The 72,089-nt window shown below is 37.3% G+C and overlaps 1 protein-coding gene across 5 annotated transcripts; it reads left to right on the top strand.

Moving 5' to 3' along the window:
- Positions 1-16,417: 16,417 nt before the first annotated feature.
- HACE1 (HECT domain and ankyrin repeat containing E3 ubiquitin protein ligase 1) lies at positions 16,418-68,796 on the top strand. Of its 5 annotated transcripts, none has more exons than XM_027895050.1 (24): positions 16,418-16,548; positions 21,009-21,063; positions 22,164-22,253; positions 23,990-24,094; positions 25,398-25,473; positions 25,756-25,887; positions 27,044-27,126; positions 29,355-29,451; positions 32,065-32,166; positions 33,938-34,044; positions 37,696-37,846; positions 42,585-42,922; positions 46,328-46,396; positions 47,037-47,124; positions 48,863-48,974; positions 49,063-49,160; positions 49,346-49,433; positions 50,467-50,616; positions 55,609-55,805; positions 60,500-60,631; positions 61,350-61,448; positions 61,744-61,814; positions 67,334-67,447; positions 67,879-68,796. In XM_027895050.1, exons 1-24 carry the CDS (start codon positions 16,473-16,475, stop codon positions 67,979-67,981), a joined length of 2,733 nt encoding a protein of 910 aa, XP_027750851.1. In that variant the 5' UTR covers positions 16,418-16,472; the 3' UTR covers positions 67,982-68,796. The 5 variants fall into 5 exon arrangements, with proteins under 5 accessions (XP_027750851.1, XP_027750843.1, XP_027750870.1 ...); XM_027895042.1 differs by having other exon boundaries at positions 37,696-37,942; XM_027895059.1 differs by lacking the exon at positions 16,418-16,548 and adding an exon at positions 16,553-16,618 and having other exon boundaries at positions 37,696-37,942.
- The last annotated feature ends 3,293 nt before the right edge of the window (positions 68,797-72,089 follow it).

The following is a 72,089-nucleotide window of genomic DNA, read 5'->3' as shown; positions in this document are numbered from 1 at the left end:
AACTTCTAGAGAAGAGAATGATTAGGACTACAAAATTCCACCAGTCCTTCTCTCTAAAGGCAACTTTCCATCATTTATAACACTGATCAATGTGAACTTCAATTATTTTTTTCTTCAAAGGGAGCATTAAAGAATTTTTTTGTTCAGATGTTGCCTGATAACTGTTTTACTTATCCATACAGGTTTCCCAACTACCAAATTGATATTTTTAACAGAAATGGACTTTGTGGCCAGTAATCTGTTTCATAACTGTGAAATTGCTTTCTTGTCCTTTCTGTAGCGTCAGATTTGGGCATACTCTTGAAACTGGTCATCAGCTCTCCTTCATAAAAAACAAACCAGAAACCCCTCCTCAAAGTTTTTTTTAACTTTAGAAGAGAAGATTGGAGATGTAGTGAAATTTACTGATTTTTTTTTTTCATTTAGTGTGGAAGGTCACTTTCAAATTCAAACCAGCAAAACTCCTGAGTTTTCTGCTTACATCTTTCCCCACATTACACCAGAATTTATGCTTGTGCAGTTGGTCAGTGAAACTTTCATTAAGGGACCTGGCTGAAAAGTAAGTTAAAAAAAATCAGCCAGAAAAGAAAAAAAAATTGACCTGTATTATTATCTCTTCACTTAAACCTGTCAATTAGCTGGACTGATACGGGAAAGTGTTGAAAAACATGTAACTTACACACCAAGTATAGGATGAGTTTTCTTCCTCAGCTGAATTGTGTCTCACCTCAATCTGCCTCCAAGAAACTCATGTCCATAAGACACCACTTGGAAGGCTTCTTACTTTGGTCTTTGAGGTATAAAAAGGATGTGAAAAACTATTCACAGACAGGTCTTCCCTGACCACATGTTTGAGATGATTCAGTTGTGCTGCTGAGCTCACCACCAGCAAATGCGCACACCAGCACATATCAATGGCTACTGATTTACATATCATGGACCACAAAGGGAGGAGAAAATAGCATGTGTTTGAGGGAGATGCAAGGGAATTGAAACTTTAATGCCTTTAGGATGTCAAGGCAATATGCTTGGGAGGTCTACAAACATTTGCAAGACAGTGCTCATCTTGCTGCCCTCTCTGAACTCTGTGTTCTCTCAAACAGTGCTTCTCTCAAACAGTGATGCCAGTTGCACTGTTTTCCCCTGATCTCTGAATTAGCCTGCATTTTCACCTCACTGACGGTAAATTGCACTGCCCTCAGCACCAGTGGGCACATAACTTGGCACATACATATTTTTCTAATACAATTCTTTAAGGTATTAATATGCAAACGAGCTCAAGGATGGAATAAACTGCAGGACTAACTTCTAGCATTACTAAGGACAGGTTTACTGCCATATTTGGAACCCAAAATTTCATAGGACTACATTTAAGATTCTCTTTTTCCCTTTAATAAGATTACTTTTTCCACCAAGGTATACTCCACTAATACACATTATGATACAGTATCCAGGGTATTGTATTTTGGGCTAAGGGCTCAGTAATTGCATGGATTTGTTCAAAAGAAAGTTGAGGCCATAAATCCTAGCTGACTGAGAGCTGGTGTAGACCTATAACTAAGTCTCTGATTATGCTGAGAGCAATATTACTTTAAATTTTCATCCTACAGAGGGGAAAATACTTTAAAAGTACAGATCTGCACAAGCTCATTGGCCAAATTCTCAGGAGGTTAAGTTAAAAACTAGTCTGTTGCCATATATAGTTTAACATAGTGTAGTGTTTTTCTTGTCAGGCTAAGAAACATATATGCTCTGCCAGGGTTTGAAGGAAGGAAGGAAAAATATGAAAAAAATCTGATGATGAACAGATGTAAAGGAACAAGGAAAATTTTTTTCTCACAGCTCAGCTTAAAGATCTGCCAAGCTATTAAATTAACTTTGTGTGACTCTATGTACCCAGAACTTGCTATATTGATGACCATTCTTCTGTTATTCACTTATTAAGAGTCTCATTTAGCAGAGCTAAATTATGTCCAGAGCTACAAAATGTCAAGAATTTTCGGTGTTGTTACTGAAGTGAATCATGATCTTAGTTGGCTTGACTTCTTTAATTCCTGAGATGTGGTTGTGAGTAGAGACTTTGTTAGAGTATCTCTTCTTCCTGTGAGACACTAATCTCTAGAGTCAAAACTCACCTTGCACAGATGCTGAAGCTATTTTTGTATATCCAAAGTTAATCCAGCTCTGAGCTACAGTAATGATAATATATCCCTTTAACAACAGGCGTGGAAACTTTACTCTGTTCTATCCATAGCATGTATTCAATTGCACATCTTGGATTTCTGGCAGACCAGTATCTGATGAAGTGCTACCGTTCTTCCTCAAAGTTATTTCTCTTTAAATACAACAAAGATCCAAACCAAAGATTTTTTTGGATAAGGCCAATTTGAGTTTTCATTAGTGCTTAAGCTCTAGTTAATGAACATTAATTAACTAGGATGATTATATTATAGACTGGACACATACCTTTTTAATTAGTCATGTTTAAGGAGCAAATACTTGAGTCTTGGGACAAATACGTAAATAGTATTTGCACTATAATCTGTAATTGCATTAAAAATTTAAATTTAAATGTAAAGCCCAATATTCCAATCTCAAGCAATGATCAGCATTATCCACTAACATAAAACATATAGTAATGCTTGGAATCTTCTCCTGATCTTGTTCACTGGCATTTTAGAGACAGAGTTGTATCCAGGACTTTGTGTATAAGAGTCTTTGATGAACTTTTTTTTCTAGGAACTTCTCTAGCTGCTCTTTAAACCCATCTTTACTTTGGGCTACCACAATGTCCTGTGGCAAGGAGTTCCAATTTTCTATGTGCTGCCTGAAATAATCCTTCCTTTTATTCATATTCAGAATGCTGTAGGATTTTCATTTGATGCTCCATAATCACTTGCTGTGCACCTTTTCTGTGGTATTCCTGACTTTACAGAGATCTATTATACCTTCCTCCTCACCCCCAGCTCTGTCTCTGAGTATTTAGAAACTTCTCAGATGGGAGCAGTTCCATAACTTCAGCTATTCCTGATGTACTTTTTTACTCTTTCTAGCTGGGAGAGGAGGCAGAACTGCCCACAATATTTTCTATTTGTTCTTTCTTCTCCATTGATTTACCCCAGAAAAAGGATCATTCTCCCATGTGAATACCACGGTGGTGCCTCCATACCTTGTGGGAGGCTTGGCATTCCTTCTACCATACCTAGCATGGAACATCTGCTTTGAGCCATCATCAGCTCTTCAAAATAAAATGAACTCACATTTAATCCATGAAAAGATGGGCTTACTAGTCAATTAATTAACAAACTAGTAGTTCTCTGGGGCTGACACAACAGCCAGTATTGGCCCTTGTTCCTAAATGAGGGTGGCCATATGCATGCCCTGTTGAAAATGGTTTTGGACAGTTCCTTAACATGACTGGGAATTGCTTGGGAGATGTGTGCCTGTGCAAAACTTTTCCAAGGACTCCTTCAACAGTTTAGCAATACAGACACTTCAGTTCCAATGCCCAGCAACAGTCCTTGGCACAGATTTACTTGTACAGAAAGAAGCTCAGAGGTGAGTAAGATCAGCACTGCAGTGTACGTGCTCAGTGGGTGCAAGTCCTCTCAAATCTCTGACGTTGCCTCCATGTGTTTTTGCTCTATATCTGGAGTGGAAGAAAAATGTTCAGAAATTAGATGAGTCCAGCTCTTTTCTTCTACAGTATACCTAGAATACTTAGGAGACATCATAGCATAAGAGAGCAATGCTTAGGAGTGAGAAAGTGAAACCCAGGTCCTATTTATATAAAATATATATTTGAAAAAGGAGATGATTCATGTTAATAAACAATTAAGTATTTATAAGGTAATCCAGGAATCAAGATCAGGTGTTGCAGAGGGGAGCAGAGGATTTTCTCTGATTTAAGATTAGGAGTAATCAGGATTAGATACAGACATTAAACCTTTGGAGGACACAAGTTCTGCAGAGTTAGCATAACCAGAAATCAGCTTTGCTTAATAAAATGTTAAAGAATTTTTAACATACATACTCATATACAAATCTGGTCTTGCATGGGGATAGATACCTCTTCAAAGCTCTATGTAAATACTTATGTAAGGGCATAATTTGTAAGCAAATAGATCAATATTAATTCCTTTATGGCTGGATTCACAAGGAATCTGATGCCCTTGCTATAAATGGAAAACTGACCAAAAATATTATTCAATATCCATTTCAGTTTTATCAAGGAGATTGCTTTTAAGGACAGGGACAAACCCCCCCCATTTCTCTCATATAAATATAGCTGCATGTAACTTTGTAGATTAATATGTTTAGATGATAATTGTTGGTCCTTGATTAATTATGTAGGTGCAACATGAAAATCAAAGTTTCTGATTAAAATAGCTATTGTCTGTTTTTATGAATAGTCAAAATCTAGGTCATTGCAAGAACTGGAAACATCCCAGTGGTCTGTCATAGGTCTGTCATGTTCTATGTTTTTATGTGTAGATAATACAGTATATTGTTAATGTGAGATCTGGCATGTCTTATTCTAGCACACTCTAATTTAAATTGTGTCAGCTGTGAAACTTGCCAAGGGAAGTAAAAGCCAAGCACAGTCTGTGGGTGCTGGGCTGCCTTAGAAATTTTTATGTGACAGCTCAGAAGTCTCCTGACCTCACGCCCTAAACCTCCTCGCATATGAACATGAAAGTTTTAAAACTCTAGGTTTCTACTTTGTACCTCTGGGTGAGCTTCGCAGAGCACGGTCCTGGTGCTCCATGTAGCCCTGCAATTCAGGCAGGATGTGTGGCCTGAGAATGGGGCTTTGCTGGTAGTGTTTTGTTCATGGGAAACTCTTTCCAGTCCCTGGAAGACAGTGGTAGGCAATAAATTAAACTCTTCTGTAGTACTTATCTCCCTGTAGCCTTCTGCTGTTTCCTGTGCATCTCTGCCTGTTTGTCCCACAGGGCCACCTACCACCATGGGCGTACCATGCCCTTGCTCTGTGCTGTCAGGTGCCTTCTCAGGCACCCCATGTATATTACAGGCAGCAGCTCACTGGAGAGTGTCACTTTTCCTCGCTTCTGTAACTCAAGTTACAAATAACCAACATACGAGAAAACTTTGCTGAATGGTCAGTGGCTGTGTGCCACTCTTTGGTTATAGCTACATTTTCTGGCACTTCACAATAGCTGTTTTTATCATGGCTTCATTTTTCATGAGTTAATCTTTTTATACCTATGTTGTCTTCAGAAAAGCTGAGCTATAAATAGGGAGGGTTTGTCCAAAGCGTATGAAACAGACCATTCATCTCACTGATTTCCCTTAGATGGACCCAAAGAGCTCAGAGAGGAAAATGAGAAAGAGCCTAAAATAATAACTCAGAGTGATGTAAACAATTCTGCTTCTTGTCCTGCAAATCCCTTACTTTCTTCCCAGGATTCACACCCTCTCCTTGCTCTGAGGAAGTTATTGAGATGATGACATAAGCAAGTGTGACAAGACTCAGTATTCTATGCAGTTATTTTTCCCAACCATGTTTACGCTTTAGATGATTAACTCTTCATTTACAAAGTTACTTTCACTCATAGAGCTGAATATTTGGCAACAGGCACAACCCAATAACAAATTTCTCTGAAGAACAGTAGCTATTATAAGAAAGAAAAAATACTATAAAAATAAAAAATAATAATGTTACCATTTATTATTATTATTATATAGTTGTGTTCTAGTGCTCAAGGTTTGTCAGGTGTTTTGAGAGTAACAGAGCAGGAATGACCTTTCCTCCCATATCTAGATATGTCAAATCAACCTTGAAAACTGATGCTTACTCAACTATTCCCTTGGCCCATGTTCCCAAGCCATGGTAGCAAACAAACAGGTTGTATCCCCAAAATAACCTGCATGTGTTTAATGGCTCCAGAACCTCACAGGCTGGTGTAGCTGAAAACCCAACCATTCAGCTACATGGAACAGGGAGGACAAGGGAGACCACAAACCTGAGGAGCATCCAGAAGTACGTGCTGTAAAACAGACTCCTGAGCTACGGGTTTGCCCCTCACCAGGTCCCTTGTTGCACAGGAGCCCTGACATGTGTCCAAATTCAGGGATAAAAAAAGCGACTGATGAAGATGTTGAGAGGCCTGAAAATTTCAAAATCCACGTATGGGTTTTGTGCAGTACAGGAAAACATAAAAAAAAAAAAAAATCCAGAAAAACAACTTTTTTATGGTTTCTTTTGGAAGCTAAAACCGGGATAACACCCAGAATCCTATCCTTCCAGTTAAAAAGAAACCTTATCCTAAAGTACACAACATCCCCATTTGCCTGGCTAGCTCTTAAGGCACACTGCTAAGCCACACCCTGCCCTCTGGGAAACACGCTGGTGCTTGGAGGAAAACTGGTAACACTGCATAGCTCATCAGGTGTGGGTTGTTTGTTTTCTGCCTCTAAATTCGTGTTTGGAAGGACTCAAGAGATACTGGAAGCTGATGCAGAGTAGAAAGATGAGGGTAGAAGTTATTGGTGGGCAAGTTTTTAAAATAAAAGTGGCAGGATGGGAAGATAAGGAACGTGATGGGTAATCTTAGGAATGCAGGGCAGGAAATGCATTGTGAATTAGTGTCTTGCCATGGGGAAAGGTTTACATCATCCATCATGGTCGCTGTCAATGGTTAAAACTGATGTTGAAAGAAACATTGATCTATAACTTTGCCTTAAATTAGTAAAACTAGAAAATCACATACTGAGAACAGGTGAGCAAGTGAATAACACTTAAGAAGCTGATTAGGCATCAGGCAATACAGTAACTCTATTAGCTGTCTTCAATGAAACTTGAGCTCGACTTCTATTGACTAATGTAAAGATACCTACAAAACCAAGTGTTTCAGAAGCTTGCAGTGTAAGAGCTGGGGTGCTACACTACTTGATTTTGCGACATGAACAAGCTCTTTAAATGGCAAATTCTAATAAACTGTGCTTATGAATGTTGAAAAATATAAATATAATTAACTCACCAGTCTGAAAATTTGATTTTTTTTTTACATTGGAGCATTGGACTTTCTGCAGAAAGTATCTATGTCAGATAAATTTTTAGGTAAGTTCTGGTATTTCATTGTCTTGCTGACATTTTGCATTGCTCCAGTGGTACTCATAAAATAATTGATGAATACTAAATCAGTGTACCTTAACTGCTGAGTCTATGATTCTATATCCCTCATGACTGTGGTAGCAGCCAATATGTCTAGTTGCTTTCCAGAACAGAAAGTACACTGGAAAGAACTGATTATGTACCAAAAACCCAGACAGATTCCAGGTAAATTACAAGATGGAAGTTGAGACAAACAAGAAAAAATAGATTTTCATCCTTTACCTTTTTACTTTTAATATCTGCAAAGAATTATTGTAAGTAAAGGATACTGGTATAGTAAATGATGTATCAGGAAAAAGCTTTAATATCCCCAAACATTTTCCATCCTAAATTTTGAAACATCCTACCATAACACATTCATTTTATAAAGCGCAGAGCATATCTCAGCAGAACACGAGTCATCCTTCAACAGGGCACACAAATAATTTACATTTGCAGGCACAGTTGTCCCAGATGGCAGGTGACTTTCAGCCACGGGATGCAGATTCAGGCTACCGGAGGTTCCGCATGAGTGCATCATCTCCTTCTTGCCCTGTATGGGTGCATTCTGTGTGTCCCTGTTTTGGGATTAGTATTAGGCAGTTGCAGGGTGGCCTCTCTGCTCTCTGTCCTCTTCTTACCACTGGAAAGACCAGAGCCAAGCCCAACAGCACCTTTAATCTGCATATTAGGATGCCTGCTCTCTTCAAACAGCAGAAGCAAATGCCCCGAGGGAGACTGGCAACCATCAAACAGTGCATTATGAAACCTGAAGACACAGAAGGTGAATTAAATTTTAACAAAGTAACTTTAGTAAAAGTGCTTTCACTTAATAGCTGAATGCCAAGAGTCAGTCAACTTCAGTTAAGCAGTTTGTAAGGCTGGAGGTGTGAGGTGCAAGGGTGGCTGACAGCCTGTGTGAGAACCCTATAAGATGGCCTGTCTGCAGCAAGCCAGTGAAGGAACCAAAGATTTAGGGTTTAGTTTCCTGGTAAGTGTTGTGGTACCTTGGGATATTTCAACTACAAAATGATTTCTAAGGGTCTTGATTGTGTTTTGGGCAACCTACCTGTGATTGCTGAGGAAGCAAATGCTGCAGCTTGCGATTGCATCTCATAGCATAAGAACCAAAAGCAAATCTGGGTCAAAGCATCTTCTGGCATTTTGTCTGTTTCTTTTTCAGAGTGTGGCTAAGATCCTGATGGGAAATTGTCCACTTTGGCAAGGTCTCCATGCAAATCCTGGGTATTACTTCAGCTTCTTAAGTACAACTGAAAGACTGTATGGACTGCAGAAATAAAGGGTTCAGCAGAGGCACAGAAGCAGTCAGCATTTTGCTGCAGAACAGAGCAGAGCAAAGCAGCACAGGGTGAACAACTAGCAGAAAGAAAAATGGGAGGCTGTGTCTTGATGGCAGTAGCTAATAGTAAACCTGGTGAGCAAAGTGGTAAGAAACATAAAAAGAGTGCTGGAGCATCCCTCAAAAAAAAAAAAAAAAAAAAGCAATGGCAAGTACAACTCATTTGTCAGGTCTCAAATGATGAACTGATGAGGAAATGGATTGCAAAGTGTTCCAGGAACAATGATCAATATCTTTCACTTGGATGTCTCCAAATCTGGACTGGAAATGGAAACTGGACTTTCTTACTGCTTTACAAGCAGGAGAACATGGTCAAGAATATCAGGAAAATAAAAATAGCTTTACGGAAAAAAGCCCATAGTCCGTGTAGTCTGATATTCGAGCTCTGACAGATGATGCTCAGACAAATAGTGTGAAAAAAAGGGCAAGTGTGAAGTGACAAATCCCTGCTATGTCCTTCCTCTGAGTCTCTAGCAGAAGGGTTAAATCTTCAGCTTTTTTTTCTAGCAAAACCAAATATTCACAGGGGCTGTATTTGGATGTGATCGTTCATATTTCTGAATATGCTTATGACCAGGAATATTATTCTTAGATTGCTTTCTCTACAGATATTTCAACATGATGAACAGTTTTCCCCTACCTAGTTACTTATCAGAAAGGAGCCAATCAGAATAATCTACTGTAATTCATTAAGACTGACATCTTGTGGTTGCTTTTTGTATGCCGCCTTCTGCTCAAGTTTCTTAGGAAAGACTGAAGTTCTCCCTTTTCTTAAAAAACTATTGTACGTCCTCCTTATGTTACTGAGGGTGTATTAGCTACATGATTCTGAAAATTATTCAGTAACCCCAACAGGGAGCTGAGAAAAGAATTAATGCTGATATAAAAATTTAATCATCCTTTCTTTTTTTTTTCTTTTCCTCCAGAGCATTATGGTGTTAAATGTACAAGAGCACTTTACCACTGCAGTCACAGCCCTCTTTAATGTGTCTCTATCTACATGCTAATACTTCTCAGTTTAAATATTTTTAAAACTGGTAGTAATCTTATCCTAGAACACTAAACAAACTTCTAGGCATTGGTTAGAGTAACAAGGGAGTTTAGTCTGAAAATCTCTCTAGTAATGTTCTGGGTTTTTTTTGTGAGTTAAAAGTTACAGCATCCAGCAAGAATGTGTGTAGTGACACCCGCCTTTTGCATGTATTTAATCAAGACAGTTACTGGGCACACAGCTGTACTCCCCGAAGTTTCATCATGTATTTTAATGTGGTGCAAGTGTAAAAGATGCACCTCTTATGCCTGCAAAATAGGATCCGTTTCAGAGAATACTATTATTGCCAGACCAGAGAGTGTAGCAATTGCCACATCATTCTTTTAATCCCAGGGATTCTTTGAATTCCTCTGAATTTAAAAGTGGAATTTTCTTTCTTAGACAGCAATTTGCAAGTGGCAATGTGTTGATACAAAGCTGAAAAGTAATTTGGACATTTATCTGAAACTTTCCAGTCTTCTATTAGTACTTGATTAGCTGTTCACAGGCGTCAACAACTCCTGCAGCAATGCTTTGCACAAGGTCTGGGATATCAAGGGGAGTCCACCTGTGTAGCATCAGCAGCAAGTAGCAGAGAAACAACAGAAAAAATATCTCCTGTTATTTTATCAAGTAAGGATAGAATAACCCTGTATTTTCTCATGTGCATAATTAATTCACTTTCCACGAGAAAAAAAAGGAAATTGCTTTCCTTTGAAGTTTTCCGAGTGACAGAATGCTTCCTTGTTTCCCAGCAACTAAAAATAGCCTAATTTTAATACACTTCCAGGATGGAAATTAGTTGCTTGGGACCAAATTAATAGATTTTGCTTGTCCTTCAAAAGAGAATCAGTTTTAAAATGAAAGCAAATAGTGCCAGCCTGAATGCAATTTTTACAGAGGACTGGAAATGGGGAGAGAGGATGAAAATCTTAGTATATCACAAACTCTAAATTTGCAGCAATTGCAACAAAATAACTGGTTCCACTGTTGATTCAACATGTTCAGGTTGTTGTTCAGGATGTAACACGGTATTTCAGCATTTTGACCTTCCAGGTTTCCTCACTGTGCTGCATGAGTGTAGGGTTGGTGACTTACAGGACCTTAAGTCATGATTACTGTTGCAGAATTGTAAATTTGCACGTTCTAGAAACATGATAGAATATAAAGAAATTGCCATGATGATGTGGAGGAAAAAAGACCCCTAACATCTGTAGAGAACTGTTGCTGCACAGAATAAAGTTGCAAACACAACTAACCAGAGAAGTGGTAGGGAAAACATGACAGTCAGAAAGAATCTTGCAAGAATGGCATCACCAACATTGGACAGATCAGGACAGACTTCTTACTGGCCACGCATGTGTTTAAATGGTTGGTCCTTCCCTGACTCCACCTAGACTAATACTGAGATGAGCACAATGATTAGCAAAACAAAGGCTTGTGTTTATGCCTTACACACCCTTTAGTATTTTTTCCCTTAAAAATGCTTTGTGCAGAAAACAGATTTTACTAAAAAAAGAGTGACGATGTTTTTTAAATACGAGACATAGCTGTAAGCTTTTCAAGCTCCAGTAAAGACAATGCAAACGTAGAGGCTATGACACTACACAAATAGTTCAAAGTATCTTCACTCTAATCCTTGAGCCCTGTGGATTTGTTTTGAAACACAGTAAAGCTTCCTTTTGAAAAATTAACATGAGAGAAATGTAGCACAAATATAGCAGAAATATAATGGAACTGGCAAGACTTGCTTCAGAACAGGAGCATGGATGAATTAGACAAGGAGAAAATTTAAAAATACATCTTCAAGCCTGGACACATTATTTTTGAGTAATTTCAGCAACTCAGCTTTAAGGAAATGTAGGTAGGCGTCAAGCAGCATTAACTGCTCCACAGAGAATAGAAACAGATGCTGCACAAAACTGTAATTGATGGTCCTTTAGTTTAGAAACGCTGAGAGTCAGTGTATGTCATGTGGGTCATAAAAATAGACAATAACATTTTAAACCTTATGTTACATCCTTTTTAGAATTAAAAGAAATAAAAAAAAAGATCTGTACCTCTTTTCCAGCACTGTCATAATCTCATGAAGAGAAACCAGGTTTTAGTATAGTTCACATAGCAAAGCAGGAAAGAAATGTAAGTCAAGATAGTTCAACAAAGCAGATAAAATAAAAACAGAAAAAGTGATGGGGAGTTTCTCTAATGTCCTGACCCACGGCTACTTACCTGTCAGTTGGCAGAATCAAAGCAATTGCAGTGCTTTCAGGGCCTTTCCCTCCTTGATGAAATTTCTTTATAGTAAAATGAAAAGGAACCCATTCAAAGTATACACAGTTTGTACTTTTCTAGGACATAGTGTTCAGTGTTATCTAGGGAACTAAGTTTGTCCACTGAAAGAAGATAATAAAATGGTTTTAAGAAATCCCATTAAGTGATTATAAAACCAGGACCTTTTTACATAGGATAATATTACTCAAAAATAAGACAAGGCATAGAAATAAGAGATCTTTGTGAGTTTTGTTATTATTATTCCTTATTGTAGTAGTAGCAGCAATAAGAACTATTATTATTATTATTATTGTTATTATTATTATTATTACTATTACAGCCTCTATTAGCATTGCTTTGGCACCTATAGCACAAAAAATAAGACTCAGAACTCAAATCTGAAATCAGCCAGGTTCACATTTCATTTGGCAGTAGAAATAAATGTAGAGATAATCCATATTATTATTATTATTGTCTTATAAACCCCGTTGGAAAAAAAAAAAAAGAGGTTGCATTGATTTTTTTAAGATAGATATGCAAAGTAAATAATTAATTTCCAGTCCAAGTAACATAAAAGTGAAACAGCTTAACGCTACATTTTCTTACCCTCAATACTATAGAAAACAAGGTTAAAGGTAGATTTTGGAATCCAAAAACCATCTGGAAAAACAAGGATTCATGTATACATGTGTAAAGCCTATCTATCCAATGATGAAAAGCTTACTGTAAGTTTTGCTGTGGTAGCATTTTACATAGTTAGAAATACTAAGATACAGCTTTATGAATTAGTGTCTAGGACAGACATGCAGCTTCATGAGCAGTGGAATTCTCTGAGATATATAGAGATCCTTTATTATTGTTTTCACTGGATTATGCACAGTTTTCTTACAGCAGTGCCTTGATCTGATCTCCTCAGTCCCTGAGAGCATATATCCAGCAATAAGACTGGATCACTTATGGGATCATTGAATGGGTCACAGGGCTGGAACATCTCTCCTGTGAAGACAGGCTCAGAGGGTTGAGGCTATTCAGCTTGGAGAAGAGAGGGCTCCAGGGAGACCTGTGGCCTTCCAGTATCAGGAGTAGGCTTGCAAGAAGGCTGGAGAGGGACTTTTCTCAAGGGCATATAGTGATTCGACACGAGGGAATGGCCTAAAGCTGAAAGAGAGCAGGTTTAGATTAGATATTAGCAAGAAATTCTTGACTGGGAGACTGGTGAGGCACTGGCACAAGTTGCCCAGCCCCATCCCTGGAGGTGTTCAAGAGCAGGGTGGATGGAGCTCTGAGTAACCTGGTCTAGTGGCAGGTGTCCCTGCCCATGGTGGGGGAGGGGGGTGGCACTAGATCATCTTTATGATCCCTTTCAATCCAAACCATTCTATGATTCTCTGAAGACTAGTCCCCCAAAGAGCTGAGGGAAAGCAGTTGTTTTCTGTGAATGTCTTATGTGCTTTGATGGTAACATGGGGAGGAAGAAGGTAGCTGAAGTATGTCTCTGTGAATTAAGTTGATCTCTACTATAATTCTGCAAAGGTCTTCTTTTATGTAGCATCATCTTCGTCACAGGCAAGTCCCTGCACAGAATATGGAGGCAGTTTCCAACCTTAGTCTGATGGCATATCCAAAAGAAGCTGATTCAGCCCACAGGGAGCACATGGCTATTGGAAAAAATGGTTCCGAGCCGTGTTCTGAAGATGTTCTGACTCGTAGCACTGCAATGCAGTGGAGAAGAAAATCTCTGCTGGCAGAGCTGCTTCCAGGAAGAACTCAAATTGCACTTTGAGTTCATTGCCAGGGAAGGGAATCAAGGCAAATGGAATTGCAGGGGGAAGCACATTGGATCATGCCTGCCTGTCTGGAGTTTCCCATAAAAATATCATACATTTTTCATATTTTTAGTTTATTTCTTGATAAAAAATGGACTACCACACTATCTTGGCTTGTGTCAGAAACAGTGGGGCCAGCAGGACTAGGGAAATGATCATCCCTCTGTACTCAGCCCTGGCGAGGTTGCACCTCAAATCCTTTGTTTAGTTTTGGGCCCCTCACTACAAGAAGGACACTGAGGTACTGAAGCGTGTCCAGAGATGGGCACTGAAGCTGGTGAAGGGTCTGGAGCACAAGTCTTACAAGGAATGGCTGAGGGAGCTGGGGTTGTTTACCCTGGAGAAAAGGAGGCTTGGGGTGACCTTACTGCTTTCTACAACTACCTGAAAGGAGATTGTAGTGAGGTGGGAGTTGGTCTCATCTCCCAAATAACAAGTGATAGGACATGAGCAAACAGACTCGAGTTAAATCAGGAGAAGTTTAGACTGGATATTTCAAAAAACTTCTTCAGCAGAAGAGTTGTCAGTCACCAGAACAGGTTGGCCAAAGATGTGGTTGAGTCACCATTCCTGGAAGCATTTAAAAGATGTGCAGTAGTGGTGTTTAGGGACATAGTTTAGTGGGAGACTAAGCAGTGCTGGGTTAATGGTTGGACTTGATGATCTTAGAAGTCTTTGCAGACAAAAAAAAAAAAAAAAACAACAACAACCAAAAAAACCCATACAAAAAACCAAGCCAAAACTCTTTTATCTATTTGTAAATATTTAATGATATTTTTCCTTCCTGCACAGATTTGATCTTCTCTTAAAGGAGTCCTCATAGTTTTCCTGTAACTGAATAGGACATGTTAAACTGAATCTGAACTTAAACTGAATCTCAATTTTTTTTTTTTTTGGGGGGGAGGAGGTAAAAGGAGACAACAGACTATAGATGAAATGCACTTTCCTACACATTGAATTTGTTCCTACATTTTGGTGTCCAGTGATGACCAAAGGTACTATTTAGGACTGGATCCTTGGGCTCAGCACTGGTCAAAGAAGACTTTTTGTGAATACCTACCAATCTAATGATAGACAAAATGCAACAAAAAACAAGATCCAAAGTTCACTGAAGCCTTTATGCCACAAATTTCCCTGGGGATTTAAAAGTAGATAAATCAATATCGATTTCTCTCTTTCTTCTACACTGTAGGCTACCTAGCACAAAGTTCTTATAATTTTCTATGCCTGTATGAAGAATATACAGAGGGAAAAAACTGAATGTGAAAAAACTGAAAGAGCTGAATGTTTGTAGTTTTACTTAGTACTGCATTCCATTTCTGACAACAACCTGTGTTTTTTCCAATCCTGAAGACAAAATATTTTTTCTCTCAAAAGAAGACTTTTCTTATAGCAAAACAAATGCCATGAGCTCCACGGTTTTAACTGTTTTGATGGTATTATCTTCTCTGAAAAGAAACACAGCCTATTTTCTGTGAGAATGCTCACGCCAGTGAAGTTCCTGTATGAGCCAAAGACAGGGTTTCTTTCACAGGACTGATAACTGACTTGACTTAATTCACTGCAAAAGACAAGTTTGACCAATCGCTCATAGGCAGTTGAACATGGCATTTTTAGACATGTAAGTGCATCAGACAGATATGCTAGGGTTTCCTTATCTTGTGAAGGGAACTGTGCCGACTGCATTCAGTGAACAAATGACTTAAAAACTGTAAATGGTAAATTGGGAATCTTAGTCTTTTCTTGAGATGCCTGTTTTTTCCTTGACACCAAGGAAATTATTAAAATTTGAAAGCATTGATGATACCAGTCATCGTGGAGCTAATTTTACTACTTGCAGCTAATTTTACTCACTTGAAAGCTTTTCATTTGAGACCTAGTCTTATTGCAGGTGTCCTACAGACACCTCAGAAGGTGTTTCATCCTAGTGCAATACCCATTTCTAAACTAGATGGAATTAATTACCGTCCAGAGGTGCTTATTCTCCGTGTCAGTATAAGCATGGACAGTAGCAATACAACTGGAAAAGCACATCGTTCAAGTAGGAATTTCCCAGGACATACTAAAAGCTCATAGGGTCAAGCTGGGTTTTTTTTCAGATGATGAAGCCTGCTCGAGTCTACTGAAAAGAAAAATCTCTAACTATTTATGTGCTCCTCAAACCGGCTGGGTATATCTTGATTTCAAGCCAGCCTCTGAAAGTGACACTGAACTTTGTGACCTGACCATCAACGCTGACCACTGAGATCATGCCACCCCTACCTGGATTGCTTTTTGGCCTGCACTGGATTTTCTTTCCTTGAATTTTTTTATAGTCATCATTTAAGGGAGTGGTTGAGTGTCAGGAGATTTTTTCTTTTTTTTTTTTTCCTTGAAGATTTCGTGCTGCAGCGGAATGACCATCATCACGGCTAGGCTTCGCGAATGAAGATTTGAGAAGGGCTCTACCCACGCTTGCTAATGAATACGGCTATAAAGCTGCAAATGCTCGTCAATGCGTCCTGTCTGGGACGCACTGATCGGGAAGCGAGCCCGCGCGGGCGGGATCACCCGGCAAGGGCGGCTTTTCTTTTTAATTTTTTTCCCCGAAACCCGTAACAAGCAGACCATGAGAGACGCCTTTTCCCCCGGGTTTTGCCGACTCCCCCATCCCTCCCGCTCCCTCAGCAATCGGGCACACCGAGGTGCGCGGCCCGGCCCCGGCCCCGCCCCCGCGCATGCGCGCAGCCGCCCGTGGTGGCGGCGGCCTGGGCGGCCCCGGCGCTGCCCCCGCCGCGATGGGCTGAGGGCAGGCGGTGGCGGCGGCAGCAGCAGCAGCAGCTCCGGGGTGGCGGCGGTGGCGGCGGCTCCGGGCTGGGCGCTCCGAGGATGGAGAGAGCCATGGAGCAGCTCAACCGGCTGACGAGGTCCCTGCGCCGCGCCCGCACCGTGGAGCTGCCGGACGGTAGGAGCGGGGCCCTGACGTGGCGGCTCGTCCCGGCTCCGCGGCGGCCTCCGCGCCCGGCCCGGCCGGGGTGAGCTGAGGCCACTGGGGAGAGTGGGAACGGGCTCCCACCGCCTCTGAGAGGCTGTTTTTATTCGTGATGGTGACAACAACGGCGGCTTCCCCGTCCCCTTCCTTCCTTCCTTCCTTCCCCCCTTTCCTCCACCGGTGCACAGGGTGCAGAGGGTCCCTGCCGGCTGCTGCCGACCCCGGACCCGGGCGAGCGGGTGCTCGGGGGTACTCTCCACCCTTTTCATCTGGTTTTAAATACTTCTTTAAGCGTTTCCTCCATGGCAGACTAGCGATTGCAAACCTTTGTTTTTTAACAGTGATGAATTTGATGTTTGAAAAGGTATTGTAGGTGTCACCTATCTGGAGCCTAATTTTTGTCTCTAGGCTGCTTACCGTGGGTGCTAGTCCGCGGTGTCGGGATGGATTTGAAAATGCGGCTTCAGGCTCTTATGGGAAGTGGTTTAGTGTTCGAGGCAGGCCCAGCTTTTGGGAGCTTTTTGGGAGGGCTAACTCTGTAAAACTTTTGGATGTGCAGAATTTCTTACTGACAGATATGCAAAATTCCATTTTCTTTTGAGTCACGTGCTGTCATTGTACTTCCTTCCGAGTTTACTTTAATGGATGGGTCTTTGGCTGCCTGTTTTCCAGTTTTCAGCTCTTGTGGTAGAGGAGAAGGCATATTATTATGTTCTCTCTGTTGTGTGTTCCCTGTTTGGACTTCCTGGTGTCCTCCTGCCCTGAGCTGCTACACCCTTCACTTATTGTCACCTGTCACAGTTTCGGTGTTTACCAGTGCAGTTGCTCATAAATTTCACAAAATCGACAGGCAGGTTTAGATGGATTTTTCTGCTGCTTACAAGCCTTTGAATGGCAGCGGTGAAAGCTGATGTAATACTCTTAACTTAAGCTCAGACTTACAGAAGTAGTGGAGTAGCACCAGTTTAACTAATAGAAGATGGTAATACAACTAATATTATGTACAATCTATGTCAGTTGGAGCTGCTTTAAATTTACTCCAGTACTAATGTAGGCGAATTCTGATTTTAATCTGTTTTCTTCCTGTCTTGGACATTATTATCTTACACTTCAGAGGAAATTATGCCTATGGTACTGGCAGTGTAAATGCAAGCCCTGAGACCTTTGAAACCAGTACTTCTGTTGCCTTGCACTGTGGAAGGAATGTCAATTCTGTGCGTTCTCTAGGAATTGCAGTTGGACTGATAGAAGGACATAAATGGGTTTAAGATACTGAAGTTTCAAATTGTGTTCCAAAGGTCTCTGTTCAAACTTTGGGTCAGTCATAGTTCATTTTGTGTCTTCTTTCCTGACCTTGGTGTTCCCTTGGGCTCATGCAGGTCTGCCCAAACTCTTCTTGAGAAGCAGCTTTGGGTTGTAGTGTTTTGCTCTAAGCACGTACGGACAGGATCATCTTTTAGAATATTCCACACCAGTCTAGTATGGTATGTAGTTTGGTGGCTTTTTGTGTGGTGTGTCTGGACTCTTGTACTATGATTTGCGCCCAGACTCTGCTACATTTGAGTAGCTTTAATTTAAAAGATATATAATTTATGCTTCCATCCTTAAAGTAAGAGTCATGGTGGTGTCTTAGGAAATGGAGATCTATGTTTGAACTTCCTTGTGCTGAAGAAGGCACTAAATCTAGGTATTGAACTTCCTTTGTGTGTGCTGTAGCCATTAGGGTGTTATATGGACAGTGCTGACACTTCTTTAAGGTTGTGATCTCTGTCAAGTTCATGACAATATCTCTGATAAAATGAAAGAATGAGTATCTTGACAGAGCAGGATTCTAGATGATGAATTTCAAGTGATTTCTTTTCTGTTTAAAGCAAGTCTTAACACCTGAGTCTGGTGCCAGTGAATACCCTGAGCTGACCTTGCAAATAGAAAATAGTATAGCTTTTTAATCACTCTTCTGAAGTATCCTTTATCAGCTGTCTTCTGGACACTTTAGAGCTTGACACAGATTTCTGGATTCTCCTGTTAAGGCTCAGCGCCTGAAAACTAGGTCTTACAGCCCAAAGCTGTGACTGCATATTGTGTGCCTTTTTTTTTTTCTTTAGATACTCAAAACTTGAAATGCAAGCAAGTTAGATAACAAATAAGTTCTGTAAGTGCATGAGGTGTATAATGCTTTTTCTCGACCTGCTGTCATGTAGTTTAAGTCAATAGGAGTTTGTTTATTAGTAGGGAACAATATTTACCAAAAATAGCCACAAAAGCTCCTTAGTCCCACACCCTTTTAATTATTTCTGTACAGAATAACTCTGGAAAAATCTATATGTGCTCCACAGTGTAATTTCTGTTAATAGAATAGTAAATGGCTTAGTTTTTTAACCATACAGTAAACATCTTTTATGGCCCAGATACAGTCATATTTAACTACTGTCTTTTTCTAGAACACTATACCCAAATTACAGTTAAATTTAATTAGGATCAAGTATTAAGCATTTCATTTAAGTGTACTGGTATTTTTAAGTTTTGGTTTTTTTTTTTTTCCTCTTTAATAGGGCATGATTGTGCAAATATATGTAAGGATGACATGCTTAAATTTAGATGAAATTCTCGAGTTCTGTTTTTTTGTTTAATTCAACTGTTTTATCCTTCTGCCAAGAGATTTGTGAAACAACTCAAAGAAGATTTTTTTTTTTTTTTAAATTTGTGTATACTGGGATACATTTTTATATATCATGGATACGTGGATACATTTTTAAAAGCTGTCAAATATTTTTCACAATTGATATCTTTATGTAGCATCTGTTTAATTTTATTTCAGGACTCCTTCCCTCCCAGCCTGTTCTTCCCCCAGCAGTCAAATTCTAGTGGTGTGTGGTGAGGATGGAGTTATCTGATGCTCACAGAATTCTGCCATAAGGAACAATCTGTAGAGAGTTACAAGTCTTGAACTTGGTAGTGGTTAGAGTGACTTTCTACAGCTTTTAATTGTGATTTGGTGTTTTGAGAGGTTTGTGTCATTTACTTTTTAAAATTTATTTTTAAATTTTTATAACAGACAGCATGTAATTTAAATCTGAATATGAATTGACTGTGTTCAGTGTTCAAAGGTAATAATAGATTAGCATTGCTCCTTTCTTTTGTCAGCTATGGACAGACTGCTTCCAACAGCAGATAGCAGCACTCATCTTGGAGCATTGTAGAACTATAGTAGTGAATAGCATAGCTGCAGCATCATAGGTTTGTTTGATTCCACTTGATAACTCTGAAGAATCTGTGTTTAATATTCAGTAAATGTCACCTTACCTATCTAGTGGAAGTAGTGCCTGTACAAAGGCATGGTATGTAAAAGGCACGAGATACCATACTTGTTTCATTCTTCCTGTTCCAATTGCTTAGTAACTTTGGCATTTGGATTAATGAAGGTGATGAGGAAAAACCACAAAATAAAAGTTTTCTGAGAACAGTCTTCTGTATCCTGGATCCATATACCTAGGTTCTCGGAAAGCATAGCCCCTCCTGTCATAAGTTGGCATCTGTGTGAACAGTCTGTGGAGACTGTACTCCCAACAATGAGTAGTTTGCTTGAAGAGAAAAAAAAAAATTATTATACATAATAAAATTAATAAATATTGCACATTAATATTATTTATAATTTTTATACATTAAAACATTTTAAATTATGTAAAATTAATTATTTAAAGATAGTATTTTACTTCCACAAGTCTATAAGTGACCAAACAGGCTCATCACACCCATGCAGTGAGTATGTGCAGCAGTAGTAATGGCAGAGAGTGTATAGCTGAATGTCAGTCTGTTCCCACCACTGAGGTGTTCTGGCCTTTCTTTATTGCCTTCAAATATGAAATATGAAACTGATTAGAGATTAGAAGTTAAAGTAATTCAGGTGTGCAGCATTCAGGTGTTCAAGGATAGAGACAAAAGTGACTGGTTATGAAGTAATTAAAAGAAATCATTATTACAAACTCATAGTATTAGGGCTGTGGAAGTCACCTTGGAACACAGGAAATTTCCTTATTTTAAAAATTAACTATTTAAGTGTTATAGTTGTTTTGTTTTGTTTTGTTTTTTGTTAATGCACATTTCTTAAAAACTTTGATTTAATTAGCAGGTTCGTCAATTCAAAGACATTGATGCATTATTGAAAATTCTATAATTTTTACTCTGTAAAAGAAAAAAGCCACACTGAAATTTCAGGCATTGAAATTCTGTTAATTGTCTCTTTTATCTAAGTATGATGGCTTTTCCTTTATAACTAAACTTCATGAATTCACGTGTGCATGATCTGTTGTTGATGTATAAAAAGAATGATCTGTTGAACAGTGGACATTGGAAAAGGTAAATAAGTGTTGCTAGATAAATTTTTTATGTAAAAGATTTCTTTATGGTAATGGAGTAATTTAATTTCTTCTCAGATAATGAAACCGCTGTCTATACACTGATGCCGATGGTTATGGCTGACCAGCACAGGTAAGAGCTTCTTTAAGTTTACCCTTTTTTTTTTTTTAAGTTCTGAAAAAAACAACATGTTGGCTGAACTTGTAGTTTCTGAGTTGCTTAGTTATCTTCTGTATCTGAAGTTAGTCATTGACTGAGTGCATCCCAGCATACTTTTGCCTGAGAAAACTGTTTTGTTTTATGCCACAAACCGGAGCTGGGATTTGTTTTGTTGACGCACACAGAGAAATTTGCCCTAGGATTAGTACAAAAGTGTTGTTCTGTAACGGCGTCTTTAGCTCTGAGCGTGTATTTATTGATGACATAGAATCTCTTAGTGTCATCAGATGTCTTGAAAAAAGACGTGGAATAAGAGTTGGACAATGAGATGGATGCTTTTGGGATTCTCAGATGAGCAGCTGCTTCTCTTGCTCAGTTGTCCTCAAAGTGGTTGGGACTGGAGGCTACATAGTGCCAGCTAAGTGGTGCCAACTTCCAGTGTATTTTGCAGGGAAGCAGGTAGTAATTCTTACTGAAACAGTAAACCGTTTATCTAATCAGGAGAAACATTTGGTCTGCTGCATAATATTTTGTTGACATTGCATGTAAGGGTTTAAAATTATGTGATTGGCCCATTACGTGAAGTTGAAGGGTCTTTCAGTTTTTTTGTCCTATTGGCATATTATGTATCCTTCTATTTCGTTATTCCCTCTGAACTTCAGCTATGTTTGGGAAAGCTGCTGGATATCTGGTTGGGGTGTCTGGGATGAGATAAGGAGGAAAATGGGAATTTTTTTTTTCAAATGAAACTATTAAAATGAGTGTTTTCTGTATTTGTAAAGAAGTGATTTTGTTGTCTTCTGGTGTAATTCTTACTAGTTTACATTTGAAACAGTTGCCCACTATCACAGTTCTTTTTTTTTTTTTTTTTTTTTTAATGTGCAAGGAGGAAGTGAAAAGGTGTTGTTAATCAACAAGAGCTTGAAAACTGTTTGATCTCTTAGTCAGAAATTAGTTGAAGGGAAAAGAAATAGTGATCAAGTAGAAATAGAGTGCTTGTGTACAACTTATAGTATAAGCTTTTTGGATACTGTGAGCTATTTTTTAAATTAAAAGTATGTTTCTGTTTGAAGGTCTGTCTCAGAACTGCTGTCAAATTCAAAATTTGATGTGAATTATGCCTTTGGACGTGTGAAGAGAAGTTTGCTTCATATTGCAGCAAAGTAAGACTTACTTGAGTCCAGTCCAGAAGTTAACAATGAAAATATTACCACAAATCTAAGACACCAATGTAAGCTGGAAAACACTTTAGTATCAGTTAACATTTTGTTTTCATACTTCCTTTTTGTATTTTGTTTGTTCTTCTAGCAATGTGCCTGCCTCATTGAGAGGACAGATTTTACGTATGATACCAAATGGCTTTCCAAATTCTAGTGAAGGAAGTCATGCTAGATACTTTTTTGCCTTTCTGTGAAGTCTCAAGTCTGTGAAGAAATACAGCCATGATGCGCATCCTGTGTACCTGGGTTAATCTTGCCTTTGTAGGGTTAGAGAAATCTTGTCTGCAGATGCTGATTGTTTTTGAAGTATTTTCAAACAGTGGGAAGCACTTGGATGTTCATTGGGAAGCAACCATTCCAAAGTACTTCCTGTGACCATAACTGAAGGGAATATAGCTTGGGTGCTCACTTCTAATAAGTTTTTGTATCTTGGATAGTGGGGTTAAGTGCAAATAACCTTGACCTAGGTTATTTATTATTAATGTAACTCTTCAATGGGGATAACTCTATATTGCTAAGAAACAGGTTAACAACCTAAGTAGAAATGAACTGGATAGTTTTTGATTTACATTTCGGGAAACTAAACCTTACACTAATGAAGAAATGCTCTATATTTGAGTCCCCTTTTAAATATCCTGAAAATTCTTGGATTTAAATTTTTCAAAAAAAAAGAAGGCAAAAATAAAAGAAATAATAGTAGTATTGCGTATAAATAGCTGGTATTGGGTCACAATAAAGGCAGAAATTCCAGCTTCCTCAGCAGACTGTTTTAAAAATATCTTTTCCCAAACATTTCATCTCAGAATTACAAACTGCTTATATAAAATTTACTTAAAGAAGTACTTAAAAATGCAAACAAATGTTTAGCATACACCTTAGAAGTGGATTTGAAAATATACCGTATTTATTGATTCTAAGGCACAAATTGTGTTACACCTAATTTCTGGATTGGCTTTTATCTTGACTAGTCATTGGGTCACACAGCAGTCATCAAGCTGCTGGTTTTGCAACATATTGTACAACTAGTATTGGGTTTCTTTCTCTTGTTGTGTAGCAGTTCTGACATTGGGGAGTTTTGTAACAAAGGATAAGCTGGTTGCGATGGATACAAAAATAGGCTTATCTTTTCAGTCAGCTCTTCCTCTTGAAGAATTCAGGAGCCAAATGAACAAATAATGCAAAGTTTCTGTCTTTTTGGTGGCCTTGGTTATCCTGAAGAGCTGTTATATTATGAAAAATAAAAGGCAGTTACAGGTTCAACGTTAGTAGCAAGGAAATATTTGTACAAGTTTCAGATATTTAAACTTTTAGATGTAACTGCCAGACACTAAAGTGTAGCAAAACCCAAAATACTAGAATTGTTATTTAGTGCAAAACTTTTTAAACAGTTTAAAGAGTTACCAGTCTTAAAGATTGATTGTTGGTTTTTAAAGCCATTAAAATCACACGGAAGACTAGCATTTATTAATTACAACAAGTTATAATCAGTTCTCACTCCATTTAAGTGACTTCCCTTTAGCTCTGTGTAACTTGAACTATGAGAGTGTACAACAATTTTATGTAAAGATTTTCTGCTGAGTGTAATCTGTACATGATATTGCTGTTTGTGTTTATGTCAATACAGATTTGATTTGTAAATATATTTGTTACAGTTTTTCCCTTTCTTATTTTGTTCTTAGCTGTGGATCAGTTGAATGCCTTGTTCTATTATTAAAAAAGGGAGCAAATCCAAACTATCAGGACATTTCAGGATGTACTCCTCTCCATTTAGCAGCAAGGAATGGGTAAGAAAAAAGCTTTTAAAACTCTTAAAAAGATTTTGTGCATAATGCATTTAAGCTGGCATGTTCTGTAATATTTTTGCATAGTTCAAACAAAATACTGTGGTTTTCACTTTGGGAAATAGGGATCACTTATAGAGGACATGGAGGTTTAAATCCATACTTTGAGTATTCAGAAAATATTTTTTTATAAATGACAAGTCATGTCTGAAATACCAATTTCAGTGCTAGACATTTTAGTGATTTCTGTTAAGCAGGGGCATAATGATTCTTACAGCAGTGATCAAACAAGGGATGTGTTCTCCTTCTGGTTAGCTGAGAAGAAAAGATTTTGGAGGGCTTGGGAATCAGGGACTTCAGGTTTTTCTCAGATAGTGTCTCTAAAGAAAGTTTTACTCCAAGGAAAGGAATATAAAGTTGGCTTGCACGATATTAGGAGAGGGTGAAAAAAACCCTCCCAAACCAGTGAACAAGAACCTTTTTAAGATCCTATTTCTTGAATTGTAGTATGAGAACATGCAACTGTAATGTTGCCTTTTTTTTATAGAGCATGTATGTGTTACAATAACTGAATTGTATCACAGCTGGTACTTCAAATGAGGAGGAGAATGTTTAGTGGCTTCTAGGTATGTGGGAAGACAATTTGTAGGAGAAGAAGGAAGCAGTGAAGTGGTACCTGATGAAATGCAGAATTACACATAGCATACAGTTATGTGGAAATGAGGTCTAAGAAAGCTATGAGAGGTACCAAATAAAAAGGAAAAGTAAGAATTCTTAAGGGTAAAGCACTTAAAGCATTAAAGAATGTTAAAAGACCAAAGAAAACATGAATTAGGAAAACATACCTCTACTTTCATTAAGACAGTAATTGCACTTGCCAAAGACTTGCATAGTGTTACAATGACTGTCTCATTAAATAATGATTTAGTGGTGTACTGTAAACACGTTCACTGAAGTGTACAGATGGTGGTGAACTTCGAGGACTTCTCTTGGGTAAACTGTGGCTTGTCTTGAAAGTGCAGAGCTGAAACTGTTAAAGTAGTGGTTAAGTACTTCAGGACTTTCCACAAAAGCAACTATGGTTTTAGCCCTGTGCTGTTGTATGCTACTCTTGCACTGTAGGAGTCTCTGCCGTGATGATCCACTTCTCTTCTTGACATGCTTAGTATTGTACTCCTTATAAAGTGAAACTTAGCTGCTGCACTTTGCACAATGATGAATGATAGTGAGCAGAGTTCTGAGAAGGTATTGAGCCTTTGTAAGTGATTTTCCCTGGCTGGGTTTTAATGTATTCTTTTGTTTATAGCCAGAAGAAATGTATGAGCAAGCTGCTGGAGTACAGTGCAGATGTCAACATTTGTAATAATGAAGGCCTGACTGCAGTAAGTGCAATTGATTATCGTGATGTTCTTTAAAGGAGTGAAGAGTTTGAAGATGCTAATTTTTTAAGCTTTTGCCATCTTACATGTAAAACAAAACTTCTATGTGTCCAGTGCCCTCAGGGATCAAGTGATGTGATCAAAATACCTAAGCATCTGGTAGTATTGTTCAAACCTTTTCCTTGTGAAAGTGTTAACAATAATACAGTCAGGTTTAAAAATCATATTTATGAAATACCTGTATGATTGCTGAAGAAAACATGTATATCATCATTTTATACTTAGATTCATTGGTTGGCTGTCAATGGACGAACAGAATTGCTTCATGATCTTGTTCAACATGTCAGTAATGTAGATGTTGAAGATGCAATGGGACAAACAGCCCTTCATGTAGCTTGTCAAAACGGACACAAGACAGTAAGTTTCTACATTGTATGAGCACAATGGATTTTTTGAGAACTTGGTAGTGCCTCAAAGTTGTTGTGGTTTTTTTTTTATAAACTTCAGACTAGTAATGCACATGATAATGGTTAGAAGGGTGAAGAATGCTGTTGTTTGTCTTAGTATCAAATCTGTACACTTCCATGGGAACAACTTACTTATTCTTGTGGAGTTGATGAATCGCAGTGTTTATGGGAGTTTAGGTGACTTACTGTATACTATTCAGCTGTTGTGTACTCTTATTGGCGCGTTGAAAGTCAGTTATTATGTAATGTTAAATGTTTGAAAATGTTCTTCCTTACTTTTCAGATGTGTTTAATTCATAATTGTGCCAGCAATTATGTGCTTTTGAAATCTAAAATGATCGTAATGTACTGTGAGTGAAAAATGAACAAAGAGTTGGGTCAGTTAAATATTTAACATTTGAAGTACACAAGTTCAAATAAACTCTTCTATTATTGATACGTGTGAATCATTTTTATACCTGGCCTTGCATTAGGGCTGACTGTTTATATTCAGAGTACGGTTCTGGATGCTTTGCTTGAACTGCCATATGGAGCCATATAGAGTTATACAGGTTGTCTCCAGAACTATTTACTTCAAAAAAAAAAAAAAGTTCTACTCAGATCCTTTCTGTTACCATTTTCAGTGCTCAATTATGGAAGACCAAATTCTGAGAAACTGTTGCCTATAGACTTACCTAATTTATGTGACTGGAACGTAACAAAAGTATGTTTGAGAGTCTGCTCAGAGTTTTCATATTTTAGAATTCGCTTACGTATTTCTTCTAGCCTAGTTTGAGTTTGAAACTTCAGCTAGTGATAAGGCTATGTATGGTTTACTTCTCTAAAAAGTGTCATTTTTAGTTTTAAATGGCTTGTAGATCCAGGTATCTTTGATATTAGCTGAAATTCAATAAAAGATATTGTTATTAATGTAGGCAGTTCAAAGGAAGCTTTATGAGCTCTGATAGCCACGATTTTCCAATTAATGTTTAGGAATTTTGGTCTTGAGGTTCAATCCTGAAAATTAAATCCTTCAGTGTAATTAACGTGCTTGGTACTAAATAGTTGCAAGCCGATAGACTATTCCATTACTCTTTTTCTAATGCTGGTATTTTCTCCTCTTCTAGACGGTGCAGTGTTTGCTGGACAGCGGTGCAGATATAAACAGGCCAAATGTCTCTGGGGCAACTCCGCTTTATTTTGCTTGCAGGTTGTATATTCTTAACTTTTGAATACTGTGCTAAAGGTGAAATAACTTTTTTGCTCTTTTGCAATAACAGTGATTAGAAGGCACAAAATTTAAGAAACATAAAAACTAACTGGTATTTAATCTTGCCTCATGTTTGAGTGTAATTTGGTGTCTTATCTACTTATCTTAGTACTGCAGGCTTGTATACCTCTTTCTATCAGACATGTTAAACACACAGCTGTGCATGTTCTAGCATGAGTTATAAATCAATGACTTTGACCTGTTTTCTGAAAAATGAGTTGTACCAACTTAGGTTATTTTGAGTACACTGAAAACACAGTCTTTATAAGACAAGTTTGCCTATGCTTTAATGTACATTACGGTATTGCAGTGTACACAAAATGGGCGTATATGCCTTAAAGTTACAATGTTGAATTAAAATTATATTGTGACTTTGATCAGTTCTGTTTTATTCACAGTTTAGTTTAATTTCAAAACTAATCACATATGAGAAATGACCTTCTGTTCTAATTTCTGGTGTTTGGTAGAACATTTACAATTTTTATAATCCCCCTGCTTTGGTTACAGGTTAAATAGTTTGCCTAAGATTAAATGTTAATAAAAACAAAAGGAGAAATGGGCTGACCTGCTGGTCTTCCAAGACTTATGTTCCAGGAGCTGTGGTCTCTGGAGATGGTGTATGTTGATCCTTGGTAGTTGAGAAGAAGGAGAAAATAAATAGCTGCTGTCCTTGGTGCTTGGTTTAGGGCCTGGTATTGGCACCTGCTTTAAAAGAAGTAAGCAGCTTGCCTCAGCTTGAAGGTTTTTGGTAAGAAGGGAATGTGTTGAAAGTACAGCAGGGATGTTGTTTTAGAAGTTAACAGTTGGAGCAGCTGGCAGCGTACAGCAAACAGTGTGTAGTACAGTAAGCCTTGAAAGAAAGGTTGTAGACCCCTGATGACAGAGAGAGCAGGATGTGGGGATGTGGTAGCAGTGGCTTGTGACAGCTGGAGAAAGGGAGGCCGTTACTCTTAGCTCCTTTCTGACTCTAAATGCTTGTTTGCACTGGGACAAAGTCTGGTACTTTAGGTTAACCTGTTGGTATCCTGGGCTGGAAGGACAGGAATAATAACTCATCTGGGAGCTGTTGAGAGATCAGTGAAGCTGCCTCATGTCCCTCAGCTGTTGATTGTCGCTTTTCTTGTGCCCTTTCTGAACTGATAGTGCAGGCAGCCTCAGTGTGTTCCAGGATGGCAAATACTTGTACATTTGTGTAAAGAATGTGCTGCAGACTAGCTTAATGTATAAAACTTCACTGAAAAAACTTGCATCTGTAACCTTAATTGCTATGTGTTTTGTATCAGTCTTTCGTTTCACCCCTTTGATGCTTCTGTATTACATTTGGCAGTATATGCACTGAAAACTGGTGAAGACAAGAGTCAACTAGTGTTTCAGTGTGTTTTTAATGAAGTAAACATCTGATCATTGCTACCCAGTTTCTCATTTTCATCAGAAGAAAAGGTTTGGGAAAGTGTTGAGAGATATAAATAGTCTTTGGTCATATTGTGCATGTTGGAATAGTTGTTTGTGAAATTCTTGACTCAGGGAAACTAAGTGTCCTGTACAACCTATAAATAGATGAGTGAGACTGTGAAATAGATTTTGAATGCAAAAGTAAAACTCATCACATTTAAAGGCAGGCAAAACATTTATAGGTATTGATTAAAAGAAATCAGAGCCATTAGAGTGATATGTTGAATTATTGTGCAAAAAAAAAAAAGAGATTTTTTTATCAATAAAAAATGTTACTGATGTTTTATTGATGGTTGAAGCACATTTAGATTATTTTTTCCCCAAATCTGGTAGAAGTGAGCAAAGAACTCAGTGAAGAGAACTTTCTCTGTCAAGTAAATTAGGGTATGAATTGAGGAAGAGCTCTCTTTTTGCAGGAAATGCAGCTCATAGATATTTATGAGGCTAGACTAAGATGAATCATTTCTGAATGATGAGGGTGACTCTGGCTTGATAAATGGGCCTTGCCTAATTTTGCGCTGTTCTTTTGCAGTGGCCTTGACAGGTAGTAGATGAATCTGAGGCATTATTTTCCATCCTGTGTTCTGATCAGTTTCATAACTATTTATTTTCTTCTAGCTTATGTTGGTTTTATTTGTTAGGTGCAGTAAAGACAGATTTATGACTGATAATGGGGCATAAATGCTGTATTAACTGTGTTCTCTTCATTTGAATAGCCATGGTCAGAGAGACACTGCACAAATTCTTTTGATGAGAGGAGCCAAATATTTACCAGACAAGAATGGTGTTACTCCACTGGATCTCTGTGTACAGGTATGAAGTTAACAACACTCTTTCTGTGACTTACTATGGTGTAACCTGATCAGTGTTACCATTTCAGTTTTTAAGGCCTCTGAAAGACGGTTGTCCTTTGTCAAAAGAAATGCAAAAACCATTTTTTTCTGTCACCAAATTTATCCTACAGTCAGGTTCATAGTTTTTACCCTTTGCATAAGTGTAATGCAAGAATTGACCCCATGAGAAAGAGTTTACAGAACTCCATTTGGCTAGAGAGCTTGGGAGTCCTTGGTAAAATGGTAATAGACTGTTTAGGTGCTTAAATGTTAACAAGTAAGAGGTAAAAGCATGCAGAAAGGACTGCTTTTTTTTTTTTTTTTTAATCCTAACTAATAGGTTTCTTTTCTCTTGAAGAGATATTACTAATAAAAACAAAACCTAAGTGATGCTGACTACTACCTTTCAAAGATATGACTAGATCTGGACAAGGAACAATAATCTTATGCGTTCTCAGCTAACACAGCATTTTCAACTGCAAAACTCAGTCTTTCTTGTTTGATACCAAATGCTGTTTGTACTGCCCGCTAAAGTGTCTTTTCTTGCACTTGCGTATTTTTCTGTAGAATCAGTTGAAGGTCAGTGTGTGAATAACAAATGAATGGAAGCTTTTGAACCCTTGCTGGTAATCAGCAGACTAGAATACCAAACTGAAGGCTGAAAAAATCACTGGACTTAGTGGACATCACACTACCTTGGTGTATGTTACTAGTTTGTCAGGATAAAGCTCAAGTCTCCTGGTTTTTTATTTTTTTTTCCTGTGTTTTCAGGTTATTTAAAGTTTAAGTTATTTAATTTCTGAAGATTGCTTAATGTGCCTAAAACTTGCAGTTGAAGTAGTTGTGTGTAGGTACTAGAGTGCTGTCTCCAGTACCAGTGGGACATTTTTGGAACGTTTAATGCTAGAAGATTTATTTCATAAACTATCTGTGGAAGGCCTTGATCAAGTTAGGTTACTTACAGCATTTCTTTTTAGATATAAGAAATCCTAATAAGTCCTCAGCTCTGGTCACTCAGAAGTGCCCGATCACTATTCTGTTTCAGAATTGACTTGATTGTGAAGCTCAGATTTTTTTTTTCTCTTTGGCATTTGTCATTTTGGCAAAATGACTTACCATTACTGTAAAAGCACGTGAAGTCTAGTTAGTTTTGAGGCTTTCTGCAGCCACAGACCTGTAAGACGACATATGGCAGGGCAGGTTTAGATTAGATATTAGGAAAAATTTCTTCAAGGAAAGCGTTGTAAAGCATTGGTGAAGACTGCCCTGGGAAGTGGTGGAGTCACCATCCCTGAAAGCGTTCAGAATATGTGTGGATATGGCACTTGAAGACATGGTTTAGTTGCACATGTTGGTGGTGCGAGGTTGATAGCTGGACTTGATCTTAAGGGTACTTTCCAGCCTAAACAATTCTATGATTCTATACCAATGTGTACTTAATGGTACTGTTCTTATTTTTTGTGATTAGTGTTTTTAATTTCTGCTTCAGTCTGCAGTTTTGCAATCGTTGTGGCACCACTTTATACATAAAAGTTCTGTTAACTTCATTTAGATGTGAGTAGTGACACCTGGTGTTTGCTGTTTTGTAGTGATGATCTTACTCTGTTTGAGATCATGTGGTTTATAAGTTCTTGATGCCCAGTAAGAAGGGAGAAAACAAAATGTTTTCTTTCTCTTTACATTGAGGGTTTTATTCTATGCTTACAGGTTTGTTTTTCAGAGTAGATACATGTTTTTAGAAGACTGAAGTTATAGATTCATGTACTTTTTGCCAATATTACCTTGATCTTGAAGATTTGACTTTCATTAGTTCTTTGGATTCTGGATGGTTTTATTTTTTAATACTTGATTTCTTGGTACCAGGAACAATTGATTTAATCTGTTTAATGAATTTGTTATCACTGAGGTAAGTTGTCAACTGTCATTCAAAGAGGAGGAGTCCCTGAAGTTGCAGCATTTAATGCATTATATGGTCATCTTTCCAGGGTAGAAGTTGGTACGTTTTCAGGTGTCTGCTTAAAAATGCAGCTGTGTTAAATAAGAGTTGGTGCATATAAACCACAAATTCAAGTTCTGTTCTTTCCAGGAAACATTTTTTCTCGGAAGGATGTGAAGTTAGTCTAAGGCACAAGTGGAATCATATTTGTGTATTGATTTTAAAGTTAAATAATCCTTTCATGGGTTTATCCTATTTCTCCCTATAACAAGTCAGATATGTGCCTTATGAATCCTTAGAAAAGACTTGTTCTGAAGGGTTAGATTCTGGGTATAATTAAGTAGACACTTCAGCAAGGGGAAGAGAAGAGAAATATTGCACTGTTTTTAACCTTTGGTCATTGTTAGATGAAGTGTTGTTTAACTGTAACTTTGGCTTGGTAAGTAGGAAAATGTTTCAAAAAACATAGAAAAGGGAGTGGATATATGTGAGCCAATATGTGGAAAAAAGTTTGATTCTATCTTCTCTCAAAAGTTTTGTGATAGCTAACTTTGATTATTGAAGTTCAGTTTATAAATTCAGAATAGAATTTCTCCATTCAGCATTAAAAAAAAAATTCTTTTAATTAAAATATTTTTTGAACGATTGCTTTTTTAGGGTGGTTATGGGGAGACTTGTGAAGTCTTAATACAGTACCATCCTCGACTTTTCCAGACAATAATTCAAATGACGCAGAACGAAGATCTACGGGAAAACATGGTAATACAGTATTGCATATTTTATGGCTAAGGGATCTGTCTGTATTGTGGAGGTCTGATAGCTTCATATAAGTGTCTTGATTAGAAGACTCTACCGCAACTACAGTGCCACAATAGTTGACCACTGTCTATTATTCATTCTCTATGGAAAGTGTCTTCACATTATTTTAAACACAAGAATTTGGAATTAAAACTCAGAGCTGTTTTCAGTTAGTGTTCTAACTTTGCATATTTGGCAAAGTGTTATAGATGATTGAAAGAGCAGACTTGTTGCTAGCTTCAATACAAAGGTGCTGGTAGAGCATTCTATAGATCCAATTATTTTGTGTAATGGGGCCTGTTTACCTTCACTTAGTCATTATCTGCAGACATCCATTCTAGGATGTGTCTTAAGGCTTGAATCATCTAGAATGAACTTAAACATTCATGGTATAAACATTCATACATTATCTGTATGAAATTGCCCTGTACAATTAGAGTGTAAAAGATTGCAGCTGAAATTTCATTTGATTATTATTTCTGTAGATGAAACTACTCTGTTTCTTTTTTAATGGTTCTATACCTTGGTTTTTTTGTTGTTGTTATTGTGGGGTACTACAATCTAAAGCAAAGAAAAAATTTTGTTTCTTGTTTGTGTAGTGGGAAGGAAGCATGGGATGCTTTTTCCCCTTCCAAATCTAGGTAGCTGCAGAGGGGGGGTTAATACATTATTTGTTTGAAAATGACTGCAAACAATTTTACAGACTGCAAATAAAAGAAAAAAAAGAATAGATTTAATAAGGTATTGGCTACCACTTTGCTGAACTTAGTGTACTAGATTTTTGATGTTTTAATTTTGTTTCTAACTCCATTACTTCCACTACAAGCCTGAGGATTTATATATAGAAACAATGTTTAATTTTCTGAGACAGGGTTGAATTTTACAGAGTTAAACGACAGAGGTGGGAATTCTCAAAGTATACGTTAGATGCATGGGGAAATGATAAAGATTATTTAAATTAAAAGACAAAGTAAAAACTAAAACAATGGAACAAAAAAACCTCAATATTGTAGAAGTGAAGACAGCAAGAAAATGAATTTTTCATCTATCTGAGTAATGGTGGAGGTGCGTGCAAAAACAAGATCTTAATGAGAGGGTATGCAAAACATCCACATATTTCACAAATTTCACAGAATATTCTTGGTTGGAAGGGACCCTCAAGGATCACTGAGTCCAGCTCTTAAGTGAATGGCCCATGTGGGGATTGAACCCACGGACCTTGGTGGATCCGTGCTCTATCACCGTGCTCTAATTAGATAATATGTGGCACAGTTGTGTGTCACTGCCAAAATGTAATTGTATTTTGAAAATGAGTTTCTGCGGCCAGCTCTGAGCTGTTCTACTCAAAGTCTTGGATGATGACCAGTTCACATTATCTGAAAGTGATGACGTGAGGAGACTGGGTATATGTTGAAGTCAGGAGTCACATTTTAAATGTCATAAGTTGTTCTTATGAATTAAAAATACATTGTTAAGCATTCCGCGTTCATAGATTCTGTAATGTTAAATATTCTGAAGTACATGCATTGACACTAGAATTACCTTTTCAGTGATCTTTGTAAATCATAATGAAACGTTAACTGAGGTTATATTAGATGTTGGACAATGTACATTATTACATTATTATTGCTAGATATTAACGCATGGGTGATAATGTTCTAAATAATTGATAAATTACTGTTGATCTGATGCTCCTTGACGCTCTGCAATTCCTTTTGTTTTAATCCTTCAGTTGCGCCAAGTTCTGGAACACTTGTCTCAGCAGAGTGAAAACCAGTATCTTAAAATCCTAACAAGTCTTGCTGAAGTTGCTACAACAAATGGTCACAAACTGCTTAGGTAAGTGTGTGAAGATCAAAAGTAGGTTGATAAACAACCTAGTGTTTAGTGCCACTTAGTAGTTTTAATAATCTAAACTATCTGATGCTAAGCACATGCTGGAGTAGATGGATCCCAAATCTGATTTGTAGGGCAGTACCTATTTAGATCACTGTCTTCACAAAGACTTCAAGAAAGAAAGCTGATGTCCTTGTGTAGCTGCTGGCACTCAGAAGCTTGAGTTGCAGAGAAGTGTATTTTTTTGTTTGATTGGTTTGGCTATGTCAGCTCTAGGCAGGAAATCTTTTTAGATGTAAGTATCGAATAATTTTTTTTCCCCCTCCCTCTCCCTTTTTTTCCCTTCCACATTTTTAATTTTCTGCATGCATTCTTAGTATGCTTGAGGAGAGTTTTGTTGCTTCAGACACTTTCTCATGTTTTCTGGCTTTGATTACCTTCCATGGCTACTAATATATATGAGGCCAAAAATTTCATCTACCAGCATGCTGTCTCAGCAGCACAAGCAGTGGTTACTTGGGGAGACACATAGAATAGGTAAGCATATTTATCTAGAATGCCATCCAAGTTTTTCTGGCATCTGTTAGAGGGAAATACCTGATCTGTAATTTGTTGAAACACCAGTAACATTTAACTGTTTTCAAAAGCTAACAGATTTTGGTCTAACCTAAATGCTTTACTAGAAACTAAGAGAATCTTTACTGAAAGAGGTTGAGTCTGAAAGCATGAGTGGAACTTCCTTACTGACATGTTCTGGATGACTTCTTAGAAAGAGGTTCAAGAGTGTTCTGTAACCAAAGAAGCCTGTCAGCTTAGGTTGTAGACGAATATGACTGAAAGTTTCTCTTTAACTGGGGCCAGGGAGCGAGAAGCCCATCAGTTAGATGGAGAATAAATAATATATTCCTACTTCTAGGTGCCCTTTCTTCCCCATCAGTTATGTTACATTTGGATGGAGCTTGTAGATAGCAGGTCAGAACTCCTAAATGATGCTAGGAAGTTCATTACATCATTAATCGAAGTCTTATTCTGATGGGTGTTCACTTTGATGAATTAGTCCAAAAGTCTTAAGCCTTTTAAATGTTTGGGATTAAAGTGCACAGACATATTAATGACACTTTGTTTCTGCAAAGGTGACTTTTTCAAAGACTTTAGCTGTTGTTGAGCTTCAGTGTGTATCAGCTTAACTTGTGACGTATTCCTTTTTGTCTGCAGAGCCAATAGATCTCCCACAAATAATTTGAGATAAAGTGTAAAAAACCATTATACAGGAAAGGGCTTCAAACTTGTTCTCTATAGGTACATTGTCAGAAGTTGTGGTGGATGGATTAGATCATATGAGGCAGTTTTTGTTTCTGTTTCAGTGTCTTCAGAGGTAAATTGAACTGATTGTTGTCTAGATTTGATTTATTACTGTTACTGCTCCTCTCTATTGAGCTCCCTCAGTATGGCTGTAGAAACAGAACTTATGTGCTTATACTGTCCCTCAATTTAAGCTGCTGTGCATTACTGTATTTCTGCATGTGGGTGGCCTAGCGGTGGCTGAAAACAAGATGGAAGTGTTGCATGGCATTGGATGAGGAGTCATTTCTCGAGATGCCTGTATAGTGTCCTGTGGACTTTTAGTGGCCCACTTATCTTGGGTACTTTGTAATAGGTCACAACAGAATTGTAATATAAAAAGAAAATAATTCCAAGACACAGTTTCACAAAAACTGTGTCTCTGTTCTCTCCAGTTCTGTTTCCTGTCGGAAGCAGTGAATTTCTACTCTAAGAAAGTATTTCTCAGTTGCCTTATTATACAGAATGAGGATCAAGGTAGTACTTGGTGCATATAGGTACTCTGAGCTTGGGCCTCTTTCTGCTCTCTCCTTCTTCCAGCAAAAGTATGTCAAATGTACTCTGTACCTGAAAACCTCCAATAATGATATTTTTGCATGGCTGAACTAATCTCATCACTGTTTGTTTCCTGGATTCTAACCTGCAGCCCATTGCTTTTGGATTTGTCTTACTTTAGTTCAAAAGTGTCTAAAGTTGTTTTTTGTAATGCTTCTAGCAAGTAGCCTGGGGGGCCACCAAGATTTTTCTTGAGGACTTCTGCCCTGAGTACCAGCAAGGACCCTGTTCAGTTAGAATTACCTTCATCGTGTATTTCCTCTTTCCAAGAAAAGATTTCAGTGTGACATGATTGGGTCTTGCTGGTGCAGGTTAGGCTTAGCTGAATGTTTACAAATGTGCCAGTAAAAGCATCAGTAAGCTATTAAACCACTTTAAGGTTTTTATATATATGTGGGTCCTTTTCCTGGAGACCAGACTTCAGTGGAAGTTTCACCAGGAAAACACTGCTGCTGAGAGATGATGAACCTGAACTGAAACATTAGTGGGTTTTTTTTGTTTGTTTGTTTGTTTTCGTTTGGTTTTTTGTTTGCTTTTTATCTTCTTGAGTTAGGTTGTTGTATTCACATATTCTTTTGGTATATAAGCAAAGGTTTCATAAATCCTAATTTGTGGCTGTGACCAGAGCTTCTGGTAATAGGATTACAGATCGCTGGTCAGAGGATTTTCTTTACTAGTTAGAAACTTAGCATTCCCACTGTTGCATTCCTTACTCTTTGTGTTCCTTTCTTATGCTGATTTACTGAAGACTTTGTTGGTTAAAGTATAGATTGTGACAACAAAGACATACTTTGTTTGGTAAAATTCTTAGTGTATTGCTTTTAAAAATTAACAGCTCACTGGCAGTCATTGAAATGTAGTGCTGAAAACAAATAGGTCTCTTGCTTTTACCTGTGACATAGGGTGAATGAGGTCATGATAAAGGTACTGTAATGTTACAACTAGCTATGTTTCAGAATTAACAGATTACTAGTTGCGTCAGAGGTTTACAGCATTCTCTGAGATGTCAGTTTTCTGGTGCTTACTGATTTTATGTTTAGAAAGCATGCTTTAAAGTTGCAAACACTTTAAGGATAGATTTGAATATATGATCACTTCTATAATATTTATAAGTTAGTAGATTTTGGTAGAAAAATAATTAATTTTTTGAAGACATAAAACTTTTAGTGTGTTTATTGGATAAATAACATAATGGTGCTTTTGTTTAATGTCTTTTAGGTATATGTTTTTCTTGAGTAGAAATAGTGGCATCTTTACCATCCTGATCCCTTGGTGGATTGAGGTAGTTAATGGGCATTTAGAGTAACAGCTGGTGAGGATGGGCTGTGGCAGCATATCTGATTAGTCACTATGCTTTTATTATTGGATGCTGTCTTTCCTGAATTGAAAACATTATCATCTGAATATCCCAACTTGTTTCATGTGCTTAGCTCCTTGCTGTAGTAAGTTGAATTTCCTACTGGCAGTTCATAAGAAGTGTATGTGTGTGTAAAAACAAATGAAGTGTTTTGCAAGGTATGGAATTTGCTGTTCTAACTACTAATTCAAATTGTGTGCACATGTTAGTAAAATTATAGTGCTTGTATTTGACTTTTCGGACTGGTACAGGAAATGGAAATGAAAATTCACTAGGGTTTAAAGCTTAGGGGGTTTTTTCAGCATGTGTTTCAGACCCTACCATTAGATTGCTTATTCCTTAATATACTAAATTATTTCATATAGGAAAAGAAACTTAAACATTCAATTTTTTTCCCCCAGCTTGTCAAGTAATTATGAAGCTCAAATGAAGAGTCTCTTAAGGATCGTGAGGATATTTTGCCATGTCTTTCGCATTGGCCCATCCTCTCCCAGTAATGGAAATGACATGGGCTACAATGGAAATAAAACTCCAAGAAGTCAGGTGTTCAAGGTCAGAAAAGTATATGATGTTGTTAGGAAGATAGACGTTAAAGAGATGAATTTCACAAAGCATGCATTCATTAATCAGACATCTCATGAACAGGAAGTAAGTTTGGTTGATGTTCCTCTCCCTTCTTAAGTTAAACCTACCTCTTTTCTTCTCTTTTATTATTTTTTGCCCACTGCATTCATTTAACCACTGATGCACATCTCATGATCTATGTTTACTTCTTATTTAATACATTGTTTATTAGATGTTGAAAGTTTAGTTACCCAGCTGATTTTGGTAAACTTTGTTTTTATTTTTGTTATTTAGGAGTGTAGTAATCTCTAAATGTGGTAATATTAATATAGTACACTATATTAATTTACTTTCAGAATGATAATTGGGAGATTCAGTGCAAGTTCTGATCATTTAGTTTTATCCAACTTCACAAGAAAAATGGGAACAATTGAAATCTTGATCTGTGTGTGGTTTTCACTATGACCATGAAGTCTTTTTGCAAGTTGTTCTTGGATTTTATTATTACGTGCTTTGAAACATATCAGCTTACTACTGCCCTTGCAAGGTTATTGATTTATAGCTGTTTTCAAACACATGCTTTAGGTGCTTGTCATTTAGTCGTTTGATTTCTGAAGGTGTCTGGTTTTTTTCTGTTTGTTGGTGTTACACTCTGGATTTAAGCTATAAGATGCCCAGAGCGGTTACATTTTTGTTTAAGACTTTTTAAAAGCCTTTTGGTTCGTTATAACATCTAATTAGTGTCTGGAGGAAGAGTCACACACTTTTCTCTAAGAGAAATTCTTTTTAATTTAGTGAGGAAAATAAGATAGTTTGACAAAAGGTTGTTACAAGAGTAAAATGCAAGCAGGAAAAAACATTTCACTGAAACATTCAGCACAAAGACCCATTCCACAGGAAACACCCACTAAAAACAATCAGTAACTTTAATAAAACACAATTCATTGATTTTAAGTTACCCACAAGAGAAGAAAAAAAAAGTAAAAGAGGAAAACAGATTGAAAGAGTAAAGAAAGAGGCAAGTAGAGAGGGGAAGGAAAAATGGTCACATGGTGCAGGCAGATGGAGAAGAGAGAGAGAGAAAAAAGAGTTACCAATAAGATCTGATAGTTCACATGGTGAACATGACTTTTCAATTCCACATAATTTCAGAACTCAGTATAAAACAAACAAAACCATTCAATTGCAGTTTGCAAGAGAAATGGTATTTCAGCAGAATCACTAATCTGTGTGCCCAAACTACTTTGTATGCTGAAAGAGTTGTTTCCCAATTTAATGTGGGGTTACTTGTGCAGTAAACGTATATTACAGAACTGCCACAGTTGTCCCAGAAAATATCAGTAACTCTTAAGAGTGTGAAAACCACCTTTAGGTTTTTAATAAATAAGCAAAATCTATCCTACTGTTGCTTTAGCTAACATTTCAGAACGATTTAAAAGTTATTATTGCAATTATTGTAATTTATTTATTTAGAAGTGTTAAAACCTTCATAAGGGACACTGTTGTCTCCATGATATTTAAAAGATTCATTTCAATTTCAAACTCAAAAATATAAAACTGCTAATGAGAACTTATTCTTGTTTGGGCACGCAGGTCTGGCAATGCTAAGGTAATTAATAGCTGTGTCTGGATAAGTCTGTTCTTCCCTGAATTTATGGTGACTGGGAAGTGGGAGATTACACATAGTGCTGAGTGAGTTGGGTGACTTCCAGTTCTCTCTTATTCCTGCCTTTTCTTTTCCTTTTTTGTCCTTTCCTTGAAAACATGGTTGTGATTGTCTTTTCTGCCTTTTGGGAGGAGGGAAAAACCCCCACTACATGTCTAGATTATTGCAGTGGTTTGCAAGCTACTTGAAGACCTGACAGTTTTATGTCTTCATTGGTACCAGTCCTTGCATGTGTAACGTGCAGGTTAGTGACAAAGAACTCCTTTTCTAGTTTTTATTTTATTTGCGTTTTCTTGAATACAGATAGTCTAACTGGTTAGTACGGACTGTTAAGGAAGCCACAGAGGTTTTTGCTACAAAATGGGTGTTAAATCTGTGTTAAAGAAGTCAACATGGAACTTCAAGATTTTAAATTTGAGATCCATATAAAAAATTTTAGAAGTTGATAGCTTTTAATTGGAGTTTGCTGCTGATCTTAAAATTTAGTTGTGGGTATAAATGTTGCAGGTAACTTGAATTTTGATACAGGTTTCTGACATAAACCATCAGATTGATAGTTCATGTTCCACATAAGGTGCTGAGTACTTTCCAGAGCATAAGAAAGTGATACAGTTCTCCACCCATTTCTTTGAATGCTGTTTGAGTCAGTGAGGGCCTCTAGATACAGTCTTTCTTTACAATATAAAAAGTTGATTGGTTGTTCAATACTGCCTTCTTTCAATAGTAGACTTTTACCCGAGGAGGACTGAGAGCAGTGGCAGGAGTTTTGTCTTGTGGTTGGGTATTTGGAGGAACATTATCAGGCTTATTGCATGTTACAAGGAGTTGTTTCCATTCCTTTTAAATACTCTCCTGTTAGGTCCGAATAGATCTACCTGATGACTTTCAAAGATGTACTTCATAATTTCTTTTAAAAAGCTGGTGCAAAACCATATTTTATCCAGTGTAAGAAATGAAGAAAAACTTTCTTTTAGCTTCTTTCTAAAAGCTTGGTTAAGTTTTTCTGTACTGATATACTGATTGAACATATTTTGAAAAGTTTTCACTGTAATCTAGCTTATAAGGGATTGAAAATGTGAGTACAGCTTGATCTGAAGCTACTGAGGAATGTTATTGTTTGACAGGGTCAAGAAAATCACAGGGCTCTCTGTGCTTTACTGAAATTCCCTGAATGTGATTCAGACCTTTTTTTAAAAGTGGAAGCACTATCTAATGATACACATTCTTGTACTGGTCCTGTAAGATACAAAAGAATCATTGAATTTTGTCTCCCAACCTTGAAATAAGCTACTGCTAACTCAAAAAAGATCTTAGAATTGAGGAACTTTATGAATAGTAATTGTGACTAAGTTTACATTCATCACTTTTTCATCTATTGCTCTTCCAGTTGCTGTTTAGTGTGATCTGATATTAGGGAAACTTGCTGCAAAACTTCTGTAGTTGAACAAGGTTGGGAAGTTGTTAACATTTTTCCCTTGTTTCAGATACTAGTCTTTTCTAGAGTTGAGGTAACTTCTCTGCTATGACAGTCACTTCATGGATCAGTGATCTCCTGTGCCTTCTGTCCTAAAAGGCTATCTGTCATCTGGCAGAAGATTTTGCTCCAATGTAGCGGTTTGAATGTGGGTTTGATTACTGGTGTCTTGCTTTCTGGATGGGTAAAGAGAAAGGCATTGCATAACTAAATTCTTGTATTTGGGGGGTAAGGTGTGCAGCTGGAAGAGCTGGGTACTCAGTCAGACTCAGTTGTGTGTTGACTTGTAGTTTTGAAAAAAAACATTGCTGATGGTTTGTTTGAGTATGTCCACATGACACCTGAAACTGTCTGATCACGGATGCTAATGTAAAATGCTGACTGTCATGGATATGGAGGTGATGGGCAATATTTAGAAGTGCTTTATATCCTGAAGTTAGGCTAGAAAGAAAGGAAATGTTGAAGCTGCTATGCTTGACTACCCTTTTGAATGATGTTGTAATAAGAAACTGAGAAAAACTAACTTTGGAAAAAACAAATCAGGTGGAAAAGTTCCAGAAGATGTGCTAAGTCTGTGGGAAATAAGAGATAAAACACAAGATATCAGTGGAAAATGGTGTCTGGCAAGATAAGCATTGAAAAATTTGGGAGAACAAAACTAAATTTTAGTAGTCTAGTAAATAACTACCTAGTTAATTGAGTCAGAATTACCTAGTACTTGAGTCAGATTATCTCCCTGTAGGATTCATATCCCAATGCTCACTAGACTGTAGGCTTGTGAAACAAGCCCTTACACCCCTTGTGGTCTTTTTGTATGCTCAGGCCTTCTTCTTCTCCATACACCTTGGAGCAAATGTGTAGTGACAAAATTGTACCAGGTTTTAATGTTATTAGTTTTGAGCAGGGTGTTGTGAATGAAGAGTGCCTTTGTTAAAAATGAAATGTACAGCTTTAAAAATTGATTTGTGATTTTGATGATACTTGTTTCTGTTTGATAAATCTAGATGTTAGTGACCCTTACTCTGAGACTTCTGGGGTACTGTCAAAATGAGCTGTTACGAGCTCACACTCTACATAAAACATGTTCTTATTAGATACATGCATTGGTCTGAATCTCTGTGGTGTTGTCTGGAGTTCACTGCATCTTCTTGGTAGAGGGAGCTTCTTTGACCAGGTCTTTAAAAAAGAACTCTCTTACTCTGGCAACTCAACCTGTGTATTATTGTTTCTCTGCTTGACTGCAGCAGTCAGGCAGTATTGTGCTGGGTAACAACCCTGAGGCCAAACTCTGTTACACAGTTCAATTCTATAGTTCTTCTATACTTCTTTCTAAATTACTTTATCTTTCTTCCATCTGCTGCTTGATTATTTTCCTTCTATATGGAATTTTCTTTGTGCTCTTTGGCTACAAGTACAGAATTTTTTATGAGTATTTGACTCTTACCTCTAACATGACCTCTAAAGGATCACTTCAAGCTTTAAAATGTGCCTGATGTCTATTTGCTCAAACAGCATTATCACATTATTAATATTATCTAATGTCAACGTGTGCCTTTTCTGTCTGTTTTCTCGTATGTTTATTGCAGCCACTGGAACTGCTCTGGCATTCTCTAGATGAATGGCTCGTTCTTATAGCCACAGAGCTTATGAAAAACAAAAAGGACTCTGCCAACATTACTTCTATTTTACTGAAGCAAAAAGGACCAGATCACCAGGATGCTGCTCCTGCACCTTCCTTTGCCGCTGAGGGAGCTGAGGGAAGAAAAGACCTATCCACTGATGCTGTCGAGTTAAAAGCATATGATGTTGCTGGGAAGCAGGAAGCTTGTGCTGATTGCCAGGATGTTATCTCCATGACAGCAAACAGGCTAAGTGCTGTCATTCAAGCCTTCTATATGTGCTGCTCCTGTCAGATGCCTCAGGGGTAAGGAGAGGATTCATTTTTGTTATCCAAACTATTACCATTTTAAAATCACACATGCTTTCTTGGAAGAATGTTGGTGCTGACCACATTACATTAGTGACAGTCAAGGGTATGTTTTTTAATGCTTTCTCTATTTCAGTTATTTGAATTATTTGAATGCCTTTTTTTTTTTCCCTGGCTCTAATGACACCAAACAGCACTGCAAATTTTCCATAGTGCTGCTGCCTGTGAGTGTAGCTGCAGTGGGACAAATTTTTTATTAAATGTCTAATGGCTTTTTGTAATCATCTAGTATAATTGGAGATAATAGAATTTTGATCTCTAGAAACCTAGCTGTATTTGCTGTTGGTTCTTAATGTGAAGTTATCCCTGAATTTAATATGGTTATCCAGCAAGAACAGCTGTAGGCTCAGAAAAAAGTGATCATTGTGTATGAAAATGATGGCTGGGGCAAAACTTTTTTGACTATATTGCAGAAGTTTATAACAAGGAGAGTTCAATCTCAAAAATAACGGTCACGTGGAATCCAGTCCCAGCTTGGCAAACATATAGTTTTGTGTGGATCAGGCACTGCAACTTAGGTAAATTTAGTGTCTGATTTAAACAAAAAACAAGTGTGTCCACTGTAACTGAGGTCTTAGTCGGGCCTAGATTGTTATGGATTATATTTGTGAACTTGTGAGGAAGGGATCCTTTGGTTCTTCTGAGTGCATAAGTACACATATTATATGCATAAGTATGCATATAATACCACATACCATAAGTATGGTGGTATTACAAGCTCTCTGAGGAATCAGGAAGCAAGGTTCATACTACAGGACAACTCTTGCTTATTCCTGGCCACTTTGAGGGTTTTTCTTTCTCTGACAAATTGAGTGGAATAAAAGCATTCAAGTTGACCAGTCATGTTTGTCTGGGGCATACTCTGTGGACATTCTGGAAGATGAAACGGGGATCAATCGCATTGAAAAAGGAACTGCTGTTTAGCCATTTCCATTGATGTAAGATAAAATGCAATTAGGTATTATTGACAGCAGCCAAATGAAGAGCAGAAATGTTTACAGAAGTGATTACCTACATTCCCCCTGCCACCATCCGTCTCTGTACCAAAATTCAGTCATCAAGGTGACTGTCTCCCAGGTGACTTGCTGATATGACTTGCCCTGTAGGTCTGTCCCAAAGCATAATTTATGCTTCATGTTAAGGAGAACCCCCACAGATACTACATAAGTTTGAGACTACGGTCAGGAGCGTGAGGACTGTTTCAATAACAACTGAGAGAACTCCCTGAGATGTGGGAGAGAAGGCTGAATTGTGTGTTGCTTTAGGGCTTTTCAGAACTGTGTAGAGAATACAAAGATCTGAGACTTGCTCTGAAGTTTTTATGTTAGTAGTGTTGCTTTAGATCAGGGGCCAAAAACTTAGTCACCAGGCAATTATTGTAGAGATAAGGTAGAGAGCAGTTTTAACAGAAGGCCTTCAGCCACCATGGGCATACAGAGATGCATGTCCCTGTGTCCAGGGGGTTCCACGATTTAAGGTATTAGTCCATCCCATCCCAGATCTATCTGCCCCTCAGATCCTCCCAGTTCTACCCCTCGGCATGCCCTTCTGGAAATTAAGTTAGAGGTCTCCAAGACCCCCTCTTCCTCATCTTCCTCTTCATCACAGCATGTCCAGTCCTTGGAGCTCCTCCACTGTTCTGGGGTTTTGAAGGATGCTTTGACTAGAATGTATCTTGTTGTTCAAGCCAGGGTGCAAATGTTCTTAAACAGAAAGAGGACCTACCTTGAGAGAAGTCTAAACAAGCTACAGGAATTTAGAAAGTTAGATATGAAATGGGGTAATAGGGTTGGGTAAATGTGCAAATTACTGTGCTAAAGTGTGAGCTAACTACAGCTACTCCTAAAATCTACAAAAAGCTAAAAATCAAAAAAATCCATAGGCATCAATAGGAGTAAATTTTGTAAATCAATACTGCTGCCATCTTCAAATAATGTTTGAAATGATAACAAACTATATTTTCAGACAAAATGTTTTAAAACAGCTCTAAATTTAGGTTTGAGTGTCTCTATATTTAATGGAAGAGAGTAAGCAAAGCTCATAGCTTTCCACTGTTCTTGATATTCCTACAAGGATGGCATTTCATGTTGGTTAACATCTGAAATATTTAGGTTATTTTATTTTACTTGCCACAATTGCTTTTCTTGTGCAGATGCTGACATTGAATCTACGCATTGTTTATTAATATACTGAAATAAAATGTTCCAAGTTTTCAGCATCAAAAATGACAAGTGTATGCTTTTTCTTCTGTTCCCCATATATTGTATCTTACAGCTTGTGTGGCAATTTACAAATAGAGTTAATTTCCTTTTAGGGAAGACTCTTTTAGTTGTTTAATGTTTTCAAATCATCTCCCAGATCAGAAGTGTGTTTAAAAAGTTCTTATTTGGTCTCTGGGAGATTTTACTTGCTTGCTTGTTTGTTTTTTATGCAGATGAGTGAAAGGATATAGTGAGACTTGTTTCTTCAGAACAGAATAAGGAAAACACCTCAGTTTTGTATAAAATTAGCAGCTCTTACCTAAATTGGTGTGGGGAACAGGAACAGTTGTCCTGTACTAAGTAAAGTACTGTTTTTCACAGACTTTAAAGAAACTTGATGAGAGAATTTTACTCATGTTTGCAACTATTCATTAGCTTTTACTGAAGGATACAATTAAGTATGGGTTTGGTTTTCTTTTTTGCAGGATAGATGTTAATAAAGGTAGTGAAATTTGTACCCATTTTAATCTTTCCTTCACTCTCCATATATATATATGTATAGGAGAAAAAAAATAAATTCATGCTACTATGAGACTCTTGCCTGGCAAGTAATTTTGTTGAGGTTTTTTTTCATGCTTTTTTGTTATGTGTATTTTGCCATTAAGCAACCTATTGTCCCCATTATTAAGTTTGCTAAGTTTGAATTTTATTTCTTTCTGGCATACCACAGTTTACAAGATGCATTGTGGGAGTTTCATACAATAAACAAGAATATAGAACAGCCTGCATATCATATGCATTGTGCATGTAATATCAACCCTTGCATGTATGTGCTTCCATTGAAAGCTGGGAGGATTCAGTAGAAAAATATGTATCTCCCTTACTTTGAGCTTTTCTTGTTCATATAGTTAGTAACAGTTGGAGGTAATGTTGCTTGACCCTCTTGGTTACTGGCATTTTTGCCTTTTCTGTTAGTTTATTATGAGATCTTAATACTGTTGAGTATTTAGTTTCATGATGACTTGTTAAACAATATCAGTTTCTAGTTGTGTAGTATTTTATTTAAAAAAAAAAGACAATTTGTGTAATTCAAATTATTTTCAATTTCACTAACCGAAAGCGTCATATGATTTTTGAACAGGATGACGTCACCTCGTTTTATAGAATTTGTTTGTAAACACGATGATGTCCTTAAGTGTTTTGTTAACAGGTAAGCTTCGACAAATATGGGTTTCGTAATCCACCCTTCTGCCCAGCCACCCTCCCCCCAGTAAATCAAACTGATTTTTTTCTTCTTACTGAGTTGTATTTTTAGGCTTTTGTTGTAATCTATGTACTATATTCACTTTAATGGTCCTGCCAAATTCAAGGGAGTATAGATTAATGATTCAGAGCTCAGACTTAAATGAACTCTTTTGCATATTTAAATGATCTTATTTGTGAGATTCTGTGGGATTTCGTGAACAAAATCTGTTTCACAGAGCAACAGAATAATTTCCTTAATGGATCCTTTCCTCCTATTTATTCCAAAGAAAGGCTTCACTTTTGAGGCAGATGAAAACTTTTGTTCTTCCTCCAGGATGTGACTTCTTAAAGGAGTCTAAACCATCTTTTTACAGTTGGCTGTTCTCAGAGTTTCTCTGGGACTGCTTCTGTGTGGGGAGCTGCTTCTAATCCTCCCATGTTTTGCAGATGAGGTATTTGAAAACAAGAGAAAAACTGACTAAGTAGAAGAGTCTGTTAAAATCTTCTTATGTGGCTAATTGCATTGTCTCTTTTTGTGGAATTTTTGTATCATGAAGCATTATTATTAAATCTCTTAACAGGCTTCTAACCTGTTTTTCTTCCAGAAACCCCAAAATAATTTTTGATCACTTTCATTTTCTTCTTGAGTGTCCTGAACTGATGTCCAGATTTATGCACATCATAAAAGCTCAGGTAAGTGTCAGGAGATGCTTAGTTACAACTTCTGCACATATACAAAGGGTGTTTTGTTTAAAAATAATATTTAAAGAAATTCTATTTGAGGAGGATGGAAGAACTAAGTTTGACCTCTAGTGTTTCTGAATCTTGGATGTTGGAAGATCAGATTAAATGGACATGGCAGCCTGATTTCTGTACTTGTAGGTCTTTGAAATATATAAGTGAGTCCATTTGAGATAACCGATGTTAGATATGTCTTACAAGTCCAACTTTGAGTTAAACAAAGCTAAATTTCTATTTTTAAATCTATTTGTGCACTTCTAAGAGATTGGACTTTAAAATGCTGTACTTTTCCCCTAACTGACTTACATTTTGAGACAAACCAGAGGATAAATACACCACTATTAGTTGATTTGACCATAGTTAATTAGTGACAGCTTCTTTAGTAAAACATCATGTTGTCTTGTTACACTTTGCTCAGTTTCCTACCATTTTTTTTTGTTTCTTTGTTTTGTCTCTTTTCTTATTCAAGTAAAATGATAAACTCACTTCTCAGTTTGACATGGAACATGAATTCAAGATTAAAGAGTTACTCTAGGGGAGTACCAGTGTAGTTACATTGAAAAATTAGTGCACAAACTCCTGTGTGGAATTTGGCTCCTATACATAACTCTGTAGTCTTGGGCATCTGCCATATTTTCCTTACTGTGCTGTGCATTTGTTCTATTACAAATGATGTTTGGGTGATAATGAACGGTTTGGAACTCCTTCATTTAGCACACACTGGATTACTTTTGATTTGTTCTCCATTAGAAAGATTCTTTACACTAAAGGAGTTTTGGTCAACTATTATGGTCAAATACCAAATTTTCTGAAAATGAAGGTAAAGTTCCTCTACCCAACCAAAACACCCCCTTCCCCCAGTAATTATGGAAAGTCTGTTCCAAAAGCTTTATTCCCTTTGCTGTGAACAGTACAATGTTTTATTTTTAAAGGTACATTGTTTTTAGTAATCCAGTTCCATTTGTGGGACAAGGGTGTAGGTGTATTGTTTAATCATTCTTTGGTTGAAATGTGTGTTTTTGAAATTCATTACCTGTGAATAATGAAGAGGCACTGAGAACTGAAACCCTGTTTGTCAGGTCAGCTAAATGTACGTGCTGTGAATTGTGGTGGATGAGAAGGACATGACACAAGGATGTCCTCTGTTAGAAGAGCTGCAAAATATCAGTCTCAATCCTGAGTCAAACAAGCTAGAACCTTCTCACCTAGGAGTTTCTTTGGAAGGTTTCTTTGGAAGGTTTCTGGTGCCTTTGAGTTGTTTTATAATGCCGGAGGACTTTACTACAAGTAGGGCTTGTTTATATCCCTTGTGCTTCTGTGCTCAACTGTGGTTGATTATCTGTTACAGAAGCCAGTGACTTATTTCTTATCTGGAGTCCTTCACACCCACCGCTTCCCTGTAAGAAGTTTTGTGCTGTTTTTCTCTTGTGTGGAGAACTTTGATAGCAATTTCTGCATAACTGGTGGTCCAGTCTTCCTGCATACGTAGCTTCAGCATACCAAACTTTGGCAAGCACTTAAGGGCATGTCTAGTCTTTTCCCAAAAATACTGTGTAGCTTATTGAGGTAACCCGGCACATCTCAAAAATTACCTGAGAAGTCTGCATAACTGTTTTCCAGTCATGCTTACGAGAGATGATGAATTCAGTGGAATGCATCTATATAATACGGTTTACACTTTGTTTTGTAGCCATTTAAAGATCGCTGTGAGTGGTTCTATGAACATTTGCATGCTGGGCAGCCGGATTCGGACATGGTGCACAGGCCTGTCAATGAAAATGACATTCTTTTGGTTCACAGAGGTATTGTGTTATAAGTGGAATTAATATATCTTTGAAATAAAATGAAATATAACAAGGTGAAAAAAATTAATTGATGCTTTGCATTTAGATTCTATTTTTAGGAGTAGCTGTGAAGTTGTGTCTAAAGCAAATAGTGAGAAACTGAAGCAGGGGATTGCTGTGAGATTTCATGGAGAAGAAGGCATGGTGGGTAAAGCTACACTGTTTTTTATGGTATTTTCATATGGAAACATTAATTCTCTTTCATGAGTACTGTTTTGAACTAAATCCTGTTTTAAAATTACTTTAAAAGAAATGTGTAGTTACTCAGTACAATTGTTGGAGCCATGAAAGTTCTTTGTACTAATATGTTTTATTCTTTTGACATGCAGGGACAGGGTGTGGTGCGTGAATGGTTTGATATCTTGTCCAGTGAAATAGTTAACCCAGATTACGCCTTATTTACCCAGTCAGCTGATGGTATGTTTCTGCCTTTTTTTCTCCCTAATTTTAGGGTATTGTCTTTTATAAAAACATCATTTCAGAATATAAGATTATTACTTTTTAAAAGCAACACTGACGGAATTGATCTTGTATATAGAGAAATGATATATGGACTGTTTGTTTTTGCAAGAACATATGAAATAATTTTTTTTCATTTGAAGTTTCGTTCTCTTCTGTAAGAGGAGAGTGAGTTGTTGGTTATAATGGGTCCACACTATCTCTGCCTGGTTGTAGGAGGACATAACACTTTCAGAGTTTTCCTTTCTTCTGCATCTGCAAGAGAACTGTGGAAGTATTCCTCTATTTCCTTTCAGAAATCCATAAATTCAATCAGCTGCTTTTTGTTGTAAAACCAGATGTTGATCTCCACAGGTCTCCCTTGCATTTGACTTTTTGTCTTTTGGGTTTTTCATATAAAGCAAGTCTTTATCAATAAAAGATTTCACATCATCATCATCATCGTCAGTGCTAAGTGTTTTGTTTTCTACCTTACAAAGTCTTGGAAAGTGGCAAGGGATTCAGTCAACAGTAGATTATTTCATGAAAGCTAAAAGGAAAAGATCAGGGATGTCTGTTTGAGGTAGTCTTTTCCAAAAAGACCAGGATTGGACTGTGTCCTGCCTTCATCTGGCTAGAAACAGGTGAAAGGAAGTAGATACATGCTGATCCTTCCTTTGAGCATGGTCACAAGTTGATAGAAGCAAAACCCATTAGATTGAGCAAAAAATGCTCATAGAAATACCAGTTTATAATTCCCCTTTTGCTGATGATAATTATTTCAGAGTGGTGCCTTGGAAAGTGACAAAGCAGTATCATTGTAGTAGTAGGGTGCCATTACATTCTAATACATTTCTGTCTGAAGTCTTTTTTGTGTAAACAAAAAGCCCCAAACTTCCAGAACCCCAAAATAAAACTCTTGCAGTAGTTTCAGATGTTGAGTGTATTTGACAAATAAACACCTCACTTGAAAAAAAGTGTGCTAAAATATGATGATATTTTTATTTTATAGGAACAACCTTCCAGCCCAACAGCAACTCTTCTGTAAATCCAGATCATTTGAACTACTTCCGTTTTGCAGGCCAGATCCTGGGACTAGCTCTGAATCACAGGCAGTTGGTGAACATATACTTCACGAGGTCATTCTACAAACATATTCTTGGTATGGTTTTATTAAAATCCTGTTCATTACTTGTAATAGTTGTTTGAACACTAAACCTTTTCCTCTTTTACTTTTATGTGTGTATTAAAATTGAAAAAGTCTTGGAAATAATGTCTTACTAGTCTTTTATGTACATCAGAATCACAACATAATATGGCAGTAATTGCTATTCCAGTCTGTGCCTCACTTAGGAGCTGTTGTGGTTGCAAAATATAGAAATACATGAGCAAAACTGTGAGGGAATTTTATACAGTTAGCAACTTTTTAAAAAATAGTGAATCTTTATATTTGAATATGAATCTTAAATTAAAAACAAGGAAGGCATCATTACTCTGTCTAAAGCCTAATCATGTAATTTAGTTGTCTTTACTATTGCTGACTGGGAATGCCTGAAAGGCAGAGTAGTGCAACCAATTGCTTTTGTGGTACATGCAATTCTTTGCATCACAGTTGTGAAATTCATCTATCCTGCTGTGTAGTGTCATTCTTGAGAAATGAAAGTAATTGTTCCCTAGTTAACTTGCGACAGACTTACGAAATTGAGAATGTTTGTGAACTCTGGAAAAACTCTATCGGACTTGTTTTTTTTTTTTTTAAGTGGAGGACAACCTCTGTTAACTATGGTATCTGTGGTCTAGGGCTCTTCTTTGAGAACCTTTGTGCCTTTTGATTGTGCCTCTGCAATGCCATGAAAGAACTTTTCTTCTTGCATGAAAAAGTGTGGAAGGGTAAATTCCCTGTGCATTCTTATTACTCCTCTAAGTACATGAATTTATTTGCTGCTGCATGCAGAATTGCCTTTGTGTTCAAACACTATTCTTTGATCTTCTTTGAAAGTATAAGATAGCTTGATAATTGTCTACCTGCAGTCTTCCTGTGATGTTTGCTGAGGACAGATCAACTCTGAAAGTGTTCAGGGGTCACTGTTGCAGTTTGGTGGTGGTGCAGGCTCAATCGTCTTTGTCAAGATCTTCTTCACAGAGGAGTGTGTTTTCCTTCTCTGCCTTTTTGCTGCAGGGGAGTGGCCTTGTTCTGGGCAAGAGGCAGTGGAGGACAGCCACTCTGAAGCAGCACCATGTAGGCAATGCTTCCCTACTCCTTGATCTTCACATAGGAAAGTGGTTCTAAAGTATCATTGTATGGCACAATTTGGTACTGACTTAAGGCTTGGCCTCTGACATCAAAAAATTCCTCTGAGTGAGCAGAAGAATCATGAATGATTTGGGTTGGAAGGGATCTTAAAGATACCTTGGGCAGGGACACCTTCCGCCAGACCAAGTTGCTCAAAGCCCCATCCAACCTGACCTTGAACACTTCCAGGAATGGGGCATTCACAGCTTCTCTGGGCAGCCTGTTCCAGTGCCTCACCACCCTAACAGTGAAGAATTTCTTCCTAATATCTAAACCTGTTCTCTTTCAGTTTAAAGCCATTCCCACTTGTCCTATCACTACTTGCCCTGGTAAAAAGTCCCTCTCCAGCTCTCTTGTAGCCCGCTTCTGGTACTAGAAGGTGCTCTAAGGTCTCCCTGGAGCTTTCTGTTTTTCAGGCTGAACAACCTAAGCATTTCACAGCCTGTCTTTATAGGAAAGTGGCTCCAGCCCTCTGATCATCCTTGTGCTCCTGCTCTGGACTTTTTCCAACACATCAATGTCCTTCCTGTGTTGAGGGCCCCAGAGCTGGATGCAGCACTCCAGATGGGGTCTCATGAGAGCAGGGTAGAGGGACAGAATCACCTCCCTTGACCTGCTGGTCATGCTTCACTTGTTGCAGCCCGGGATGTGGTTATGAGTTAACGCTCACAGACTGATCTCCATGTGATGTATTCACAAAAAAGAAAAACTTATTTTTCTGCTTGTTGCTCATCACCTCTTCTGCAATTGACTACTAATGAATTTGGGTTCCTTAGTAGTTTGATTAGTGATGATATGGCTGATTTTTTGGTTTCTAAATTGACAAGATGACCTTGCTTTTTTCCTTTTTCATTTTGCTAGAGTAACTGTTGCAAACCAAGAAACAGCAGTCAGTAGTCTCTGTTAATAAACTCTCCCCAGTCTTATTAAGATCTTGTCATTCTCTTGAACAGGCATTCTGGAACTTTCTAAATGTTTAGACACATTTAACTTAAGTTTTCACAATTGTTTATCACTTCTTACTTATCAGACACAGAGAACTGGAAAAGTACACCCTCCACTTCCCAGAGTAGTTGCTTTTTCTGCCTCACCGTTCCAAGGCCTTTTCCATCAGCTTTGTGCATCTCCTATTTTCTTGCTTAAGGAATCAGAGTTGTATAGCAGCAGATGCTTCTGAGGAGTTTTCATTTAATTTTTGTTTCAGGTTCAGCTATGAGTTATACTAACTGTTATTCATATCAAATACAAGTTATCAGGTTACAGAAGTACGAATTTCCTTCAACTACTTGTCAGGCTTTAAGTGAAGGAGTGTGAAATCTTTTGCAGCCTGAAACTGTTTCCATTCCTTTGGTTTTTCACCTTGCACTGAGCTCCTTGTTTTCCCGTAGTTAAAGTATATCCATCTGTTGATGACATTAAAACCACCGGTTGTGAGGTAAGACCTTCTGTCTCTGAGGAACAGTGTGAACCTTTTTCGAAGGAACTCCTCTTTTTAGTCAACACACGATGTGGAAACGCCTTAGTTAGAAGCCAAAACCTGTATGAACAAATGTGACTACTTTTTTGAGACTCGGGTGGGTACATCACCTTTTTTCCGCTGTGGTGAACTGAGATCTTTCTGCAATAATATCTGGTAGGCAAGGAAAGATCACCAACTTAGGTGATGACCCAGCTAACACACAACTAATGTGCTTTATAAGGTGTTCGATACGTAGCATGCATAATTTTGTGTGTGTCTGTGCTGTGAAATCAAACATTGTTCTGTCGGTCTGCCTATTTATTAAGGCTGCACTTATTACGGGTGTAGCACGGGCAAAAATACGGTCAGAAACTAATAAGGCCTCTTAGGTTTGTTTGTCTCACTCTTAGTCTGTCTGCCTTCTGCTTAAGCAGGGGAGGAGAAGATAGTTTCTCCAGTGCTCTTTTCCACTTACTTTGTATTTTTTTAAGGAACCAATTACTTTTCTGTTTATAAAAGTTCTACCTCCAGCCCACAAAGACAGGTAGCAGATAGATTCTTTACTGCACTATTTGCTGTTAGACTTCAGTCCATTGTTGAACAGTATAGTAGAAAGTAGTCCTTGAAATGGCATAAACAGAAGTGAAAATTAATTTCTGGGTCAGTCTGTTTTGAACTGGAGGCCTTAAATGCTTGAATATTAAATGAAGTTGTCTCAGAGCTTACCTGTAGTATCTTTTTGAAGTTCTGTGTTTCACAGAAATACCTGCTAATCACAATTATGCTCAGGTAGATTTCTCTTCCTTTTTCAAACTACAGGTGCTTTAAGAGTATACAAGAGAAAGATACATAGTATTTCATGGGATTCAAGTTTTTTCCTGATAAATCTGATGGAGTTTCTTTATAACTACCCTCTCGAGTCTGTTGATTGGTGAAATATCGGTCATGCAAATGAGTGAGCTTACTGCTTTGGTCTCACAATATGCTGACTATGAGTGTACTCTCTCATCATAATGCTCCAGTTAAGTTTCTTCCCTAAAGTTGGAGTCTCTGATTCCTACTTTTTAGTCTTCTTTTCCCACATTTTGCTTATATCCCTCAGAGACATCATTATTTCCACATTTCATATGTGAAATGCGCATATGCTTGCTGGTTGGCAAAAGTGAATGTCCTCTAGTAACTACTAGACAGCTGTTAGATTTTTTTTTTTTTTTTTGAGGGACAGATGACAGTGATATTTAATTAGTAGGTTACCTATCCCTCTCTTAAGCTGGAGTGTTGCTTGATTTTATTAGAAAAACAATGCCTTATAGCTTCGGTACACACCATTTCAGCACTAGTCAACTCTTTCATGGAAATACTCTAACAGTTTTTGCACTACTAGATGTCTGAGAGGCTGCTAACCTTTGGATTTTGTGTTACTCTGGGGTACTGCATCCACAGTTTGTGTTGTGCCAAGGCTTCTAGTAATGGGCACCCATATGACACTGCACAATGCACAGAAGATGATGAAGTAAAACAGTACTTCCCAATAACTTGCTTTTCTCTAAACCTCCTACCACCCTTGTCCCCTGCCCCTTTTCCCAGAAATGTATTTGTCTTGGTAGAGTTAGAATATCTATCATGGCAGAGTTAAGGTAGTTGGGGGTTTGCTTTCTTTAGTGAAGAGGGTAGTTCTCTTGCATAAACTCAGGGTCACCTTGTTCTGGGCACATTTGCTCAAATGTGTTTGAGTGCCATGTCTGTGAAGGGGCTGTAAATAGCAGTTCCTGTACTTGGATAAAAGTCAAACTTTTAGCAACTCTCCATTTAAGGCTTTTAAATGACTTGCAAGTTTGGGTTGAAAATTTAAAACTCCTATAAATAATTTTTTTCAACTGTATAATAGATCCCATTTTAACTATGGTTAATAAGAAAACTGAAGAGCAAAAGGATTTTCTGACTCCAGGAAGGTTCTTTCCTCTCCAAGTCATGTTCTAGGGGCAAGGATATTATTGTAGAAAAATATGGTATTTGGATTTTTAAAAGTTGTGTAGAAAACTTTAAGACTTTGTAGGAAACATTTAACATTGCATGTTCAGTACGGTTAGATGCTGTAACTTAAATCCATTAGAGAGTAAAAATTGTACAAATTGTTTTTGACTGAGTGGTGTGTCATTTGCCTCACTGGGGGGAAAAACTCACAGAGGAAACTTGATTCTGTAGTATTTTAAAAATTTAATAAGTGCAGTTCTGATGTAATTTTTAACTGTGGATTCCTTATTCCCTTTTTCTGTTACTGCATTATTCTGGTTTCTCTCTAGAGGGCAATCTTCTGCCATATATTGTTAAAAATCTTTTAGCTTTATCCTGTTATTTTGAGCAATTTTGTCTCTTTGTTTTTTGTTTTTGTTTTCCCCCAGGTATACCTGTAAATTATCAGGATGTAGCATCTATTGATCCAGAGTATGCAAAGAACTTGCAGTGGATTTTAGATAATGATATCAGTGATCTGGGTTTAGAGCTGACCTTCTCTGTTGAGACTGATGTGTTTGGAGCAATGGAAGAAGTGCCACTGAAGCCCGGGGGTGCAAGCATACTTGTTACACAGGAAAACAAGGTGAGTATACAGGTTTATTCAGAATTTGATAGTATAAGAAAAGTGACTGTACCGACTTTCTGAATAACTGGAAGGATAAATGGTATACCCATTTTGAAGGAAATACAAAAAAGTTAAAAAAATTACCAACACTCTTGCCCCTTTTTCTAGCTTAGCGTGTTATACAGAAATAGTGCTTTTTGAAATCTTTAAAAAGAGTTCAGGCTTGGGGTTCTTCTTTCTGAGAGAACTGTGGAAGGGAAGCTTCAAATGAGGGGTTTATTTTAAAGGTTATAAATAATCCTAAAGTTAAGTCATGGGTATATATACTGGAGAAGTAGAACAGTAGCAATTGCTGAAAGTAAAATAGTAGTTAATGTTGCAAAGTGTGCTGCCTTCTGGGGCAGTCTGTGGCACTGGATTGCTCTGCATTAACATGCAGATAATGGATGGAGTAAAAGGCTGCAGAAAGCTTTTTCAGCCATTTGCAAGTCACTTGGTGCATATGGAAATAATGTACCTTTTTAATTTACTGTTATAGTAACAGGTTAGGAAGGCTCCAGTTCTCTGCAGCATTAGTTCAAAAAGAGAAATATTGAAAAACACAGCTGGATTTTGAAAATAATCTAGAAATTAAAATCAACATCAGTCTGATTGAAGTTGCGACTGAACAGCTTCAAGGAACTGCAGGAGTGTCACGGGTAGACCTTCAGGTTTTTTGTCACATTGACTCTGGATGCTGCTGTCTGCTTTTTGTTTTGAATTTCATTTGTGACGGGCTTGGCCCGTTCTGTGTGCTCAGGGAGCGCTCGGCTGCACCAGCGGTGTCGGCAGCTGCTGCGCTGGGAAACGGCCGCTTGGTGTCAGCGTTTGTCGCAAGGACGAGGTTTGTGTTGGAGCAATTACCGCTGGATCCCTGTATCCTTAATCCTCATTTTCATTAAAGCAGAGTGTCATTCCAGTAACAGGAATACATGTTATTAGCCTGATTCTGCAATGTTTCCTGTAGTACAGTCATTTATGAAAGAAAACAGATGGTAAGATAAGTCTACTTGTGAAGGCAGGGGGTGTTTAATTTCTTTATTATCTGTTGGAGAAAGCAAGGATATTGATTCTTGTTTCTGGTCAGTCTTAGCTTCTCAGTATATAAAAAAAGATGTATTTGACATAAATTGTAGTTTCATAACATTTATTTAAAACTTGTTCTCAATTAGCATGAAATTAGAAGTTTACCCACATGAGGGTACTACTCAGTAGTAGCTTAAACTGCTCTGTTAACTTTGGAGTTGGGGCACAGACTACAAAGGGTGGTTTAAATTGTGTAGAGCAGATGCCTCCATATTCGGTGGAGCCACATACCCCAGCTGTGGCAGGAGGGGATCAGAGTTTGTGCAGCATTTATTTGAAAGTTGGTAAGAAATAGATGGCTCTGGTGGTAGGTTTGAAACAATTGATTTTTTTGTATTTGAAGTTGCGAAATGTGAAGTCAAAACCCATCTGTATATTGGCACTGTCTTATTTACTGGCAAAGTTGTTGATAGCGGCGAACTGATTGAAAATTGTAGATCTGTGTTTTAATGGTATGGGGGCATTTTTTCCATTTTCTTTCATGTGACATGGTTTTGCAGTATGTTTTAGCTTAACTGTTCTCTCATTTTAAATAGGAATGTGTTTACTTTCCTTTATAAAAAAAAAAAATCTTCTTTTTCCTGCAAGAGATATCTTCTTTTTTTTTCTGCCTTTACCCAAGGAATAAAAGATCACTGTTTAAAACTCATTGTGTTTGCTATGCCTCTGGGAGAAGAGAATTCAGCTGCTAGAAGAATGTGCTGTGTATGCACACTAGCAGATTACTTGTTCGAAGGATAGCTTTTTTTTTTTTTTAAATGAAATTGAGTGAATCCTTATTCCTTAAAAAAACCCCAAACAATAAACCCACAAAAAAACTCCAGTCTGAAACCAAAACACAACACACACTGCCCCCCCCGCCCCTGCAGATATCACCCAAACCGTCCATTTCCTACATTGAAAACTGAAACAGAGTAAATGCACCAGTAGTAAGAGCTATTTGTAAAAAGTTATTTTCTTTGAACGAAGGAATTTTGTTTTTTTAACATCGGCTGTGTAATAGGTGAATGGTTGTGGGACCATTTGATTCAAATATTCATGCCTTGCGATGTCCATGTAGCAGGCCGCTGAAGTATCAGTTATAGCTGTGGTTCAACTGCCTTTTGTCATGGTAAAGGAGACATTTCAGAGGGAAAAATCAGGCTGTGTCCAGTGTTGGTAATACACATTTATCTTTGTTCTTTGCTGTCTGCTTTTTTTGCAGCTTTCTACTTTCCAGAAAAAAAATAAAATTAGAGCTAGTCAAAGTATAAGTATGTTTTATAAAGAATGGTGCAAATCTTCACAATCATATGGCTTTCTCTGTCCTTGCAGGACTAGTCTGTTTGAGCTGTCTGTGCTGTTTGGCAGTAAAAAATTGTGGGGTTTTTTTCCAGGCAGCTTTGGAATGGAGCTGCTTTCTGACTCTGAACACCATAAACAGTGATCCTTGTCTCACAGTATATGGGACTGTGAAATCGAGGAAGCATGATCTCTGCTTTATTTACCTCAAAGGAAAATACAAAACAACCTCACCCAAACTCGACTTTATCATCATATTTGTGATGCCCATCTAATATGTTAAATCAAATCTGCCTTCTTAAAAGAAGTCTGGATTGTACCTTTTGTGCACTATGTGGGGATGAATATGTAGATCAGAAATTATATGGGTGCTTCTGTTTTCTAATGTGCTCCTAAGGCTTCTGAGAGAGAATAAAATGTAAATGAAGTGAACAGAGAGGAAAACAAATTGACCATTTTTTTACTGACATGTATTATGTAAATTCTGTGCTCCAGGTCTTTCATCATGTGCCAGTGCTGATAGTCTGGATGCTCAGCCCTTCCAGGCTATTTAAAACATTTCTTGTTACACCTAAAGCGCAGCAACTGCTTTCTCATAATTAAAGTCTTCAATGTAGTATTTTTGAAATACAGAAAATAAACCATATTATTTTTCTTAAATGGATTTTTTAAAACTAAGGTTGTGAATTTTCCTTTCTACTGTTTTCTGAATAGCCTAGTATATGTAACAGCAGTTTAAGAGATGTAAAACAAGCATTTCTGATCATTGAAGAAGACTGGTGTTAACATTATTTCAAATACTGGTAATGCAAAAGCGTCTGATTTCTTCTGTATACGCAGAGGCTGACGTTCATCTAATGCAGTTAATCTCCTTTGGCTACCCCTCAGTCCTTGGAGAAAGGAGGTGTCTTCATTTCCACTGATTGTAGACGCAACCCAGGGAGATTTCTAGATTGAAACTAGATTTTTTGGAACAGTTCTGCGGTTAAAAATAAGATTAGGTTATGTTTTTCAGAGCACTTCAAAAAATAATTGTCTTTTCACTCTAGTAAAATGGTGGTAATGCAAGTAAAAATACCTTCCAGCTGCAAAGCAAGTGCCAATCCCTTTGTACCTCTGTGAATGTAAGGAGCTGCCTTTGAAAAATATCCTTCTGTTTTGAAATATTTCATACTTCATTCTGGTTTACTGAAAGGGAAGAAAAAAACCCCTTGATTGCTTTTGTGCAGGTTCAGAACCTAAAAGTTTAGGTTGAAGTTTTTTAAAATTAAAAATCAAAGCATTTTTGTAAGATTATTGTCTTGAAGGAAGCTGATAGTCACTTTAATTGGGAGATACGTTTCATGATTTTCTTATTAAAAGTCATTATTAGGAAGTCAAAGCATTTTTTTGAAACTGAGTACCATAAATAATCTAGGAATACATTTTGTTTTCAAGTAGGAAACCTTTTTCTTAAGTAAAGAAACTTTATTAGATTTGTGTACTTTTGTCAGAGTAAATGAGACGTTTTTAGGGCTTCATTTTTGCCTGTCTCCTAAAAACCTTCCTCCATTAACACCTCCTAGGCTTTTGTGTTCTCAACAAAAGGAAAGTTCTGGTGGATACCTTTTCTGGCTGACCTCTTTTAGAGGGAACAGAGCCCCCAAATCCCTAAAGTGTGATATAGTCTATTCCCATGGCGATGGTAGAAATTATTTTGTGGTGTTTTTCTTTTTTATAAACTAAGGAGATTTTCAAGACTTTCTTTAAAAAACTGAAATTCTTATTAAGACAACAAAGCTTGCAGTGGTAAGTAGTGTATTCTGTTAGACTTCCAGAGAGAGGAGGAAATCTAGGAAGCTTTTTGGCTTGCAAATATGTCCTCAGAAGTTTCCGTTTTTTCCTGAATTATGTCAGATTGCTAAGTAGAATATTTTTGTTTACAAACCTTGATGTGTTTATGTCCTTAGTTGAGCACAACTAAGGGTGGTTGTATTAGATGGCAGGCATGACAAATTAAGTTTTATTTACTTCCTTTATCTTGTACGAACTCTTGTTTTTTGACTGGGTTGTGTAACAATTTAAACTGTTCTGTTTTGGAATTGTCTCTGGAAGGAAGGAAGAAGGAAGACCAGAAGGGGCTCGGAACTCGGAGGGGCCTACTTAATTATTTTGGGTTTCTTCAACGTGGAAAGTGCATAGGAACTCTTATTATCTTGCAGTGGATGACATCTGTAATATATGAAGGACAGCATTTGTGTGTATGTGTTTGTACAAGCTCTGTGGTTTTGCTGTGGTACATCTTAATGTCACTTTCTACATTGCAGGCTGAGTATGTCCAGCTTGTGACAGAGCTCAGAATGACCAGAGCCATTCAGCCTCAGATAAATGCCTTTTTACAAGGCTTCCATATGTTCATTCCACCATCGTTGATCCAACTTTTTGATGAATATGAACTGGTAAGCAGAAATGCCTATATATTTTCAAATACTTTGTTCAGCATAGTTCATCGGCAGCGTAATGATGTAGAAGTAAAGCTCAGTAATCACAAAATAAACATTTTATAGCTTTTGCTTTGGTTTTGCTTCCCGACCATCTATCAGTGAAGATCTCATTATGTGTATTCCTGCTTTTTCTAATTATTCAGAATTACCAACTTCCTGGAATGTGGTAGCTTCACATGGCAATGATAAATGCCTTGAATTGTAGTTTCAATATGAATCAGGATGTTGTGGCCTTTAAGCCCTTTTATATTTTCCTTGAGGAGGACAGAAGTTCTCTAAAAGTAAGGAGATGCTTTCAATTGTCTTTAATTTTTCTGAGTTGCAGCATCAAATTTCACTTTGTTTTTGTTGGTGATTTGATCTTCTGTATCCAACACTTATTTAGTTTTGTCTCAAGTAATGCCAAAACTCAGAGCTTTCTTTTTTCAGGTTCTCTGGCAATAGTTTTTCTCTCCTGATACTGCATAATGAAATTAAACAGATCATGTGAAGTTACCTGAATTCAAAAATCTTGAATTAAAATTTAGTCATAAGTTCTATAAGGTTGCAACTAAACAGAAAAAGCACTGTAATTTTTCTTCTTCTTAAAGCAATGCTTTTTAGAATAGCATAAACTCTTGAAATTGATGGTTAATCAGGAGGACTAATCACAACCTGTGTGCTTCTTCTGAAGGAGCTTTTGTTGTCTGGTATGCCAGAAATTGATGTGAATGACTGGTTAAAAAATACAGAATACACGAGTGGCTATGAGAGAGGAGACCAAGTTATTCAGGTAATTTTTTTTTTTTTTTTAATAATGTAGATTATTTCATTTTAATCCAAGAAAAATGATTTTGTTGTTGTCATTATCTGTGTGTGCTTATGGAAGTTTATTTTGGCTGAAATTTGTGGATTTTTTAAAATGTTATATTCCTCCATTAAGTAAACTAATTATGCATGAATTTCATATGCAAATTTCCATAATTTAAGTAGCAGACTGGCAAGTATTCCATTTATTGTTTTACCATTATATTTTCATGTATTACAAGTATTTACAGAAAATACAAACTAACTTATTTTTCATCTAGTGGTTCTGGGATGTGGTGGAAGAACTAACTCAGGAAGAGAGAGTATTACTATTACAGTTTGTTACTGGCAGGTGAGAGACTCTTCTGTAATTACAAATATATTGTCTAGATACTCTGAAATAAGTCAAGAGACTTGAGATTGCCATAAAAGATCATCTCGCTGGAAACTGTTTTGCATACTTGGGTGTTCTGTATGTTGATCAAAGTAGACAAAGTGTGTGTTAATACTTTTGCTGCCTGTGTTGCCAGCAAAATGATTGATTATGTATTTGTTATACTTGACTACTTTGCAAGAGGCGTTTGTTGCTGTCCAGGCAATTTTTAACAAGGCTATAGCGAATTTAACTGCACTTTATATTCTTCCTGTTGCATATTTATGTGACTGTTGGCTTCTCCAGTAATCAATAGAGGCTGTAATATATGAGATAACCAGGTATCACTTCAGTTTGTGTAAACAGAACATTCTTCTCCTAAAGCTGAGTTGAATTTAACATTAGTGCAGTACGTCAAGGTAAGTGAAGATGTAACCTTATACAGGACTGTTTGTTTTATATACGTTTTCTGTCCTAAATTCTATTTGTTCTCTAGGGAAAGCCATTTTTATTTCCCTTATTGTTTGGGGGCAGTGGGGGAAGGTTTTGAGCAATAAGCACCCCTTGAGTTACCAAGCTTGTGTTTACAGACATCTCACCAAGTGGATCTGTAGACATTTATGTGGCACCTGAGCTGTTCAGTCCATTCTTTTTCTGATGGCAGGCAGAGATCCCACCATTACTTTGATGTTCCCTTCTTATTCTAGGTTTATTAGAGTAGCTGACCTTTTGTGTATAAGTTTTGTGGTTAAGCAATGATAAAATACAAATTAAAGATCATCAAAACTTGCCTTTTATATTAAGGAATTTCACAGTTATGGATGTATCATCAAATGGCATGGCCTTCAAATTCTATTAGTTTCGCTTGGTTTAATATGAATTTACTTGTTTTTAGGAGTCACTGACTATTTAAGAAGCTAGCTCTGTGCACACTGATCTTTTTGTCCTCTGAAGAAATGATTCCTGCAGTTCTAACTGCATACTGTGTTGCATGCCAACTGGTCTTTCATTTTTAGTGGACTAGTCCATTTCTAAATCTAGACAGCAAATAAGGATCTTTAAGATGTAAGGTCATGTCTCAAATGCTTTTTAAAACATTCCAAATGGTACTGAAGTCGCATTCACTACTTCCTATTGCATTTGTGATAATCTGCTGGATTCTAAGGGACACTTCTATCAACTAAACAATTATGTTGTCTGATTAATACGTGCTTCAAGTACTATTTGTTTTGGTCACAAATCACCTGCTGCCTTGTTCTTACCCATTTTGTTAGTAGGAAAAAAATTTTTGCTTTGGCTTTTGGGAACTCTGGGCTAGAATTGAAAAACAATTTGCCTTTCTTTCCTTCTTTTTTTTTTTTTTTTTTTTTTTTTTTTTTTTTTTTTTTTTTTTTTTTTTTTTTTTTTTTTTTTTTTTTTTTTCCTGTATCAGCTAGAAGTAACCCTTTATGTTTTTTCTTCACTGATTGAAATGCAGAACATATATCTTTCCATAAAAATTTAACTTTTTAAGTTACCTCTAATAGAGATATGCAGCTGGCATTTTTGCTCATAAATCCCCAGACAGTCCTGGTTTCTGGGCAGGGAAGATTTAGATGCTGACTTATCTGTGAGCTAAAACACAAGTTAGTCTAGTACAGGCTGGTATCTTAAGTAAGATTATTCACTAAAAGTATACCTGATTTCCCACTATGAACTTTTTCTAGCTTCACATTTCCTTAGTGAAATGCAACTGTTCTTTGCTTCCAAAGACTATGAAATTATTCTAGTGAACTAAATAAAAAATTATGATTATGTCTTCAGTGTTTCTCTGACCTCTCTAAGTATGTCTTAAACTTTCTCTTACGCCTTTTTTTCCCCATTCTTACATCTTTTTCTCTTCAGTGTAATGAAGTCTTGCTTTTGTAATTTCAGTGGAGATGCCATTGCATTTGTCATTAATACCAATTTTGAGAAAATTTTTTTACAGTAAAGTAATTGTTGCAAGCAAAGTTTGAATGTGCTTGGCAGCCTTAGCATGATCAGGAAAAAGGCTAAATATTTTTGTGCCTCGTGATGGGGATCTGAAAGTTTACTTACGCACCACTTACTCTTTCTCAGCTGACAGCTGCTTGAGATGGTATTGTCAATTCCATGTGCTTTTACTTTTTTTTTTCCCCCTTCTTGATCTGTTTAGTATTTATCATAGTATTTGGGTAAATTATTGTTAATTATCTATTGGCAACTTTTGATTAGGTTTTTAGTAAACGGAGGCAAATGTTGCCCGCTTGATAAATTCTATGTGATAAATTCTACTTTATTGGTGTTCTACAAGTATAAAGATTTCTGTTTAATTTCTTTGGAGACTGTAGTTTTTGTTGAGCTATAAGCAATATACTTCTGCTATTTTAAGGGAAATTCAGCATAGTTGTTAAATGTGAAACATATATTTGCCTACTGTTATAGAAGTATAAAAAACATAAGGGAACCAGCTTAAATTATCTCTTCTGCAGTGTTTTCATTTCAAGTAAATGTATGCAAAACCTGTCAGTAGAAAAACAGGTAGAATTCAGATATAAACTTAAACATTTTAAATGTTGAAATTTCTAAAGCTATGAAATTGCGTTGTTGCTCTTGCTCAAAGCTATTTGCACATGCAGTAGAAGATATTGTGATATTTTTTGCATATATTTGGAAGGTTTTCTTTCCTATATTGGCAGTGTTTTCCTTGGAGTGAAAACTCATTTCTTGGAAGCATAAATTGGCAGCAATCTGTTACTTTAAAGTGTTCAAAGCCGTGACCATACTATACAATTTTGACCTGTTGTATGAAAAAAAATTATAATAAGTTACATTGCAAAAACTTTTAGCTAATAGTGGACTGAAGGAGAAATTTTCAGCAATTAGATCTGTATTTTATCACTGATTTGAATGTGGAATGCTAGAGGGGAGAAAAAAAAATCACTGCAGGGGCAGCAGAACTGTATTGGAATATGAGCCAAAGCTACAGTATAACAGTATGGCTGTAAAATCTTTACAACTCTTCTGAACTGTTGCTGTGAGCACAATTCCATTTGTGTCAGAAATAATATGCTGCCAATAATCAGCACTTCCCTCCACAGTGGTTGCCCTGTATACCAGTGTTAGAACTATGTGCCCGATATTGCTCTTATTAAGCTAGGTGATACAGATTTATGTGTTGGATACTATAGCTAGTTCTTAAAGGTGTGTTTAGAAAGTATTACAGTGAGTTGTATCCTAGCTCCTCCACATTTAGCAGTAGCAACTTTTACTCTTTTGCATTTTTGCCAAGTAGTTTTACTGTGAGTGAAAACATTACTTCTTTTCTTGCTCCTGTTTTTGCAGTCACTTGATTTGGTGAATACGGGAACATTGTTTTGAATATAGGTACCTGTAATCCAGAATTGTAACTGCTGTTATATATTTTGTAGAAGGTTTATTTTGTTTCTTTCTTTGCTAGCAATAAAATCACAGATGAGCTGAGGTTGACTGGGAGAATAATCTAGAGATTGAGATTTTCACAGAATATTCTGAGTTGGAAGAAAGCCACAAGGATCACCAAGTCTAGCTCTTAAATGAATGGCCTATATGGGGACCAAACGCATGACCTTGCTGTTATTAGCAGCATTCTTTAACCACCTGAGCTAATCTCAGATTGTCAAGTCCAACACCATATTCAGAGCAAAGTAAGGTGAGCTGGATACTCAAGATCTTGTCCAGACAGGTTTTGACTGTCTCCAGGAGTGCTGACCTCTCAGTTTCTCCAGACAACTTGTACCAGTGTTTGACCACCTTGCAGTAAAAAAGTTGTTCTCATGTTTAAATGGAAATTTCCAGGACTTCAGTTTTTGCCCATTGCCTCTGTAACTGGGGACCATTGAGTGCTTCATCTTATTTATTCCTTCCTTAATGTATGGATCAAATTCCCCTGAGCCTTCTCTTCTCCAGGCTGAAAAGTCCCAGCTCGCTGTCCTCCTGTATCAGGTACTCCAACCCTTTACAATCTTCATGGTGCTTTGCTCAGTTTGCTGCATTATGTCCCTGTCTCTTCTGTAGTGGAGAGTTTGAAGCTGGACTCCAAATATTTCTCCCTGAGTACAGGGAAAGGATCACCACCCTTCACCCTGCTAGTGACATTGTTCTTAATGCATTCAACTTCTGTAGTCCTTATCCTTTCATTATAGTGGGTTTTTTGGGGGCTTGAGGGTTTTTTTTTTGGTTTGGGAGGTTTTTTAGGGTTTGTGGACTATACTAACAACATGTTATCTTGTAGTGCATACCAACTTAAATTGACGTTATGAAAATATATGAATATCTGAATTGTGTTCTATTTGTTAGTTTAAAATTATAGGGAGGGACTCTGGAAACTCCAGGCTATTGCCCATTTACACCTTGAGTAATCTTTGAATAATACATTGATAAATGGAAAAGAATTTAGTAATATGATTAAGTGAGAATGTATTCCTGAAGATGCTAGTGATTTTTTTTTAGTGTGCTCTCGTTTTGCCGTAGTTTGTCACTGGGTGATAGTGTGACTGATGTAATGGTTTTATTTGTAAACTTAATTACAACTTAAACTTGTAATATTTTGTCTGAAGTTGTAAATGAATAGATATATCAAGGACACTTTGGTCGTTTGTCCCATAGATAGTAATCAGAGAATAAACTCTTGTATGATGTAGTATTTCTTAAACTGTAAAAATAAATAGCCATGTTTATTTTAACTCAGATAATGCCACAATATAAGCAAGGTATAAAGCTATTAGAAAGTACCCAGGGGAGGGCTTTGAAGATGGTGAAGGACCTTGAGGGGAAGCGATAAGAGGTCACTTGATTTGTTCAGTCTGGAAAAGAGGAGACTGAGGGGAGACCTCATTGCAGTCTACAGGTTTCTCATAAGCAGAAGGAGAGGGACAAAGACTGATCTCTTCTCTCTGGTGACCAGTGACAGGACCCAAGGGAGTGACATGAAGCTGTGTCCGTGAGGCTTAGGTTGCATATTCAGCACAGGTTCTTCACCCAGAGGGTGGTCAGGCACTGGAAGAGGTTCCCCAGGGATGTGGAGAAGCTCACCAAGCCTGACAGAGTTCAAGAAGTGTTTGGGCATACTCTCAGGAACATGGTGTGATCCCTGCAGGGCCAGAGGTTGGACTTCAATGATCCTTGTGAGTCCCCTGCAACTCAGGATATTCTATGATTCTATCAACATTTTGTTACAAAAACTGGGTGTAGAAATGAGTCCTCCTTGCAAGCAGAGTTATCTTAAATATCATTCAAACAATTTGGTGCCTCATGTAAGTAGACTAATATATTATTCAGTCTTGTAATTAAAAGCATTTAGGCAAAGAGAATTTTGATATTGGTAAGAGAAGGGGAACCTTGATAAAAGTATTAGTAACTGTCGAATTGCTCTAAATAGGAGATATTTTCAGTGTAAAGATTATATTTTTTGCTTTATAGCGTGATTGCAATGGTCTAATTTCTGTGAATTTTCTCAGTTCCAGGGTACCTCATGGTGGCTTTGCCCATATAATGGGTGGCAGTGGATTGCAAAATTTTACAATTGCTGCTGTACCATATACTGAAAATCTTTTACCAACATCAAGCACATGGTATGTTAACTAGGCTTATTGAAATACCTTAAAACTAGAACTTTTTCATGTCAGTCACAGTCAAAAGTACAGTTCTTTTCAATATTAAGAGGTCCTAAAGAAGTTTTTGGAATATTCACTATCCAACAAGAAAGCGATGGGTTTTAACCCAGATGACGTTACATTGTGTTTAATCATTGTTTATTACTTGATTTTACCTAATTGAAAGTAATGAAATTAATAAAGGAATATTAAAGTTAAATTATTGTTTTACAACTTACTGAAGTGAAAAAACAATTTCCTGCAATATATTCGAGTGCTCAGTGGTACTATAAGGCACACAGGTTTGTTTTGTTCCATAAATGTGGTCTCTTCAGGGGTTTCGATCAGAAATCTTTACTGTTGAGTTTCTTGCTGAACTGTGATGTGGCTTTTTTTTCCTTTCTTTTCAGTATCAACATGCTCAAGTTACCCGAATACCCAAGTAAAGAAATCCTGAAAGACAGGCTTCTTGTGGCATTGCACTGTGGAAGCTATGGTTACACAATGGCGTAATGAAGTCTAGGAAACTTATCTGACTGCTAATGTACAATTTTGAGTGGCAGAAGTAATTTTGGAAACTGTCAGTAGAGAAGCGGCTTAGATGCTGCAGCCCATTGACAGCGCTGGGCTTCAGAATTCGCACAGGATCATCAGCTTTCCTTCCATTATTGTGTTGTCAAGGTAGCTTTGATACCATCACAACGAACTTCTCAGTATGCTGTATTTTCATTCCTTAAAATCTGTATGGAAATCAGTTTACATGCTTTTCGTTATTACTTCAGTATGAGAAAGTTTGTCAGAATCTCTTTCCTCAGTTTACTTTTGATTTCCAAATATGTGATTGAATGACATTTGCATTGCAGTTTACTTTGCACTCAGATGGAATACTGCTAATGGACAGAGTTGTACTTTATGCCTTGTCACATGTGAAAGTGCCATTTATTTTTGCAGAGACCACTACAGAAAGTTCAATTGGGATATTGTACAGTAAGACAGAGCTGATGTATTTTCCATTTCTTTGCATAGTAACAGAGAGAAAATTTTATAACTTTTTAGTATTTTAATGTATATAATATGTAAAGATTAGACTGTTATGACTGTAAAAAAATAACAGATTGAGTTTATCTGATTTATATTAGAATTTACACTATATTCTACTAAGTACATAAAGTATTTGTGACTTTATAGTCAACTTGCAGTTTAGAATTTGTAAATATTATTTAAGATCTATATCCATTGTTTGAATGCCTTTACTCTTTCCTTGACATAACTGTATCTTTGAAAAGTATTATTAAATTTTGGTATTTTAACCAGAATCTGAATGTGACCAGTCTGTGTGTCTCTGGGTGGATTATTCTTTTTTTCTTTTTCCCCTGGATGTTATTAATCTTTATATAATTTAGTTGTCTTGGAAGCAGCATTTGAGAAGTCATTGTTAAAGTGTATGGATGGACATAAACAGATGCACAAGGAAGGAAGTGGAGCTTATGAGGTTAACTGACAAGAACGTAATTATTAGAAGCTCATGTCACAATTTGTGTAGAATTAAAATATATTACTCAAATAATATACAAAAATACAGAGCAAGGGCTTATCAGCATGTGTTTTTGCGAAGTAGTTGCATGTGTTGGGGTTGATGATGCTATTGCATAATTGCTTTTCCAGGGACCCTGGGATAGGTTTGCATTATTGTTTTGATTTAGGCTAGGACTGTTTTTTTGGTGGTTGGTGTGTTTTTTCAGTGGAGAGTGTATTTTTTCTTTGTAAATGAATCTGGTCATCCCTGCTTGTCATGCTTCTGCTTCCGAGAATGCAAACTGAAGTCTGCTAAGATAAAACTAAACAGAAAAGCATGATCCAAAATTGTACCAAATGCTAATGGGTGAACATAAATTTGTGTCTGCAAGACGTAAATGATCTGAAGAGTTCATAAATTAATTCAGGCATAGCAAACTCCCCAAACGTGTAAATTTTGAGTTTCAGCTCCACAGCAGAAACTGCTTCCTACTGATCCATTCATGTTTTCCTACCCTAAGTGCTATTACATGTGTAGCCTGAGTTCCCCAGCTGATCTGTCTAGGCTGCTTACTTAGTGCTGTTTTTTTTCAGATTTTATTTATTTTAATCTAAATCCCTCTGGAGGTGTGAGAGAGAAATCCATGGACCATCTGACTCAGTCTTGCCACAGTAATATTCCTTTGGGCTAAGCCTTTCTGTTTCTGTTTGTGCACATGTTGTATAAATGTTGGTTTAAATTCTTAGGTCGAGCCTGTGACTGCAACTTAAGGAGAATACTTTTTAGTGGAAAGAGAGGACTCTTCCAGCAGGGCAGTCCAGTGAAAGCTGGTTGCCTGTTGCTTCAGTCAGTGGAGAAATGCTGTTCCTCTCTGGCATGCTCTAGGAAGCTTTGGCTATTTAGATAGGCTAGATGTTTGAGGTTGTGTGGGGTTTTAGTGTTAAATACCAGCTGTCTTGGATCCCTCAGTTAGCAAAAGTACTTTGCTTTTCTGCGCAGCTGGGCCGTGCTTGGTTTCCTGGTTCCATAGTGTATTCTATTATGTGCCTTTGCCAGGTAGATGGATAGCAGGACAGTGTTTTGAGCAGCACAAGGTATTTGCCAAGTATTAGGTATTTGTTTTCTGTATGTAAAACTGGGATTTTTGTCTTTATCTTAGGGTTTTACTGTAAACGCTGTTGTTCATTAACTGCTGTGCAATCTGTGATTTTTAAAACTTTTTTTTCCATTTCACATGTTCTGTTTACAGTAAGATACAGCAGTTTGGGGGAAGCCAAACCCTTGCATACTCCTGCATAGTGTTCAGAACATGTCATACTGTAAGGATGGATGAAGGGAAAAAAGAATAATTTGAGGGTTTTTTTCTCTTCTTTGTTATCCTGTCAGTGACATAAGTATCAACAATTTGGTCTCAAACAGTTCATCTAAAATGGTCGGAAGCTGGTTTTGAAATGTCATGGAGTGCAGAGTTTCATTGTTCTCAAGTTTCCTGTGACAGATATCCCTGTTACAGCCTCCCAAATGGTGACACAGGTTACTCCTCCCTCCTCCGTGCCAATGCTAGTCATGTCCTCTATGAAGTATCTTGTAGTATTTCTTGTAATGTTAGTACTCCTTACCCTCATAATGGGTCAGAATGAAATTCTTTTAAGATCCTCCTTTAACAAGAAAGCATGATGAAAGTGGGAATAGAGGTCTTGGTGCCAGAATCTTGGTATAACATCAACCTCGTTATTGCTTGTTTGAATAGTGTTATTTCCCTGCTGAACAGTGCTGGTGTCTGCAGCTGACCATGTGAAATTGGCAGGATTTAATTACTGCGTTGAAAGACTGTTTTTAGGACACCTGTGCCCTATTAGCAACAGGGTATGAAAAGCCTGTTGAGAAACTATAACTTAATATAGCTTATAGTTTAGAATGATTAATTAGTTTATATTTGTTCTCTCCCACTGTGCCAGAACAAGTCAGGGTGAATGTTTTATCTGGGAAAGAACAGAACAGATGTCTTGTCAGATCATAGATCATGAGTGCTCATTAACTTTTATTATCTTTATGAAATGTTAGATAGCAAAGCCTAGTTTTAGATGCTTGAAAATGTGTTGTGCATCTAATGTTGCAAAACCATTAAAACCATAAACTGTAAAATGTAGCTTAATGACTTTTACTGTATTTTCCATAGTCACATAAAATTGAAAATGGAATGAGAGGGAGAAGGTGGTTGGCTTGGAGACTACCGCACGTATAGTAGAGAAAAATATTAGGATCACCTCTGCTTTGGAAACATGTTAACTCTTTATTTAGGAATATAAACTCAAATTTCTAATTTTAGTTTATCTGCACTAAATAAACTACTTTAGTTTATTCCCCTCTCTAATTACAGCTCAAGTAGTGTCTCAGTAGTGTCTCAGAAGCCTTCCTCTTCCAGAGCTGAGCAGGAGCAGAAGCTCTCTTCATGGTGTCTAACCTGGATGTGTGGGGTGTAGACCAAGGAAGGGGGAGATTATTGCTCAGAGTGCTTTTCTAAACCTTTTGAAAAATAAATAAACCCCCCTTATTTGTCACTCACAAAATGCAGACATGCAGTGCTCTGTAAGTGTTCTTCTAAGTCTTAATGTGTAGGTGGTTTTCCAGTAACACCTCTCTGGTGTTGCACAAATACTAAAAGATACTGAAAAAATACTCTACCATATCTCACTTTCTAATACAACTTATGTCTTGATAATTTCAAAAAGTCTAGTGAATTTACACTGGAAATTTTTTGGTTTTAGGCACCTTCATGAAGAAGGAAGACAGCTGTGAGAGTGAATCAAGGAATCCTTATGTTAATAGCTTATTCTGTTGTAACATTACCACAGTCTCCAGAGAGGAGACAATATTTAAATAGTTTATAGTCTGTAAAAATAAGGGTGTTGTCTCAAGTTGCTATTTTGCTTCTATGTCTTAGTTTCTGGAGGGTGGTTTTCATCTGGGGGAAGGAAAGACAAAAAAAGGGGAGTGCTTCCTGGCCTGGTGATGAGGGAAGCAAAGGAGAAAGGTCAGATCAACTATGGTAATGCTGGTAGTTTTAAGAAAGCAGTCTTCTGTAAGGGTAATTCTTCCCCACCC

Source organism: Empidonax traillii, unplaced genomic scaffold, assembly GCF_003031625.1.
Source record: "Empidonax traillii isolate 1590-97213 ecotype Southwest subspecies unplaced genomic scaffold, ASM303162v1 scaffold16:size2589160, whole genome shotgun sequence".
Classification (NCBI taxonomy): Eukaryota; Metazoa; Chordata; class Aves; order Passeriformes; family Tyrannidae; genus Empidonax; species Empidonax traillii.
Note: the sequence above shows the minus strand (reverse complement) of the source record. Positions and strands in the feature narration are given on the sequence as shown.

Coding starts and splice junctions, on each gene's coding strand:
- HACE1 (XM_027895042.1), top strand. CDS start 16,473: ATGGAGAGAGCCATGGAGCAGCTCAACCGGCTGACGAGGTCCCTGCGC. Junction 22,254..23,989: donor TTGCTTCATATTGCAGCAAA/GTAAGACTTACT, acceptor TTTTGTTCTTAG/CTGTGGATCAGTTGAATGCC. Junction 42,923..46,327: donor TCCTGTCAGATGCCTCAGGG/GTAAGGAGAGGA, acceptor ATTTTTGAACAG/GATGACGTCACCTCGTTTTA.